This window comes from Gopherus flavomarginatus (assembly GCF_025201925.1).
Source record: "Gopherus flavomarginatus isolate rGopFla2 chromosome 11 unlocalized genomic scaffold, rGopFla2.mat.asm SUPER_11_unloc_1, whole genome shotgun sequence".
NCBI classification, from domain to species: Eukaryota; Metazoa; Chordata; order Testudines; family Testudinidae; genus Gopherus; species Gopherus flavomarginatus.
The window spans coordinates 1,580,860-1,652,948 of NW_026114602.1; the positions used below are offsets into that span (position 1 = coordinate 1,580,860).

The 72,089-nt window shown below is 43.8% G+C and overlaps 4 protein-coding genes and 1 pseudogene across 4 annotated transcripts; 2 read left to right on the top strand and 3 right to left on the bottom strand.

Moving 5' to 3' along the window:
• Nucleotides 1–668: 668 nt before the first annotated feature.
• On the bottom strand, nucleotides 669–1,619 carry LOC127040914 (olfactory receptor 6M1-like). Its single transcript, XM_050935456.1, has one exon. It carries the CDS (start codon nucleotides 1,617–1,619, stop codon nucleotides 669–671), a length of 951 nt encoding a protein of 316 aa, XP_050791413.1.
• Nucleotides 1,620–26,545: 24,926 nt separating this feature from the next.
• LOC127040921 (olfactory receptor 4D2-like) lies at nucleotides 26,546–27,484 on the top strand. Its single transcript, XM_050935459.1, has one exon. It carries the CDS (start codon nucleotides 26,546–26,548, stop codon nucleotides 27,482–27,484), a length of 939 nt encoding a protein of 312 aa, XP_050791416.1.
• Nucleotides 27,485–32,114: 4,630 nt separating this feature from the next.
• Nucleotides 32,115–33,062, top strand: LOC127040915 (olfactory receptor 4D2-like). The gene has a single exon (XM_050935457.1). It carries the CDS (start codon nucleotides 32,115–32,117, stop codon nucleotides 33,060–33,062), a length of 948 nt encoding a protein of 315 aa, XP_050791414.1.
• Nucleotides 33,063–45,656: 12,594 nt separating this feature from the next.
• Nucleotides 45,657–46,583, bottom strand: LOC127040925 (olfactory receptor 4D9-like). The gene has a single exon (XM_050935463.1). It carries the CDS (start codon nucleotides 46,581–46,583, stop codon nucleotides 45,657–45,659), a length of 927 nt encoding a protein of 308 aa, XP_050791420.1.
• Nucleotides 46,584–56,288: 9,705 nt separating this feature from the next.
• On the bottom strand, nucleotides 56,289–57,245 carry LOC127040913 (olfactory receptor 4D1-like; annotated as a pseudogene).
• Nucleotides 57,246–72,089: the final 14,844 nt, after the last annotated feature.

Below are 72,089 nucleotides of genomic sequence, written 5' to 3' on the forward strand. Positions count from 1 at the left end.
TGTGAGCAAATAAATGATGCATACATTGTATTTTCCTTTTTAAATGCAGAACATTTTATTTTATATATTCTGATTGGAATTTTTTTATATATATTTCTCTTCTAAGGGCAGCTTCTTCTGCATTACTGACATGAAAGAAAGAAAGAAAGAAAGAAAGAAAGAAAGAAAGAAAGAAAGAAAGAAAGAAAGAAAACTTTTATTTTAGTCATACTGGTATATTTTTTCATATCTCCCTCCTAAAACACCCATTTCTTCTGCACTGGTCAAGAGAAATGATCAACATCTTCATCCTGGTTTTCGTTCCTAGCTGAGATGCTACAAGTCCCACATCGGTGGACCACTGCAATGCTGCTGCTGTGGGACCCTTATAAATCACTTGTCAGTTTATAACCCAGCCATCAGCACCACAAACACAAGGAGCAGCTAAACGACACAATGGACAGCTTTGAAAAGAAAACATCTGCCTTCCTTTGTGACCCTTCCGGGTGCTTGTAGGGAAATGCTGAGCATCCTCAATGACAACAGTGGGAGTTGTGGGTGCTCAGTCAATTCCAGGAGGTTGTCTGCACCCCGAACAATCATGCCCATGGGCACCTTCCATTTTGAAGCAGAGGTACTAGGGAATACCAAGCCTCAATACTTCTGCACTCTCTCCTTCTTGGCCCAGCTCAGACTGCATGTTCGATGAGCCCCAGGCACTTGGCGATTGAGTCTCTCAATGCCTCCTTGATCTTCTGGTTCCTGAGGCTGAATATGAGCGGGTTGAGCATAGGGGTCACTGCAGTGGTCATCAGAGCGGCGACCTTGTTGAGGTTCATGGAGCTGGCTTGCGAGGTCCTGACGTAGATGAAAATGGAGGTGCCGTAACCGATGGTGACCACGGTGAAATGAGAGGCACAGGTGGAGAAAGCTTTCTGCTTGCCCTTGGCAGATGGGATCCGGATGATGGTGCAGATAATATACATATAGGAGATGACAGTCAGCAGCAGGGACCCTAGCAACACAGGCAGCGAGATGATGAAATCAATGAATTCCACCAGCTGGACGTCAGCACAGGCGAGGTGCAACAAGGGGGCACTGTCACAGAAGAAATGGTTGATGATGTTGGGGCCACAGTAGGGCAGTCCAAGTTTGATCATGGTAGGAACCAAGATAGAGAAGAATCCTCCCATCCATGACCCCACCACCAGCCAGATGCAGACCTTTCCATTCATGATGGTGCCGTAGCTCAGTGGGTAACATATGGCCACGTAACGATCAAGGGATATCATGGCGAACAGGACATACTCCGAGATTCCCAGCAAGAAATAGAAGTAGGATTGAGCCAGGCACCCATAAAAGGAGATGGTCTTCCTCTCTGAGAGGAAGTTCTCCAGCATTTTCGGGACCACGGTCATAGTCATGAGGATTTCAATGAGGGACAGGTTGCAGAGGAAGAAATACATGGGTGACTGCAGGCGGTTGTCAGTGCATATTAAGGTGATGATGATGGAGTTCCCAATCATCACCACCACAAAGATGATGAAGAAAAGCATGAAAAGGACAATCTCCACCTCGCGGGGACTAGGGAAACCTATCAGGATGAATTCAGTCACACGTGTTCCATTCCTTCCTTCCATACCTGCTACGGCCCTTACCTAGACAGAAAACAATAAAATAATGAAACCAACACATTTTCATGTGTTGTCAAAAACTTTACTCAGAATTGCAGAGGGAAACATGAGGTTTAATTAATATATAACAGTAAATAATAATGGAGAAGATGCAGGAGAGGATGGAGAAAAAAATGATGAGGAAGAAAATGAAGATGAAGATGAAGAGCAAGAACATAAAGAAGGAGAAGAGTCTCTAAAACAAGATTGGATCATTGGGATTGATACATGAATCACTGGGAGAGGTTCCTTGGCCTGTGTTATGCAGGAGGCCAGATTAGGTGATCCATAACACTGCTCTACAGCCAAAGTGCTTCTGAAATAAATGTAGTCCAACTTTACTAATTCTGGGTCACTGAGAACAAAAATGATGCTTAAAATTGTTGATTGGCTCTAGTTTTCAAGATATGCTACTGGGTCAGTATATACAACCCTTGGCTTGGCAATGGCGGAGGATAAGTGAGTTATAAAGGGAAGGGATCTCAATTTAAACCAGAAATGACTAAAATACATCTTTGACTGGATCTATGAATAAATCTATGACTGGGTTTGGACAGTACTTGCTTTTTAGGCAAAACAATGAACGATGCAATCTGAAGCTGGTATTGCATCATACATGATATGAATTGCATCATGTTATTCCTAGAAGTCATAGATGATGAAATCATAACGAAGCTTATATCACTCTGCTGAACAAATTGCCCTATATCAGCTCTAGAAATCATACAGTGTCATGCTCTCTTATTTGTCAGTGTTTGATTTTGCAAAAGGACACATTTCTGTTTAGCCAAAGTGAGCAGAGATGCCTTGTACTTGTGTGAACAGTGCAGATAACTTCTGCTATGTTTGTGGTGAAGTGACTTTTGCATCACAAAAGGGCAGTATAACCACTCTGGTTAAGAAAGCCTATCACCTTAATTTTGGCTGCAGAATTGGAGATCAGGACAAGAGGTGGGCCCCACACATACGCTGCAACACTTGTGCAACAAATCTTGGCCAGTGGTTGAACAGGAAAAGGAAATCTATGCCTTTTGCAGTGCCAATGATTTGGAGAGAGCCAACAGATCATTGCAGCAATTGTTACTTCTGCATGGTGCCTCCAGTTGGGAAAGGTGTGTCAAAGAAGAAAAAGTGGACTGTGCATTATCCAAACATTCCATCAGCTATACACCCAGTACCCCACGGAGAAGGACTGCCGGTTCCTGATGCACCAGAATCATTCTCACTTGAGTCAGACAAGGGAGAGGAAGAGGATGAAACTTCTGGTCCTGAACCAACAATGTCACAGGACCCACATTTTCTCCCGTCCTCCTCCTCTTAACCACACCTCCTAACACAAGGTGAACTGAATGACCTTGTCAGGGATTTGGAACTACCCAAGAGTAAGGCAGAGCTGTTGGGCTCCAGACTACAGCAGTGGAATCTCCTGGCAGGCTATCAGGGCAAATGGAGCCCATCAATGCTTGCAGACTATTGCTGGACAGTGACAAGAGATTCTCCATTTAAGGAATACAAGAGACAAGCCAGGAAGCACCGAGTAGACACTGAATAGGACTAAACTATGTACATAATAGTTTTTTGCCTTTTGTTTCATAATACATTTTATTTATATAACCCTTTTGCTGATTTTTAAAGTGTTACATAAACAGGACAGGTGAAATATTATCATGTAAAGCAACCATAAACACATGAAAAGACCTAGGTTTACAATTTATGATTAAAACTCTACTATCTACACAATATACATAGACATAAAATGTAAAAACTTAAATATCTTAGAAACAGTAGCCAATCAGTTGTTTTAATTGTCATATTTGAATTCAGCACATCAAAATACATAATAAATAGCACATTTTATCTCTGAAGCAGACGACTTCTCAAAAATTGTAGACCAGTGTAATGGTCCCATCTGGCTTTGAAATCTATGAATCTATCAAAAAGACAACAACAACAATGAAAATAGAGAAGCAGAAGTCAGTAATGATGCAAAACAACTAAATCACAAAAATGGAACGAGGCATAGTTTTATATTATTTTTTTCCCAAGCATATGATGATCTGATCTGAATACATAGGCTGATATTTTCAAAGCAGGCTAAAATTAATTGGAATTGGCTATCTAAATCTGCTATGTACTTTGACAATCTGTTTATTTGTCCATCATCTTTAATAATATTTCAGGATTTACTCTTCCCTGTATCACGCTTTGTGGCAACAGCATGCCCTACACCAGTGGTTTTCAAACTGCAGGTCATGACCCAGTACTGCGTCACAGCATGTCAGGCACTGGGTCGCGGTGGATCTGGCCAGCACCACCAACCAGGCCATTAAAAGTCTCATTGATGGTGCTGCGCGGCTAAGGCAGGCTAGTCCCTACCTGTTCTGACACCATGCTGTGTCCCAGAAATGCCAGCAGCAGGTCCAGCTCCCAGGCAGGGGGGCCACAGGCCTTCGCGCGCTTCTCCTGCCCCGAGCACTGGCTCAGCACTCCCAATGGCCAGTTCCCAGCCAATGGGAGATGGGCAAGTTGATGCCTGTGGGTGAGAGCCGCATGGAGCCACTTGTACACCTCCACCTAGGAGCCAGACCTGCTACAGTCCTCTTCCAAGGTGCAGTGCGGTCCATAGTGCCAGGACAGTCAGAAAGCTGCCTCTGCACCCCAGCTGTGCCGCTGACCAGGTGCCACCAAAGGTAAGCCTGCACCCCAAACCTCTGCCCCAGCCCTGAGCCCCTTCCACACCCCAAACTCCTTATCTCCAGCTCTGTTGGGTCATGAGCATCAACAATTTTCTTCAACTGGGTCACCAGAAATAAAATTTGAAAACCACTGCCCTATACCATACCTACCCCATACCTATCTACCCCAAAAAATCAATCAGTAAAAAACAATCACTGAAAAATTCATCCAAAGCAAAAGAACTATAAAGAGACCTGAAACAAACAAAACAAAGAGGAAAATAACCCCACCTAAGCAGGTTTTTATACCCTCAAAATGGAGAAGTGTCAGAACCTTAGACACATTTCTATGGGCAATCTATTTTATGTCAAAGATGCTGAGATAGGTGTTGGGAAGCAGGATAAAGTGAGAAGAGAAGCAAAGAGAAGATCTATTTTTACATCTGTACAAAGAGATTATAAAGTAGTTGCCAGAGATTAATATAAGTAACAAAGGAATTTGGATCTGGTACCATTTTACAACCAGTTTGCATTCATCATGCAATTCTTAATGCATGGTGCAAAGTATGAGAAAAACAGATCTATTGATGGCATTTATTGAATAGCATGTTTGTGTATTAGGCATTATTTTACACTACTTAATAAAACAGCAGTCTAAATTGTGATGCTAGTACAGAATCTGACAGGAGTGGCTTTTCTAGTCTCTCAAATGAGAAATGTGAAATATCCACATTTCTTAGAATTTTAAGATATACAAGGCTTAGAAAGGGTTTTGCTCTATGTTTTGTGAAGCATCATGTAGGTTTGTAGTGTGAAATAAAAGAAAATAAATAACACTGGGGCTTATATTTCTCTCTGGTGTAATTCCGCATTCAACAGGGCTGAATCCCCTCTCACTCAGCCAGGTGTGAATGAAGCCTATGGAAGTCAAGGGATAAAGTCAACTTAGTGAAAATCCAACCCACCCCAGTGACACCAACATCTGAAGAGCTCTCTCATTCTCTGAGTCTTCAACTGCATCTCCAAATGGAGCTGATGATAGTGTTCAAAGTTGCCTTGCTCACAAATAAAGTAAAGATGATGTTTTTTTCTCCAGGTACAAGATGAAAAAAACTAAAGCCAGCAATCCACAAACCTAGGGAGATTCTCTCAATTAATGCATTATTGCCACTAATGAACATTTTGCCAGTGAAATTCTATCCTCAGTGACTCCTCTGCAGCCCTGGTCCCTTCACATCCAACCCTCTGTGACCCCTCTGCAGTCCTGCTGCCTGCTATAGTTCTATAAGTTAGAAGCTGGCCATGTAAATAAAACTTGCTTGGCAATGCAAGAGCCAGAAGATGATCTGTCTCTCATCAGGGCATTGATTCAGGAGGATGACCAGAATGAAAAGTCCCACAAGCTTGGCACTGTCCCTTCAGTTAGCAAATCTGAGTCTGATAAGTATGGGGGGTGGGGAGTGGTGCAAAGGAGGAAGTTGTTGGTTTAGCCAGGGAATGCAGTACAATTCCTAGTTAAATATTACAATGCAACAGCCAGGTAAAACTCCTGGGTTTACAGCTCTCTTTACAAGGTGGAATTTCCTGGACAACATGCCAGACTCAGGGTCCCATTCTCCATCTATTGCACCTTGTGTTCTCATTTACAGCAAAGCAAAATGTGTGCAAAATGCTACAAAAGCAGAATGTTAGCGACAGTCTGGGCTTTCTATCCCCGGCTCTGCCATGGGCCTGCTGTGTGGCCTTGGGACAGTTCCTTCCCGTCTCTGTGCTTCTCTGTCTTCTCTCAACCTTTCTCTGTCATTTTTATTTAGTCTGGAAGATGTTTAGGTGGGGACTGGCTTTCCCTATATATCTGTGCAGTGCCTAGCACAGTGGGGCTTCACTTTCGTTTGGCATTACCAGGCAATAGAAATAATGATTGTTGTTGTTCTACACCAACTTTGCACAAGAATAAATGGCAACCCAAGTTGCAAGGCAAAGGAGAAGCAAGCCCTATACAAAAACGCCTTGATGTCACCCCATATGAATAACACGAAAAAACCGTGAAATACACAAAATATGACAGTCAGAAATACTCACTTCATGTCCCACACATCATCCTCAAGGGGCTGCATTTAAATCTGTTGTCCTTTCTCAAAGGAGAGATGTCCCATCCAGCCTATATTGACTCCAGAATGCAGAGTTCTCTTCTTTCAGGACATCTTCGGCTAATGACAGCTGCGCTCTTCCTGCCTATACCCAGACCACTGGCTTACGTACAGATTTTCCAAGCTTGGAAATTTGTGTGAGAGATAACTTTATTGTAGGAGTTATGGAACCACTGAGCACAGACTCACTAATTTAACTGTTCACTACTGTACTGACAATAACCCCAGTCTTAACCTCAGCACTATGTATTGGCAGGATGTGCCAATTTTGGCTATCAGTCGAGAACCTGCTAATAGCATAGTCTGCGTCAGTATCCAGCAACCATTTGGCCAACACGACAAGATCATGTGTTCCAGCAGTTAGATATTTGAAGCATCGGTGCTGAGCAAGAATAATTTATGTGCTACTTGAAATTATCTCCCCTGGCAGCAAAGAAGCATGTGGGAAATAGCCAGTTCTTTTCTGGCTCACCATATGTATTTTTAGCCAACTGATTAGTATGTTCCATAACATTGTCCTCCGGGGCCAGTTATAAACATTTCTCCTGGAGGAAGGAGAAAAAAAAGTTTCTAAAATACTACTACAAAAACTATCAAAGAACTGAGATTTAACGGTATTGATCATCCACAGCAGATAGATAGATAGATAGATACATATTGCTTCTAGGCTCCAGTACCAGCATGGGCAGGCTCCTTTCCCTAAATTCAGCAGTTTTGTCTCCCATCTTTATCATTTACCTTGACTTGAGGAGTCATTTTGACCTGGATCAAACTGGGGTTCAGCCATTTATAACTAAGTCCTGGTCCACATTACAAAGTTAGGTCAACATAATCCACATTGCATCAACCTATTTGTGCATGGGTCTACCCTCTAATTTGTTTCTGGCTGACATAAGCACCCCGTTACGGTGACACAGTGAAATCACCACTCCAAATGGTGGTGAGTCTTGGGGTATGTCTATACTACCCGCCAGATCGGCGGGTAGTGTTCGATGTGTCGGGGATCGATTTATCGCGTCTCCTCTGGACTTGATAAATCGATCTGCTAATCGATGCCCATACTCCACCTTAGCAGGAGGAGTAAGCAGCATCGACGGGGGAGCTGCAGCAGTCGACTCACCGCCGTGAGGACAGCCAGGTAAGTCGAACTAAGATACTTCGACTTCAGCTACGCAAAAAGCATAGCTGAAGTTGCGTCTCTTAGTTTGAAACCCCTTCCCCACCAGTGTAGACCAGCCCTTGGTTAACCTACTGAGGTTGATGGAGTGCAAGTGTAGACACTGTGTGACCCTAGCAGTTCTCCAGCAGCTGTCCCACAGTGCCCCGTTCCCTGGTCATAATTTTGAACTCCATTGTCCAGGGATCATGGAGACTGGAAGCCACACACCAGTGGAAAACACCCAGCATATTTTAAAATGCCTTTTCTAGGGCAAGTTAACCTAGGAGCTTTTCTGTGTTGTATATATACCTCTGTGAAATCAGCAATGAACAATAGGCACCAGTTCTAGTGGACTGAGCATTGGACTGCGATCCACACATCTGACTTCTCCTGGGCTCTCAAGGACATGTTGTTAGCTAAATCACAAATTCAGCCTTCTGTCTATCTACTCATATGGTCCTCAATATCATATGAGCCCATCTTAATTGTGAATGGATGGTACCCTCACAACACCCCTGTGAAATAGGGAACTATTACTCTAGCCTTACAATGGAGATCTGAATGACAGAGAGATTAAGTGACTTCCCCCAGCCTACACAGGCTGTTTAAGGAGGAACAAGGAATTGAACCCTCTTGAACACAGGGCCAGTGCCCTATCCAGTCGATGATGGCAAGCCCTGGAGTTTGTCAGCCTAACACTCTTTTCTGTTGCAACTGTACAACTCCAGTGGAGTTACTTCTGATTTACATTGGGGCTGGAGCTCAGATGCTGAAACTGACGGTTTCCAGATCCAAAGCTGTGGCCTGAACGAGAGTATCTACACTGCTATTTTTAGCCCTGTAACATGAGCCCCGCACCCCAAAGGCAGTATACCCAGGCTCTGAGACTCCCTGATGTGAGGGTTCTCTGCAGTGTAGACATACCCTGAGTGTCTAGACTCCAGAAGCTTATTCCCAGGGTTGGCACCGATAACTGGGTTCTGTAACCTGCAACGTCACCAGTTTTACAGCCTGCCATCTGTTTGTGGATTAGGGCAAAAATGGTTTAGTCTGTCACAACTGGAGGGAGGGTGAGCAATAGTTTAACTCTGCCTTCCTACTGGGATTTTGCTTTCACTGGTTGTTCAGTATGTGTATGTGATCCTGAAAGGACAGGCACTCCCTCAGCTCCCCATGGCTTCAATTGTGAGGCATGGACCCTGTGTGTCATATAGCCCATACTGTAGATATTTAATGGCGAGTTTCCTTTAGTTCAAGTGAGCACTTGCAACACTGGGAGTTGAGGGCCAGACATTCAACTGAAGTAAATGGGCTGAGAAACTGTCCCTTTGTATATTGTGCTATTTTAAGCTGCAAAGTTTCCTCAGTAACTGATACACGGGGGTTGAGCTCCGCAACAAAATCGTAGTAGGATGGGAACACCCTGAAGATGGACTACCAGAAAATAGTGTGGACTTCAGGACTGTCCACAACGAAGGATGATTAGTATAATAGATCCAAAGGCCTGAAGGAAACATCTAATCTAAACTCCTGTCTACTGCCAGCTATCGAATGTCACCAATTTATACCTATATTGAGTCCAATACACACATATTCCAGACAGGCATCCCATCTGGATCTAACATCAGAAGTTGGAGAATGCACGACTTCCCTTGAGAGTTGGTTCCACCCAGGGGTTAATCACCCTCCCTGTTAGACGTGTGGTATTTAATTCTAATTTGAAGTGGTCTGGTTTTAACTTCCAGCCACTGGTTCTTGTTATGACTTAAAGGGCTGCTCGTCCCCTTGGCTTGGCCTAGAGACATAGGAAACGGGTAACCAGAGTTGCAAAGGGGGCACTGGGATAAAGAAGCAATATGTGTGGTCTTGGATTAGCTCTGTAATCACCACAGATTTAGACTTCTCTCTGGAATAGGGGACGAAGGGTTAGGGAGGGTCTCTCACAGTTCCCAGACCATTCACTGGCTGGTGTTCTCCTAAGCCTGCTTCTCCTACTGGTTCCCAAAGCAGGCCGGGTGTACAGGGGTCTCAAAGAGCATTTGTTCAGCCTTACCAGGAGAAGGTGGAGGGGAACTAGGATTGCTCTCTATGAATACATCAGAGGGATAAATACGAGGAAGGGAGAGGAGATATTTAATTACCAATGTGGACACAAGAACAAATGGAGATAAACTGGCCATCAGCAAGTGTAGGCTCGAAATTAAGCAAAGGTTTCTAATTAAGTCTACCTTTTAGTCATGGGTATTTTTAGTAAAGTCATGGACAAGTCACAGGCAGTAACAAAAATTCACAGCCCATGACCTGTCCATGATGTTTACTACATACCCCTGACTAAAACTTGGGCTGGGAGGCTGGGGGTGCACAGGAGGGGTGTTCCGGGGGTGCTACGGGTGCAGGAGGATGGCCTGGGACCCCTGCTGGTGCTGGGACAGAGGCAGGCAGCAGCACACAGCTCAGGACTCCTGCTGGTGCTGGGTGGGGGAATTGGTGGGGTTGGCAGGCTCCCTACCCGGCTCCAACCAGCACGTCACTGCAGCTCCTACGGGGAGGATGGTCAGGGAGTCTCCGCACGCTGCTCCTGCCACAAGCACTGGCTCTGCAAGCGCAGCTCCCACTGGCCCATTGGGAACCACAGCCAATAGGATCTGGGGGGCAGTGCCTGTGGGCATGGGCAGCTCACAGAGCCCCCCTGGCAGCTCCTCCCCCTGGGAGCCATGGGGACAGGTTGGTGGGATCTGTGGTAAGCGCCCCCCCACACCCAAACTGCTACTGCTGGCCCAGGGGCTGCCCAAGCCAGGCAGACCCTGAGCCAGCACCGGCCACTTCAGAAGTCACGGAAAGTCACAGAATCCGTGACTTCCATGACCTCTGTGACAGAGATGCAGCCTAATTTCTAACCATTATAGAAGTGACGTTCTGGAGCAGCCTCCGAAGGGCAACAGTGAGGGCAAGAATCCTAACTGGATTCAAGACTGAGCTTGCTACATTTGTGGAGGGGATGTGTGGATGGGGCTGCCAACAATGTCATGGGGCACATCTGCGACTGCAATTAGCAAATATCCCCAATGGCTGGTGATGGGACACTAGATGGGTAGGCCTTTGAATTACTACAGAGAATATGTCCCAGGTGTCTGGCTGGTGGGTCTCACCCACATGGTCAGGGTCTAATTGATCCCCATAGTTGGGATCAAGAAAGAATTTTCCCCCGGGTCTGTTTAAATTCTACACAAATCAATGGAATTATGCACATGTAAAGCCAATAGAAAGTGAGAAGGAGACTTAGAGCCGAATGTGCTGCCTCTTTCCGTTGGCCGCCCCAAGCACCCGTTTGCTGCGCTGGTGCCTGGAGCCGGCTCTGGCTACTAGCCATTGATGGACCTATCCTCCATGACTTTATCTAGTTCTTTTTTGAACTATGTTATAGTCCTGGCCTTCACAACATTCTCTGGCAAAGAGTTCCATGGGTTGACTCTGCGTTGTGTGAAAAAGTACTTCCTTTTGTTTGTTTTAAACCTGCTGCCTATTAATTTCATTTGGTGACCCCTAGTTCTTGTGTTTTTAGAAAGAGTAAATAACACTTCCTTATTTATTTTCTCCACACTTGTCACGATTTTATAGACCTCTATCATATCCCCCTTTAGTTGTCTCTTTTCCAAGCTGAAAAGTCCCAGTCATATTAATCTCTCCTCATACGACAGCCATTCCATATCCCTAATCATTTTTGTTGCCTTTTTCTGAACCTTCTCCAATTCCAATATATCTTTTTTGAGATGGGGTGACCACATCTGCACACAGTATTCAAGATGTGGGCGTACCAAGGATTTATGTAGAGGTAATATAATATTTTCTGTCTTATTATCTATCTCTTTCCTAATGCTTCCCAACACTCTGTTAGCTTTTTTGACTGTTACTGCACATTGAGTGGATGTTGTCAGAGAACTATCGACAATGACTCCAAAATCGCATTCTTGAGGGGTAACAGCTCATTTAGATCCCATCATTTTATTTGTAGAGTTGGGATTATGTTTTCCAATGTGCATTACTTTGCATTTATCTACACTGAACATTGTTTAACTCTTTTCTCATCCCTATTGTTCTCCCTCCACATCAGGGTATGAGAATTTCTGTGTGTGGTCGGAGCGCCGGGCCATATGAATTACTCATGCTGACACTGTGGTAAATGGAGGATTTAGGCTCAGAGTTCAAAGGCCTTTAAGAGATTTAAGATCCGGTTTTGAATTGAATTCCAATGGGAGTTCGACATATAGCTCTTTTAAAAGACCTATCACTCCGAAATCATATGCAAGTCATTCTAAATCACTTCAAGTGATAATTGAATATAGACTAATAAACCACCCAGATATTCATGGTTTGATAGGGTCTAGGCAGCTGGACTTCTGCAGAAGGGCTCTCTGGACTCGTTTGATCCAGTACAGCAATTCCTATATTCCTGTGATCTTTCAAATAAAAAAATCCCCTGTGTGGCTTTGAACCAAAGACGGTGAGGACATGTCAGTTTTCTGCAGAGGCAAACATTTCAACCAGCTTTTTTTGATCCAATTAACTACAAAACAATTAGTTTTTTCTCTTTTCCCATCTCACGTGCAAAACCCCACACAAATCAGTTTAACTTTGGAGACACAATACCCTCAACCAATTCCTGCTAATGAGTGGTGCAGAAATCTGTTTAATAAACTCCTGAACTGAGTTAGGGGGAAAAAAGTTCTGAACACGAGTGGATGGAGAGAGAAGCAGGAGAAGTTAACAATGCACTTAATTATGTCTCTGGAAGATACTTGCTATCGCCTCTCATAAATAGTGTGAATCCTCTTAATTAGTTGTCTGGTAATAAAGTTATGTGCAGAAACGCCTGTGTTAATAATTCCTGACCCAGAGTTCACTGCTTGGGCTGGTGGTGATTTCTTCTACAAATGCAGAATAGAGTCCTGTAGCACCTTATGGACTAACAGACGTTTTGGAGCATGAGCTTTCGTGGGTGAATACCCACTTCGTCTGATGCTTTTTGTTGCACTTACAGATCCAGACTAACACGGCTACCCCTCTGATACTCTTCTACAAATGGGAGTTCAAAAAGCCTGTAACTTACAGGGACCAGATCCTGATGTCCTTACTCAATCCTTACTTAGTGTTTGCTCACATGAAATTTCCATTGAAGTCAATTGGTCAAATCTTTCCATTTTACTTAGATTTTACTCTGTACTCACTCAGTAAATGTTCACACTTAAGACAATGAGCCAAAACCTTAGGGCCTTGCTTCTTCTGTACTCATGTAAACCTACTTCAAAGTCAATGTGCCACACCCTGAAGTCCTATCTAGTTCTTATTCAGGTAAAACTATCCCTGGACTCAATGGGAGAAGGCTGGTGTTTTCAAGGGGGCCTAAGGGAGTTAGGCACCTAAATGATGTTGACTCTTAAAGAGAGTTCTGCATCTATCTTCTGCAGTCTCCGGTTAAACTCCCAGCCTGAATCCTGAGTCTTTACCGAGTTTTTACTCAGGAAAACTTACAGTGAGTACAAATAAGAGTTTTGTCTGAGCAAACCCCCCTGCCATGGTAATAGGTAACCGTTATGCTCTTCTTGATACAGGAGAGAAGGAATCATCCCCTACAGTAAGGGCGGAGAAGCTTCGTACCCCTAAGGCTGGGAGGTCTGCTGCCACCACTGCGAATAGGAAATGTAGGGTAGTGGAGGTCGGAGACACTTTGCTGAGGGGGACGGAGATGCCCATCTGCCGTCCTGACATTTCAACTCGGGAGGTATGCTGTCTGCCTTGGGCCCGTATCTGAAATGTTTACAGAGGCATTGTCGAGGTTTATCCAGCCCTCTGACTACTACCCCATGCTACTCATCCATGTGGGCACAAATGATACTGCGAGGTGTGACACTGAGCGGAACAAGAGTGACTACAGGGCTCTGGGACAACGAGTGAAGGAGTTTGGAGTGCAGGTGGTATTCTCTTCGATTCTTCCTGTCAAAGGTAGGGGCCCGGGCAGAGACAGATGCATCATAGAGGTTAATGCCTGGCTGCGAAGATAGTGTTGCCAGGAGGGCTTTGGCTTCCTTGACCACGGGATGCTATTTGAGGAAGGATTGCTAGGAAGAGATGGCATTCACCTTTCAAGGAGGGGAAAGGCCTTATTTGCACGCAGACTGGCTAACCTAGTGAAGAGGGCTTTAAACTAGGTTTGATGGGGACGGGTAAGCAAAGCCCACAGATACGTGGGGAACATGGAGACCTGGGAGAGGGGTCAGAAACAAGAGGGAGCATGAGCTATAATGGCAGAGAGAAAGGAGGGTCAGGGCAAAACTGGGAGGCAAGATCAAACCAGTATCTAATGTAAGAGGACTGTTATCCCCTTACTAACATTCAGTGGTGGTGTTTGGTTGCTAGCTCCCAGCACTAAAAGGGGAGGGATCGATGGCAAATCAGGACCCTGAGACTGACAGTCCCCAGGAACAATGGCAAGAAGCCAATGCTCCAGGTCAGCCTAATTGACAGGGCGGGCAGGCTAATCAAGGAGACAGAATGCCACGGTGGGTCCCGTCCTCCGTGTGAGCTGGAATTGCCTGGGTCAGACGGAGTGGGGCCGGGCTAAGGAGAGAGCAGGGGCCCAAGCTAAGCTGCTAAGAGCAGAGCTGCAGTCTAAAAAGCCAGAGCACAGCCCAGAGAGAGCAGACCTGCCCTGGGAGGGGAGCTGCAGCAACCAGAGCCAGAGGGCAGACAAGCAGCCCAGGAAGCAGGTGAGAGCTGAAAGCAAAGTCACAGAAGCAGCCTGCAGAGCAGACCTGCCCTGGGAGCAGAGCTGTAGCAACTGGAGCCAGAGAGGCCAGAGAAGCAGCCCAGGGAGCTGAAGGCAGAGCAGCAGCAGCAGCCGTGCTGAGGCAGTGTGGAGCTGGGGCTGGAGCAGTCTGGAGCCGGGTATGGTGAGCAGCTGGGGAAGACGAAGGGGACCCTGGGCAGTGGGCCCAGCACAGGGAGAAGCCTCAGCCAAGATGCTCTGCAGGCCATACTTGGAGGGGGATCGTAACCCTGACAGAGTGGGGGTGACACTGGGGAGAAGGGTCTGTGCCACCCAGAGCCTGAGAGTGTGTGGCCGCCACCAGAGCAAGCATCCAACCCGCAGCGTCTCTGCAGCACAGCCAGGGCCTGAGAAGGAGGCCTGGAACCTACAAGGAACAGACTGTGAAGTGCCCTGATGTCCAGAGACACTGTTTGGGATGATCCCTGCCACAGAGTGGGGTGATGTGTTTTCTGTTAACCTTTCCCATTTTTATTCTTTTTTTAAAATTAATTGTTAATTAAATAACTTGTATTTGCTTTAAATTGTGTGATGTGATCAGTGGGTCAGGGAGGTGCACAGTGCAAAGAGAATACCCCAGAGTGGGGACACCTTACCCCTGTCCTGGGTGACCACAGCAGGGTTGGAGGTCGAGCCCCCCAGGAATCCTGGGCCCAGCCTTGCTGGGGTTACGAGGATTCTGCCAGACAGGAGAGTGGAAGGGGAGTCCTCAAGGGCAGGGAGGCCTCTGGGTAAAGGAAGTGGGAGCGAGGACTCAGATCCTTTCACTAGCCCACTTCACTGGGGTAGTGCAGAAGCCAGGAAAGTTCCCCACAATAGCGGGACCATGAGAGAAGTATGGGTAATATGCAGGAAGAACTGGAAGTGCTGATAAATAAATACAACTATGACATTGTTGGCATCACTGAAACTTGATGGGATAATACACATGATTGGAATGTTGGTGTGGATGGGTACAGCTTGCTCAGGAAGGATAGACAGGGGAAAAAGGGAGAAGGTGTTGCCTTATATATTAAAAATGTACACACTTGGACTGAGGTGGAGATGGACATAGGAGACGAGAGTGTTGAGAGTCTCTGGGTTAGGCTAAAAGGGGTAAAACACAAGGGAGATGTCGTACTAGGAGTCTGCTACAGGCCACCTAACCAGGTGGAAGAGGTGGATGAGGCTTTTTTTAAACAACTAACAAAATCATCCAAAGCCCAAGATTTGGTGGTGATGGGGGACTTCAACTATCCAGATATTTGTAGGGAAAATAACACCATGGGGCACAGACTATCCAATAAGTTCTTGGACTGCATTGCAGACAACTTTTTATTTCAGAAGGTTGAAAAAGCTACTAGAGAGGAAGCTATTCTAGACTTCATTTTAACAAATAGGGAGGAACTCATTGAGAATTTGAAACTAGAAGGCAGCTTTGGTGAAAGTGATCATGAAATCATAGAGTTTGCAATTCTAAGGAAGGATAGAAGGGAGTACAGCAAAATAGAGACAATGGATTTCAGGAAGGAGGATTTTGGTAAGCTCAGAGAGCTGATAGGTAAGGTCCCACGGGAATCAAGACTGAGGGGAAAAACAACTGAGGAGAGTTGGCAGTTTTTCAAAGGGACACTATTAAGGGTCCAAAAGCAAGCTATTCTGCTGAGTAGGAAAGATAGAAAATGTGGCAAAAGAACACGTTGGCTTAACAACTTGGCTTAGAACTTGCATGATCTAAAAAATAAAAAGGAGTCATATTAAAAATGGAAACTAGGACAGATTACAAAGGATGAATATAGGTAAACAACACAGGAGTGCAGGGGCAAGATTAGAAATGCAAAGGCACAAAATGAGCTCAAACTAGCTATGGGAATAAAGGGAAACAAGAAGACTTTTTATCAATACATTAGAAGCAAGAGGAAGACCAAGGACAGGATAGGCCCACTGCTCAGTGAGGAGGGAGAAACAGTAACAGGAAACTTCGAAATGGCAGAGATGCTTAATGACTTCTTTGTTTCGGTCTTCACCGAGAAGTCTGAAGAAATGCCTAACATAGTGAATGCTTATGGGAAGGGGGTAGATTTAGAAACTAAAATAAAAAAAGAACAAGTTAAAAATCATTTACAAAAGTTAGATGCCTGCAAGTCACCAGGGCCTGATGAAAAGCATCCTAGAATACTCAAGGAGCTATTAGACGAGGTATCTGAGCTTCTAGCTATTATCTTTGGAAAATCACGGGAGACGGGAGAGATTCCAGAAGACTGGAAAAGGGCAAATATAGTGCCCATCTATAAAAAGGGAAATAAAAACAACCCAGGAAACTACAGACCAGTTAGTTTAACTTCTGTGCCAGGGAAGATAATGAAGCAAGTAATTAAGGAAATCATCTGCAAACACTTGAAAAGTGGTAAGGTGATAGGGAATAGCCAGCATGGATTTGTAAAGAACAAATCATGTCAAACCAATCTGATAGCTTTCTTTGATAGGATAACGAGCCTTGTGGATAAGGGAGAATCAATGGATGTGGTATACCTAAACTTTGGTAAGGCATTTGATATGGTCTTGCATGATATTCTTATTAATAAACTAGGCAAATGCAATTTAGATGGGGCTACTATAAGGTGGGTGCATAACTGGCTGGATAACCATACTCAGAGAGTCGTTATTACTGGTTCTCAATCTTGCTGGAAAGGTATAATAAGTGGGGTTCCCCAGGGGTCTGTTTTGGGAACGGCTCTGTTCAATATTTTCATCAACGACTTAGATGTTGGTGTAGAAAGTATGCTTATTAAGTTTGCAGATGATATCAAACTGGGAGGGATTGCAACTGCTTTGGAGGATAGGGTCATAATTAAAAATGATCTAGACAAATTGGAGAAATGGTCTGAGGTAAACAGGGTGAAGTTTAACAAAGACAAATGCAAAGTGCTCCACTTAGGAAGGAAAAATCAGTTTCACACATACAAAATGGGAAGAGACTGTCTAGGAAGGAATACAATAGAAAGAGATCTAAGGGTTATTGTGGACCACAAGCTAAATATGAGTCAACAGTGTGATACTGTTGCAAAAAAAGCAAACGTGATTTTGGGATGCATTAACAGGTGCGTTGTGAGCAAGACGCAAGAAGTCATTCTTCCTCTCTCCTATGTGCTGGTTAGGCCTGAACAGAAGTATTGTGTCCAGTTCTGGGCACTGCATTTCAAGACAGATGTGGCGAAATTGGAGAGAGTCCAGAGAAGAGCAACAAGAATGATTAAAGATCTTGAGAATATGACCTACGAAGGAAGGCTGAAAGAATTGGGTTTGTTTAGTTTGGAAAAGAGAAGACTGAGAGGGGACGTGATAGCTGTTTTCGGGTATCTAAAAGGGTGTCATCAGGAGGAGGGAGAAGATTTGTTCACCTTAGCTTCTAAGGATAGAACAAGAAGCAATGGGCTTAAACTGCAGCAAGGAAGGTTTAGGTTGGACATGAGGAAAAAGTTCCTAACTGTCAGGGTGGTTAAACACTGGAATAAATTGCCTAGGGAGGTTGTGGAATCTCCATCTCTTGGAGATATTTAAGAGTAGGTTAGATAAATATCTATCAGGGATGGTCTAGACAGTATTTAGTCCTGCCATAAGGGCAGGGGACTGGACTCGATGACCTCTCAAGGTCCCTTCTAGTCCTAGAATCAATGAATCTATGATGACATAATGCCAGGCTGATTAGGCCTTAGCTGGAGTGTTGTTTCTGGTTCTGGATGGGCTTCTGGTTTGAGCCACTATTACTGTGATTACTGTAGCATCCAGAAATGTCAACCCACTTCAGGGTCCCCTTTTATTGGGTGCTGCCCAGAGACCAAAACATGGAAAGATCTTGCCCAAGGAGTTTCTAATCTAAGTATGCAAGACTGGGAGGTAAGACAGAAAAGAAATGAGTTGCCTGAGTTAACCCCATAGGAAAGCTGGGAAGAGGACTCAGGTGTCCTGAGGCCCAATGAAGTGCCCTATGTACTAGGCCATGCTGCAGCCTTTCTGTACCAGTTTGCAGAATGGGAGATGGGGAGTCACAACACCTCTAGGGGGTGCCATTCTAGGCCTGAAGGACCTTCGTGGAGCTGAGGATGGTTGGCAGTTCATTAATTTGCACCCAAAGTCCCACTGGACCCAGTCCTGCAGTATGTAGGAAGTTTGATGAAATAAAGGCTGCAAGTCAGGGCCTACAGGGGTCTTTACGTGCACAGGAAATAAGCTGAGTCCTGTCACTTCCGCGCTTCCCTGTGTCTGGTAGACTGAGCCCGTGTACCCTAGGGTTAAGGAATAGCTATACACCATTCTCAGTTCTTTGTTCACTGGACAAAATGTCATGCCTAAAACAATTTGGGCAGCTTTCTTGGCTGTATTCCTTTATGGAGAAATCAAGAAAAAAGGAGAGAAAGAGAGAGAGAGAGAGACAGAGAAACTTCCAGAACACCACAGAGGGTGAAATCCTGGCCTTGATGAGATCAATGGAAGTCCAATAATTGACTCTAATATGACCAGCATTTCACCAACAGAGCGCAACACATCAGCACACACACACTTTCTCCTACCTACTGGAGCCTAGATTTTCTGCCATCTAGAGCAACAGTAGCAATAAGACACAAACTTTGAGTCCAGGTATGAAACTATTGGACAATAACCGTTGAGAGTGTGTTTAAGGAATTACCTAAGATAGATAGATAGATGTACTTGTAGACTGAAAAAAGTCAGAAAAGGAGGAAGAGAGTAGAACTGGTCTAAAATCTTTTGACTCATGGGAAATTTTCACATTTTGAAATGTGTTTTCAGTCTGAACTGGAACAAAAACAAACATTTTCAAAATTTCCCATGAAATGAAAATTCTGAAAAATTTCAGTTTGGGGAAATTGCCATTTAGGAAAGTTTCGGAATTTTGTTTCAGAGGGGCTCTGCTGGCACAGGTAGCATCATTTGGGGAGGACGTGGTCCTACTCCAGTAGAAAAATTCCTTCTGGGTACATGCTGTGTCTACCCTAGTGGACTGACTCCAGCTCCCACCAGGGCTCTGGTTGGTAATGAGTCCTTCGAACCCCTGCAGTGAGGGTTCTGTGGTTACAAGTTGGGAATAGCTGTTAGCAAAGAACAAGCAACCACATGAGTCGCTTATTTGTTCCTTTATGTATTTGGAACCTTTGATTTTGTCCTCCTGTCACAGGTGATCAGCAGACAAAGATTTCTCCTCAGGGTGCAGGTTAAGAGGCAGAGTTTTTGCATTACATGAGCTGGTACATTTGCATCACCTCCCCTTAGAGATTTCCTGGGAAATAAATGTTGTTTGTCCCAGTCATTCATTCTTGTCTGGCACATTATTTCAACTAGTTCTTGGAAGCTCATAACACTTCCTAGGGTTAACATTGGTTACATTTGTAATGTGCGTGGGGTGGGTGGATTTTTTTGTTTTGTTTTCGGTTTTGTTTGCACCGTTCTATTTCTATCTTTGATACTTTACTTTTATATTATTTCCTATCATGTCACTGTCAGAAATGCATAATATGAGCAGACTGAGCTCTTGAAGATTCTCGCTGTTAAGCATTTTCTCTGGCGTATGAATCATTTTTGTGGGTCTGTTCTGCACCCTCCCCAAAACCAGATGCAGTATTTCGGTATTGGTCTCACCTGCACTGCACACAGAGGTAAAATCACCTTTCTACCCCTAATCAGGGCCGGCCTTAGGATTTATGGTGCCCTAGACGAGATTATTAAACTGGTGCCCCTGTGCCTGATCTGCTCTTAGCAACACAAACATAAGCTTATAGTATTGGAAAACTTGCCACATTCACATTATTAAAACCAGTTTAACTTAATTAAGCACACTGTAATGCTGATGGACTAGCACTAAAGAAGCAGCACTATAGAAAAAATTCTGATATGACAGAATGATGCAAATAATATATTTTTTTTAATTTATCAAAATTTTATTGGAAATTTATATGAAGAGGTATTGAAACAAAGATTTGTTTTTAATTAAAAGCAATTTTTCTGGCTTTTTTGGCTGCAAAATCAGTAATAATGTCATCGTATGACAAAGACAAAGTCGTGTCTTGTTCGATCGCAAGAATAGCAAGACCAGTAAAGCGTTCCTGACTCATTGTAGAGCGGAGATAGTTTTTAAAGAGCTTTAGTTTTGAGAAACTCCGTTCTCCTGATGCTTCTGTTACAGGAATTGTCAGTAGAATATGAGTGGCAATGTACATGTTAGGATATATGTCAATAAGGTTGCGGGTATGAATAAACTGTACAATGTCCATCACCGATTTTGCATGTGGCAACATTGATGACAGTGTACTCAATTCTTCGTACAGTTCAAGTCCATTTAAATCAAAACTATCACCGTGCTTCAGGAGGCTCTCTAGATTCTTGCACTTTGTCATTAGTTGCTCTTGTTTTCCTATTTTGTTGAATTTAGTTATGTCATACAAAAATCCAAACTGTTCATGGTGTACTTGCAAGGTATTAAACCTTTCATCAACAGCAGATACTGCTTTATCCATCACAACATTAAAAAATTCAACCTCAAATTTCTTTTCTGGATCATCTATGGGCATGATCTGCTGTATAGATTCTTCACAAAGAAGTGTCCCTGGCCTTTTTAACTCATATTAACTATGTATTTACTTTATGAAAGTTGGAGAAAACATTGTGAAAACTTAAAACATTGGCTGCCCAACTTCTGGGCTGGCAAAAGTTATACTGACTCACAGGGAAAAAAAAAAGCAGGAGAATCTTAGTACAACATATGGTCACTCTATACCAGGGGTCGGCAACCTTTCAGAAGTGGTGTGCCAAGTTCACTGTAATTTAAAGTTTCTCGTGCCAGTGATACATTTTAATGTTTATGGACGGTTTCTCTCTATGTCTGTATTATATAAATAAACTATTGTTATTATCTGAGGTCTTGGCCACCGGTCCTGCTCAGGCCACTGCCAGCTGAGTAAATGAAACCCCAAACCGGCAGCGGGCTGGTGGCTGGAACCCTAAACAAGGATCCCAGGCCCTGCTCAGCCTGCTGCTGGTCTGGAGTTCTGACCACCAACTCCTGCCAGCCAGGATCCCGGCCGCCAACCCCCCCTCAGCCCACTACCAGGCTGGGATTCTGCTCACCCAGGCTGGCAGGAGGCAGAGTGGGGCTGGCGGCTGAGCTCCTGACTGGCAAGGGGCCGGCACCTGGAACCCCGGAGTAGCAGTAGGCCAAGTGCTGCTGGCACCCCAGACTGGCAGCAGACTGAGCCACTCAACCCCCCACTGGTCCTGCTCAGCCCGCCACCAGCCCGCTCAGCCCGCCACCAGCCCACTCAGCCCACTGCTGGCTGAGTGAATGGAACCCCAGGCTGACAGCAGGTTGAGTGGTTCAACTGGCCTGCTCAGCCCACTGCCAGCCTGGGATTCCTTGGGGGTCCCCAGGCCAGCAGCAGGTGCTGAGTGGGGCCGATGGCTGGTATCCCAGCTGGCAATAGGGCAGCAGCCGGAACCCCCGAGCAGTGATGGGCTGAGCCGCTCAGCCTGCTGCTGCATACCATCAAAAATCAGCTCACCTGCCACCTTTGACAGGTGTGCCGTAGGTTGCCGAACCCTGCTTTATACACTAGTAAGGAGATGAGCATATTACAGTTGTTGGAGGGCTCTTATCAGAAGTAACAGGCTATAGGAAAGTCAGTTTTTGTTTTTCTGATGAAAACTGACCCACTCCCTGCCTCAAACCAAACCTGTCACTAATAATTGTCAACAACTTAATTTTCTGGTTTTGGCTAAGATATTGATTTAAAAAAAAACATTGAAATTGGATTCAGGATTGTTAGCAAGAATGTTTGGCAAACAAAGTTGTTAAATGACAATCTAAATGGCAACACAGTACTGCTTTCATGCTTGGATCACCCCCCAGCCTGCTGGTCCAACAGCTGCAGTAGAGGAGGAGATAGGTGGAAAACTGCAGGACCCCAAAATCCACCTCTTGAGGTGCAGCGTGGCAACAGCAGCAGTAAACCCTCAGGTACAATCACACGCCAATGGGCACCGCCGCCAGCCCAACAGACCATGGTGAAGTTAGCACAGCATCTGATCTCAGGGATGGGGCACCCATGGAGCCACAGCAGCTCATCCTGCCCTGTGAAGCTCCCCCCGGATGAGATGGATCACTGGCAGCTGCCAGCCCAGGGGAGAGACGTTCCCCAGCTAGGGTGATAGATCCAGATGTCCAGATTTTATAGGGCCAGTCCCAATATTTGGGGCTTTGTCTTATATAGGCACCAATTACCCCCATCTAGAGTGACCAGACAGAAAGTGTGTAAAATCAGGACAGGGATGGGTGGGGGTGGGGGGGGTAAAAGGAGCCTATATAAGAAAAAGACCCCAAAATTGGGACTGTCCCTATAAAATAGGGATATCTGATCACTGTACCCCAATCCCCTATCCTGATTTTTCACACATCTGGCTAACCCCAGCCCAGCCCAATGTGACATTCCAATCCTGGCTGCCTGCTGAGGAAGTGAGTTACTTTCACTTTCATTCCTCAGCAGGCAGGCAGCCAGCCTCCCCCCACCTACCCCCAGCACCTCACCCAACCCAGACCTGACGGAGGGGAGGGAGGAGAGAGAGAGGGGTGCTCCTGGGGAGGAAGGAGAAAGGAGGGGGTGCTCCGTGGGGGAGAAGAATGGATGTTATGGGAGACAACAAAGGATACTGGTTCCAGAGCCACAGAGCCTGCCTCACCTCACCTCAGCCGGGGGGAAAGAGTCACACTCACAGGTGAGCTCCTTTCCCAACCCCCACCCCCTCCCCTTCCCAGACACCCCAGCAGCCAATCCCATTCCTCAGACTGTGCTGCATTCAGCTCTCTCTAGGACCCAGCAGCCCTGCTTCTACACTGTCTGGGCTGCCTGCAGAGCGGTGCCCGCAGGCAGAGTGAGGCCCTACGCGGCTGCCTATTCTGCCTATGCCTAAGGACGGCCCTGCCCCTAATCACTATTTCCCTGTTTATAAATCCCTTGGGATCCTTTCAAAATCCCACTATTAAGCCTCCCCTATCTTTAGTTAACAATTTTTCCTCAGGCAGAAGCAGCCTTTTTTTACTGTTAAAGTGCTCTACTCTGAAGAGTCAGTGTGTAAGAATGGCTGCTTCTTATTCCATACACATTCTTCTTGCGTGTGTCCAGAGTCCAAGTTCCTAAACTTAGGGAGAAAAATAATGTTTCTCTATTTTTTAATACTCAGAAATGGGAATGGGGGATGGTTTCTATTTAGGCCTGTGTATTGTGGAAATAATATCTCACAGAGTACACCTAGTACAAATAACCAGAATACAAAACGTAGCCACATTATAATATTTAACCTATAATTACAGTATGAACAATTGGAAAAAATATGACAACTTTAGTTCTAAAAATCACACTGCACTTTATTTTTGCATTTCGTGTGTTGTGCTTCACTTGCATTTATCATTTTCGTGGGTATACGCCACTATTAATACTGCACCATTTTTATTATTGAACTGTAACTTACAGTTCTGTACATTACAATCAAATTATCTTTGTTTACATATGATGCATATTTTAGCAATTGTAACTCTAAATTGAAAATCTCCTTGGAAAAAGGTGTTGGTAAAATAAATTATAAAAAAACAAACAACTTTGAAGGGAGGTAAATGTGTCCCTATGTAAGACCCACCATATTAAATAATTTTTTTTCCGTTTTAAAAAAATAAAATAAAATAAAATAATTATTTTTATATTTGTAAAAAACCTAACAAACACTGTCCACAGGCTGTAGCAGATCAGAGCAATATGATATCTATTAAGCAAAAATTGTAAACTTAATGCATGTTTGATCCTGTTTTTCCCAGCCATACCAGGATCATCTCATCGTCATCTTATGCCGCAGATCATCAGCTGGCAAGTGCAAACAGGACAAATGCACAGTTTTGCCAAAAGTGGGGTGCGACCCCTAGTGGGGTGCAGAGGACTGTGCAGGGGGCAGGAGTAAATGAGCGGCTCGGGCTGGGCCAGCTCCACGCAGGCAGGTGACAGGGAGTATTGGGCTGCCACTCATGCAGGGTTTGAGGGGAGGCCCTTGGGCTGGTCCTGGGTTGGTGGCAGGGGGGCTCAGGGTGGCCCCACAGGCAGGAAGCAGGGAGGGCTACGGGCGTGGCTTACATGGGGGGGGAGTGGCAGGGGGCTCAGGCTGGCCCCGTGTGGTGTCCCATTATCCCTTTGGTAAATATGGTCTCCCTAGATAGCAGTGGATTCCAATGAATGCATCTGACCCAATCTCACAGTGCATCTTGGCTTTTAGCAGTATCATCATTTTTTCCCCACAGTGCACGTTTCTTTTGTTAAAACCATGGCCCCTGGGACCCACTGGTTCTGGGACCAGTGATCACATTTCTCTTCCAGTGCCGAGAATTAAACTCGGAGCTCCTGGGATTTCTTCTTCTTCACAGGCCACCCAAAAGTTCATTTTGTTCCATGCATCCCCAGTATCCCTCTTATGTCTGCCAGCCTAGCAGGGGAATCCAGAGCTGGTTGATAACATCTGTTTGTCAGTGGGTGGCGATGGATTGCAGGAGAGAGACCGCTTATGAGTTCTGGTGGCTGACATCAATACGTAACCAAACTGAACCACCCCAGGAATTTATTAATGATTCCCCTTGTGACAGACTCTCTCAGTCTCCCAAGAGGCAGCTCTCTTGATCCTGCGCAGGAAAGCTGAGAGGGTTTTCATTAGACGCTAGAGTCAGACACTATAGTAAGAGGAAGATTTCTGGGGCTGTGTCAGCTTTGGAATGAGATCCACTTCCTCTGCCTGGCAGAACAGCAATGTGACTCTCCCAGGGCTTCCTCGCTTTGTCTGGAGGCAGCTGACTCTGACAGCATGCTGGAGGAGGTATTGACTCTTGAAATGTGCAGCATGATACTTGCGATAACCAATTTTTTATTGCAGGTGGGATGCTCGGAGCCCATGGTGAGAAGCAAGGAGAGTTTTGGTAGGGGAGATCACACTGAGCCCTTGTATTATTTTCTGTTCTAACGGGTTCTAAGATATTGGCTGGTACTTTCACACTCCTGCAGAGTAGGGAACAATTGGTCACTCCATTTCTGAGAGAGGGACTAGATGCAAGGAGGCTCAGCTTTCGAAAAAATTCAGGTATCCAACTCCCAATCAAGTTCTATGGGAACTGGACACCCAACTATCTTCCTGTCTCTTGGAAATCCCAATCCAAGACAGGGTGTGAGTTATCCAGGATTACAGAGGATGTTCACAGCAAGGCAGAAATAGAAGCCATCACTCCACAAGATTTGGCAATAAACTTCCCTCCTAGAACTGGCATATACCCCACAAGAGAGTGTGGATGGGAAAATTCTGCTTTATGTTATATTTCTTTTCAATTTTTCATCAGAAAACTTCAGTCAAAATGTTTTTTTCTTTAATTTGGAATCAAAATTTTCTTCTGTCAAAAGATGTCACTGTCCAAAAAAAGAGGTGGGGGAGGTTCTCAGACTCAAAATATTTGATGGGAAAATGGCTTTTTGGATGAAAATCTGTTTTTTTCCATGAGAAAATTTCCAAACAAAGTGAAACTTGTCATTTCATTTGGATTCATTTCTTAATCTTCAAACAGCAAATTGTGAGAGATGCCATTTTTTTCACACTTTCTCACCTTCTTTTAAATTTCCCCATACAGTGGGAAAAGGTGGAATAAAGTAAAGCAGTGAGAGACTAGGAGGAAAGGGATTGCAAATCTAAATCCTGACAGTGAATACCAACACTTGGCAGGTCTGTTGAATCAAGGAGGGCCCTGTGGTGAGCAAAGTGCTCTTCTGGTGAGTAGACTACTCCACTTCCCTCCCAGTACCCCATCCTGTGGTGAGCAGGGGTAGGATGACTTGGGTTTGATGAATCAGGGTTCTCCTGAAGTGAAGCTGAGGACACTGTGTTAGTAAGAAAACCCCAAACAAAGTGTTCTTCTTAATGTGGATCGAAAATTAGATTTAATATCAATAAGTTAAAGGGAAGCTGAACAAAATATAATTATTATTAGAACTCTTCAATTTGCAGGTATAGTCTAAGGACACGAAATGGAGCAGCAGAACCTCACCAGTACAGTGACTGAATTTGTTCTCTTGGGCCTCACTCAGAATCAGCAACTGAAGTATTTTCTCTTCATGGTCTTCTTCATAGTCTACGTGACCACCTGGCTGGGAAACTTCACCATCATCATCACCGTGATCGCCGACCACCAACTCCACACCCCCATGTACTTCCTGCTGGCCAACCTGGCTTTTATAGATGTCAGCGACTCCTCAGTCAATGCTCCCCACCTGCTTTCAGGTCTCCTCTCCCAGCATAAAACAGTCTCCTTTGAGGAGTGCATCCTCCAGATGTTCTTCTTCCACTTCATCGGGGGTGCAATGGTGTTTTTTCTTGTGGGGATGGCCATTGATCGGTACGTGGCCATCTATAAACCACTGAGATATTTGATTATCATGAACTGGGGCATGTGCACGGGGCTAGTGGTACTGGCATGGCTGGGTGGATTGGCTCACTCTGCTGTTCAAATTGGACTTCTCCTCCAGTTACCTTTCTGTGGGCCTAACATCCTGGAAAATTTTTACTGTGATGTCCCACAAGTCATCAAACTGGCCTGCACCAACACCTACTTGGTTGAACTGCAGATGGTCTTCAATGGTGGAGTGCTCCTCATCACACTATTTATCAGTCTGCTGATTTCCTACACCATCATATTAGTCAAGATCAGGACACATGTCATGGAAGGAAAACACAAGGCTCTGTCCACCTGTGGAACCCAGATCTTGGTTGTGAGCTTAATATTCATTCCTGGCATCTTCATCTATGCTCGGCCCTTTAAGAAGTTCACCCTGGACAAGGTGGCCTCAGTCTTTTTCACGGTCATTTCCCAAATGTTGAACCCAATGATCTACACATTGAGAAATGCAGAGATGAAACTGGCCATCAAGAGGCTGATGAGCAGAATGCTGTTGTCATGGAAGAAATGAAGGACATCGGTTATCTTTGAATGATCATTTCTGTTAGAAACCGGACCTCAACACATCAAAGGGCAGGTGTACACGCCATGTGAAATGTGCATTTCATTGAAGAGAACACATACCACATACTCATGAGAAATTGTGTTAATGAATAAATTACACACCCAGGGTCACAAATCTCCATTGAAGTTCATGGGGCCAACTTGTTTAGATCAGCGTACCTCCATTGGAGTCAATGGGCCAGGTCCCAGGCTTGTTTAAATCCTTATAGATCTATTGGCTTCAATGGCTAAGATCCCCAACTGCTGTACACAGATCCACTAGAGTCAGCGGGCCAGATCCCCAACTGATGCAAAACGATGTTGCTCACAAACAGCTGATTTTCTGACTCTGAAATTTATTGGTTAAAAAAAATATTCTACAAATGCTTTCAATTCCTGAAACAAATCATTTCTTCTCAAAAGGAACAATATGCAATTTCATATATGGTGAAAAAATTGTGTCCTTAATTAGCATAAATATTATTTTATAACATATTACAGGAGAGGAATATGGTATTCTAATATTGTATGGCTTAGACCTTTTTACTAATATACATTTGCAGCTTACTTGTATTTTCCATATGACTAGTTATCAGTATGAGTTAACAAAATTCAGTCTTTATTTTCATAGGGGATAAGAGTTAATTCTTTTATATGTTTCCATTTCTATTTCCAGCTTTACAGGTTAAACTACAAGTCTTTGGTTGTTTTGTTTTGTTTTTTCCCTAATCCTGACTTTTACTGAGGTAATCAATCATTTTTTGATGGAATGTTGTTATTGTTAAAAGTGGCTTTTTAGACACTTTGAAAATGAAGTGAAAAATGTTATCATACATTATCCAGAGAGGGTTTGTTTTGTTTTGTTTTTGGCGGGGGGTGGTGAGTAGGTTTTACTTTTCTTCCTTCTTTTCTCCTCCTCTATTAACATTTTCCTTAGAAAATCAGAAGAAAGTTAAAAAGAGAGAACAGGGATAGAAGTAGGAAAAAAATGAAAAACCAAAAAAAAATCATCATTTTTAGATAAAAATGCTATTAATATTTATTTTAAAATACAAGTTCTTTACAACACCTGAAATGAAAAATGGCTTTGAAATTGTTCAATAATTTTGTGAAATATTTTATTTCTTTCCCAATCAACTTTATTTTTATAACTTTGCAGTAGTAAATTGCTGATCGGCTGTGAAATCTGGCAAAGTAATACCCAACCAATCTCCCAACCAACTGCCTCAGAGCAGTAGAACAGTGGGCGGATGTTACTTCCAGCTGGAACATCAAAAGAATAGAGAACTCATATGTAACCCATGTCACCTGTGCAAAACCATTGATGACAGTAGAAGGGAACAGGAGACGCTGAGGGCAGAATGATAAGGAATGGCATTGAACTGAAGTCACTGAGGGCAGGGTGTGAAGGAGACGGGGATGCAGAGGGGTCATTGAGGGTAGTATTACAGTGGTGGAAATCATCCAGGTAACCTGAGAGAGAAGGAAAGAAGCAGAAATACAAATATGGCTACTTCCATGGCCATGAGATCAACAGATTTGGGTTGTACTGGGGAAAATGGTAAGCAAATTCCAAAATCCAGGGATATTTGCTGGAAATGAGTTGCCCCCAAACCCAACAAAGTGGAATTCTATTCTGTAATAAATTAGAGCAGATAGGTCCATTTATTCTAATCTATGGTCCAGAATTTTAAGGTATTTAGCGACCTAGAATCATTTTCAATACCATCTTTGTAATCAGTGGGGATTAGACACCCATGTGCTTTTGAAAATCCTGCTAGACGCCTACATATCTTTCAAAATCTGGCCCCAATTGTCTAATGCCTTCTACTGCTGCCAACATGCACCCAGACATTGATTCAAGGTGCTGCTCTTAGTCACTGGATGAATAGCTTAGCCTACACATGCAACAATGGCCAGGAGAAATCCCCTCATTGCTTCCCTGACAGGGTTGGCAAAACCAGGGAAAAGAACATTCTAGCAGAAATGTTGATCCCTGGTCCCTCACTTACACCATATGTTCCCATAGAATCATAGATTTTTAGGGACCTCAAGAGATTATCTGTTCCAACCCCCTGCTCAAAGCAGGACCAATCCCCACATGGTCCCCTCAAGGATTGAGCTCACAGCCCTGAGTTTAGCAAACCAATGCTCAAACCACTGAGCTATCCCTCCCTCGTCTGCTTCTTCAGCTAGAATGTTGAAATTCTTGGACACTGAGTGTCCGTTGACTGTTAAGTCCAAAAGGAGACCAAATTTGAACTTTGACCTTTCAGTCAGAGCTGACCAACAGATGATCAGGATCTTCAGCCGTTCTCTTGGCTCAAATGTGTTAAAGTTGACTAGAAGGACTTGGCATGAGCATACCTGATTGTTCTAATCACTGCACCTCACTCCTCTCCTAGAACTGCCATACAACCCACAAGTCCCCATTCCTATCTCTGGCTCTGACCCCTGGAGCAGACTGATGTCTCAGTGTCAAAAGCAGCACCCATGAGTGCTGAGTTTTCCACTGCTTTGGAGGCGAGACAAAGGCCCAGTTTATCCGCAGTGTCCTGAAAATAGTCCTTGCATCAGCTCCAGACAACTCTGAAAATTTCGAAGCCTGTTGAGTTTGGATAGCTAAAAATAAACATGAAATAAACAAATAAAATAAACAAATGAAACACTTCAGGAACTTATTACTCATTCCTCTTGGGACTGGCTCCCCAAATCTCTGGGGAAGCAAGTTCTCGATCAAGCCCTGTAAAGCTTAGGGGGATTTCAGAAAGTCTTTGATCCCAGTGCCTGGGCAGATATAGTACATGTAAAAGATTTCTGGGGATGTGTCATCTTTGGAATCAAATTCCACTTCCCCTGTTAGTGGGCAATGAACATGTCTGAGATGTGACTTCCTCTGGCTATCCTCAGTCATTTGGAGGCAGCCCGCTCTGAGATCACTGACACAGCAGTCTGTCTGAGGTAATTACTTTCATTGCACAAAAACTGCCATTTACTACTAACAGGGATAGGCGTCGTGATTGCAGGGTGGGGGGCGTGGGAGGTGGGTGAGCAACTTTTCTGATATTGGCTTGGATTTTTAGAGGCTTTTATGTGAATTATGAGGAGTGAACAGACCCTTTTAGTACAACTGTCTGAGACCTTCATGAGACTAGCTCTGTCTGAACAAGCTTTTCCTACGCCAGCGGCTCTATGCTGCTCTGATGTGAAAGACATTTCCTCTGAGGCAGGTTGGAACTGGGAAGTTACAACTGAAAAAAGCCCAGGGAAATGCCCTGATCTGTGGATATAATTTCAGTGAGATTCCCTGCACCTATTCTCCTTTGAAACTCCTAGATGGGGAGGAGACATGAATTAGGCAGGGTCCCTGAAAGCATCCGTAGTAGGGCAGAAATTGAATCTAGCTCCTCAGAATCCAAGAGCCATGAGTTACCCACAAATACATTCTCCCTCATCATGCGCAGCAACAGAACACTGTGCTTTAATGGTGAGATATTTAGGGCTGGCTGACATTTTTGGCAAAAACAAGCAAATAAAACAGCCCCAGAAATTTGAGCTTTTCCACAAAACCAAACTTTCATCTGGAAAAATCTCTTCTCTCTCTTTTTTAATGGAATACTTAATTACTTCCTTTTTCATATGTATAAAATAATAGAAATTGTCATCCTACTACATACACATCATTTTCTCACATATTTCTCACATATTTTAATTCAACATTTTTTGTTGGGAAAAAGTGGTTTTTTTAAATGACCTCAAAAAGATTTCAAAACTGTTAATGAGAGTTCAGCATCCCTTATTCCATAGTAACTCTGAATATTTCACTCTAGATGCATACTTGGAAACATTTATGAGTTCACACTTTTTTAATATGAGTGTCGAAAGTTCAGCACCAGAATCCATAGGCACCTTAATAAAGCAATGGCATTTTTCAGAGATGTTGAGCACATGGTAGTCCTGCTCACGTAAACTAGACAAAATTCCTTCTCTTCTTGGAGCCACCTGAAGAGGCCAAAGACCATCATCATGTTAAGGTGGGTTACAGGTGTTCAGTACCTCTGATATCAAGGCCAGGAATTGGGCAACAGAATCCCATGAATCAGTGGTTCACAAATTTTCCATTGCAATTCTCCTCCCATCTTGTGAGGATTTAGCTAGGTTCCCCCTCCGATTTAACATCTATGATCCCCAAGACGAGAGCCCCTGGATTCTGAGAACTGCTGCCTAAATGCACTCCCTGCAAATCCACTTGCTTCGCAAACCAGAACCTCTAGGCCCAGCCAGGAATCTGTGTACAATGGGTGGTGTGCCCCATCAGGACTTCAGGAAGATGAATGGATATGGTGGTTAGTATGAGGCTTGTCTGGGTGTGCACATCGCTCCTATTCACTGGTGGAGATCGTAGTGTCTACTGAAGCAGTTACTGAACACTGCGGCTGAGGATAGATATATAGAATTTAGCAAACAAAGAAATTCATAATCAAATGTGTTTCGTAAAGTGCAGTTAATGCTCATTTCATGTCAGTAACATGTAGTGGGATTACATAATGATTATTATCATCACTCTTCCCTCTTCAGGAGCATTTTGAAGTTCATAAATGGAGCAGGAGAACCTCACCACCACAGTGACAGAATTTGTCCTCTTGGGCCTCACCCAAAGTCTTGAGCTGCAGCAATTCCTCTTCATCATCTTCTCCATAGTCTACCTGACAACCTGGCTGGGAAACTTCACCATCATCATCACTGTGATCACCGAGCACCATCTCCACACCCCCATGTACTTCCTGCTGGCCAACCTAGCTTTCTTGGATGTCGGCGACTCATCAGTAAATGCTCCAAAATTTCTGATGGGTCTCCTCAGCCAACGTAAAACCATCTCATTCAATGAGTGTTTCCTGCAGATGTTCTTCTTCCACTTCATCGCCGGAGCAATGTCATTATGCCTTGTGGGGATAGCAGTCGATCGGTACGTGGCCATCTATAAACCACTGCGGTACTTGACAATCATGAACCCTGGTGTGCTCGTGGGGATAGTGGTACTGGCATGGCTGGGTGGATTGGCTCACTCCGCTGTTCAGATTGGACTGCTCCTCCAGTTACCATTCTGTGGGCCAAATGTCCTGGACAATTTCTACTGTGATGTTCCACAGGTCATCAAACTGGCTTGTACTGAGACTCACCTGGTCGAACTGCAGATGGTCTTCAATGGTGGAGTGCTACTTGTAATGATATTCATCATTCTGCTTATTTCCTATGCTCTCATCTTATTCAAGATAAGGACATACCTCACAGAAGGGAAACACAAGGCTCTGTCAACCTGTGGAATCCAGATTACTGTGGTGTGTTTAATATTCACACCCTGCATCTTCATCTATGCTCGACCTTTCCAGAAGTTCACCGTGGACAAGGTGGTCTCAGTCATTTATACTGTAATCACCCCAATGCTGAACCCGATGATCTACACACTGAGGAATGCTGAGATGAAGAAGGCCATCAGGAGACTGATGAGGAGAGTGCTGTGCTCAAGGAGGGAAATAAATACATAATTTATCTTTCAATGTCAATTTGTATTGAAAAACTGAATTCAGCATAGCAGAGAGCAGATGTATGGGGTATGTGAAATGTTTTGTGCAGTCATACAGTGCACTCATAAGAAACTGTGCTCACAAATGAGTGATAGACTGAGGGCCAGAATCTTCATAAAGGGATGAAAAGCAATCTGTTTAAATAAGATATGACTCCATCCAGGTAAATAGACCAGATCCCCAGCTAGAGGAAATGGGGGCATCTCCCTAAATTGTGTCCACCAGCTTAGACTTTGACATTGAAACTTGATGGTCGAAATTATTCTAAGAATGATTTTGACCAATGAGGAATCCATGAGGAATCAATATCTTCTTTGAGAAAAGAGCTGTTCAGTATACTAAGTGTCGTAACTAATGTACTGGTTGTGGTGAGGAAATTACTGTAGAGTAGTGCAAGAAGTGATTAGGAACCATCTTTTACTTTATGGCTTATATTTTTATCCCTTATACACATACAAGTCTTACCTGTAATTATCATGTGACTTTCCATCAAAGTGATTTAAGAATGATCAAATCTTACTTTCACAAGGAATTGATTTTAATTTTCATACATGTTATTTCTGTTTCTATCTCTAACTTCACAGGTAAAAAGACAAAAACAAACAAAACACAACTTGGATTTGCTTGTCTTTTCTGTTAATCCTTATATAGAGTGCAGTAACGGATAGAGTTGGGAAACATTTTGAAGGATTTTTTTTAAATTGTCCGTTTCATTGATAATGTATAAATAATATTAAAAAAAGTTTCCGTATATATTCCAGATTTTTGTTGTCAAGGGGAAAATAAGATGTTGATGTTTCCATGTTCACTTAGAAAGAAAGAAAGAAAGAAAGAAAGAAAGAAAGAAAGAAAGAAAGAAAGAAAGAGAGGAAAATTGGCGGATATTTTGTTATAAAGGAAACAATTATGAAATTTTCCAATAAGAGAAAAACAGAGGTTTTTTTTCAAAATATAAATAATTTTGTAAACTTTCAGATAATATTGTGGTTCTTTTTTCTTTCTCAAAAAGTTCTATGTTCTCAAAATTAAAGAGCTAAAGAAGCTGTTCTACAGTTACAATTATTTAGATCAAACTAGGCACCTGTTCCACAACAGATCTACTCTTCCTGTGTATCAGAACTTGAGTTTGAGACCCAGAAATGAATTATAACTATCTATACTCCTGTTAAGAACTCCAATACAAACTCTGCTCTGCAACAACAGCTTCACACTATTTCTAGAGAGAAAAGGTAGATGATGTAATATCTTTTGTTATGCCACCTTCTGTTGGTGAAAGAGACACGCTTTCATGCTTACACAAAGCTCTTCTTCTGATCTGGGAAACTTACTCAGAGTGTCACAGCTAAATAGAAGATGGAACAGATAGTATAGCATCTAGAGTTAGCACATATTTCAAGGGATCATTCAAGATGAAGTGGTTCATTAACAATGCTCCAGTCATAGAGATGAAAGAAAGTGTGGGGAACAATAAATGCCCAAATAGCAACTATGTGGGTGAAACCAAACAATCACAACTCTCTCCAATGAACTCACACAGGAAAACGATAATGGCCCAAAGCACCTCATCACACCTGGGCGAACACTTTTCATTAAGTGATCACTCTAAATCTGACCTATCAGTCCTCATGTGCAAAGGAAACCTGCACAACACCGGGTAAGCTCAAAAGGTTGTCTCTCTTGCCAACAGATGTGTCAGGTAAAAGATATTACCTCCCCCACCTTGATTCTCCAGGATCCTCAGACTGACACAGTTACTGCATACATGCTATTTCTGACAGTAATATCTTTAGAACAGAACTGTCAATCAATGTCAAATCAATCACACCTATATATAATGAATGAAGTCAACAAGAACATAAAAAATTAAGGATTTGGTATTCAACTGAGGTCAGTGAGGTCAGCATGTGACCAGGATGGGGACTACTGAGAGGCACAGAGGGCAAGGAGTCAAGGAGATTTGTTTCCACAGCGGTCCCCAGTGAGGGCAGCTTTTCAGTGATGGAGACCATCTAGGTAACCTGAGAAAGTCAGAGTGAGAGAGGCAGGGGGAAAAATATAATCGCTTCTATGCTCATGCAATCAGCAGACTTGGGTTGTGTTGGGGAAAATGGTAAGTGATTGATCTGCTCCCAACCCAATAGATCAGAATTCTCGTCTCTTGCAAGCCGGCCCAGGTGGGTCTATTCAGTTCTGTTCAAGGCATAAGGGCGATATTTTTAAAGATATTTAGGGGGCCCAGTGGAATGTCCAAAAGCACTTAGGTGCCTTTGTGCTCAATGGGTTTAGGCACTTAGGTGCATTTGGAAATCCCATTAAGTGCCTAAATATCTTTAAAAATCTGGCGCTAATTCTCTAGATGCCCCTGCTGCTGCCTACACACATCTGGGCATCAGTCTAATTTGCTGCTCAGTCCCCCCACACATAACAAGCGATCCCCTCCCTGTTTTCCTGACATGACTGGCAAATTCGGGAGAAGATCATTCTAGTGGAGATGTTGGTCTCAGGTCCCTCACTGACGCCATACATTCCCATGTTCCTGTTGAGCTGGAATGTTGAAATTCTTGGACACTGACTGTCCATTGGCTGCTCAGTGCAAAAGGGGACCAAATTTGAACTTTCACCTTTCAGGCAGTGCTCACCAAAGGTAATCCGTATCATAAGCCTTGCTTGTAGCTCAAGTATGTTAAAGAGGGTGTGAGGGACTTGGCATGACCATGCCTGCTAGTTCTAACCACTACACCTCACACCCCTCCTAGACCTGGCATGCAACCCACAAGTCTCCATCTCTGACCCCTGGAGCAGATTGATCTCTCAGTGCCAGGGGAAGCACCCAGGAGTCCTGGGATTTCTGCTGCTTTGGAGGCCAGACAAACACACAGTTCATCCACTGTGTCCCGACTATTCTCCTTGTGTCAGCCCCAGACAACTCTTCAAAGTTTACAAGCCTATTGAGTTTAGATGGCCAGAAATAAACATGAACTAAATGAAACACTTCAGGAACATATTAATGGTTCTTCTTGTGGTGCAATCCTCACACATCTGGGGAAGCAACTTCTCAGTCAGGCTTCATGAAGCTCAGGGGGATTTCAGGGAATCTTTGAGGCCCGCGCCTGGGCAGATATCATACATGGAAAAGATTTCTGAGGATGTGCCGTTTTTGGAACCATACTCACTTCTCCTGTCAGTCAAAAGAGCAATGAACATCTCTGAGATGTGACTTCCCCTGGCCATCCTCAGTCATTCGGAGGCAGCCAGCTCTGAAAGCAGAAAGCAGACTTTTACTGAAGAACTTCTTTCATGTGCTGCTAGAACATAAGAACGGCTGTACTGGGTCATACCAAAGGTCCATCTAGCCCAGTATCTGTCTACCGACAGTGGCCAATACCAGGTGCCCCAGAGGGAGTGAACCTAACAGGCAATGATAAAGTGATCTCTCTCCTGCCATCCATCTCCATCCTCTGACAAACAGAGGCTAGGGACACCCAGCTCTAGACATTGTAATAGCAGATGAAGGAGGTGGGAAGACAGCTTTTCTGATATTCAGGGCTGACCAGAGGGGGGAAGCAAGTGGGGCAATTTGCCCCAGGCCCCATGCCCCGCAGGGGCCCCATGAGCCCTGGCCTGACAGCAGTCCGGGTCTTTGGCCGGCATTTGGCCAGTGGGGGGCCCTTCAGTGCTGCCGAAGACGCAGAGTGACTAAAGGACCCCCTGCCGCCGAAGACCCGGACTGCTGCCAGGTGAGTACAAGCACCATGGCTTCCCCGCTTTGCCCCAGGCCCCCTGAATCCTCTAGGCATCCCTTCTGATATTGACTTGGATATTTAGAGGAACCTAAGTGAGTCAGAAAGAGAACTGAGAACAGAGCCTATCTGAGACCTTCCGTGAGACTATCTCTGTCTGACCAAGCTTCTCCTATGTCTTCTCCTATGGCTTTATGCTGCTCTGATGTGAAAGACATTTTCTCTGAGGCAGGTTGGCGCATGGAAGTGAAAACAAGGAAAAGCCCAGGAAAGTGCCCTGATCTGTGGATAAAGCCTGAGTGCGATTCTTTGCATCTAACTTCTTTATTCTCCTTTAAAACTCCCAGATGGGAGGGGATATGAATTTTCCAGGGTGCCATAAAAATGTCTGCAGTAGGGCAGAATTTCTGTGACAGAACTGTAGCCATTCTCCTGCTTTCCTCATGGAAACAGAGCACGGTCCTTTAAGGATGAGATTTTTAGGGCTGGATGACATTCTTGTGGGGGGGGGAGGTAGGGGGGGACATCCTGCTGAAGAATGAGCTTCCCTCAAAATCCAAATTGCAGATAGGAAAATCTCTTCTTTCATTTTGTTACCAAAAAATTGAATTGGAAGTTTTATTTCTTACTCTTTCAAATGCAAAAAGAATGAGAGAAAGGGTCCCCCTGCCCAACCCATGCCATGCACACAACATTTTCTCACATCATTTTATACCCTCCCCTTTTATTTTTTCCTTTGGAAAAGGTGAGGGAACGTAAAAAAGTTAAGGGAAAAAATTGGTTGAGAAGACATTAAAAGTAGAATAGCCAAGCAGAGAGAGCACTAGACTGGAACGCAGAAAATCTCTGTTATATTCCTAGCTCTACCGATAGCCTGCAGGTGTCATTGTCTAACTCATATCCCCTCTGTGCCTCAGTTTCCCATCTGTTGGATAGGATTAACAATAGTGACCTCCTCTGTGAGCTGCTTTGAGATCCATGGATGAACCCCACTATACAGGGCTAAGTGTCATTACAAGTGACAAATATTTTTCGTTTCCCCAAATAAGAAGCCAAAAATTGAAAGAAAAAAATATTTACAATTGAAACAAAAACATTGGGGGAAATGAAATTTTCATAGAACCATAGAAATGTGGGGCTGGAAGGGACCTTGTGAGGTCATCAAGTCCAGCTCCCTGCACTGAGGCAGGACCATGTGAACCTAGCCCATTCCTGACAGGTGTTTGCCCAACTTGTTGTTAAAAACCTCCAGTGATTCCATCACCTCCCCTGGAAGCCTGTTCCAGCACTTAACAACCCTGAGAGTTTATCATTTTTGATGTTCTCCTCTGGCTCTCTCCAGTTGGTCCGTGTCTTTCCTAAATTGTGGCGCCCAGAACTGGACAAGATACTCCAACTGAAGCCTCATCACTGTAGAGCTGAGACGGACAGTTACATCCTGTGTCTTATGTACACCCCAGTATGATATTAGCCTTTTTCACAACTTCATCATGTTGAATAATATTCATTTTGTGAGCCATTCTGACCTCTTCCGCTCCAATACTTTTCAGCAAATATGGCTTCCTTGCTAATCATGCAGTGCCTGGCTAGCTCAGTCGGTAGCATGTGGGACTCTTAATCCTTGGGTACAGCAAATTTTTTATTTAGTTGAGATTGGTTCTGTTTTGAGCAAGGGGTTGGACTAAATGACCTCCTGAGGTCCCTTCCAACCCAGAGATTCTATGGTTTTATAATTCTATGCTCCATTTTGTAGCTGTGGATTTTATTTTTCCTTCCCAAGTGAAATATTTTGCACCTATTTTATTTTAATTTCATCTCATTGATTTTGGACCAAGTCTCATGTTTCTCAAAGTTATTATGAATTCTACTCTGGTCCTCCAAAGGTTTTCAGGCAGTTCTAGAGATGCGCAAAAATGTTAATGGGAGTTCAGTAAACACAATTCCATGGCAGCTTGGAATATATCACTCTAGATTCACACTTGGAAACTTTTAGGTGTTTACACTTTTGAAATCAGGTGTTTAAAGTTCAACACCAGAATCATGGGCACCATAATACAGCTACATCATTGTTCAGAGATGTTGAGTACACCTTATTCCTAGTAAAGTTAATCAGATGTAATTCCTTCTCTTTTTGTAAAAGCAACAAAGACTCCTGCGGCACTTTATAGACTAACAGACATATTGAACCATGAGCTCTCGTGAGTGAACAGCCATTTCTCTTTCTGTAGTAACTAGAAGGGGGCAAAGACCATCATTATCATAATGTGAGATACACATGTTAGGACCTCTGATATCAAGGCCACAAATTGGGCATCAGAACCCCTGAAGTGTCTAAAGTTTTCCATTGCAACCCCCTCCCATCTTGTGAGGCTCTAGCTGGGATCCCTCTCCTATTTAACATCTGTGAACCCCCCCAATAAGAACCTGGACACAGAGAATCTCTGCTATGCACACTCCCTGCAAATCCATATTCTTCCCCACCCTGAACCTAGGCCCCGTCAGGAATCTGTGGACCATCAGAGGTGTGTCTCATCAGGGCTACTGGAAGAAGAATGGAGACTGTGGGTTAGCAGAGGGCTTGTCTGGGTGTGTAAACCACTCCTCTTCACTCCCTATGACCCCAGGAGTGGAGAAGACCACTGTTGGAGCTCACAAGTTCTGCTGAAGTAGATTTACTTGTTCCGATAATATAATAACTAGGGACCACCAAATGAAATTAATGGGCAGCAGGTTTAAAATAAATAAAAGGAAGTTCTTCTTCACACAGCACACACAATCAACCTGTGGAACTCCTTGCCTGAGGAGGTTGTGAAGGCTAGGACTATAACAGGGTTTAAAAGAGAACTAGATAAATTCATGAAGGTTAAGTCTAATAATGGCTATTAGTCAGGATGGGTAAGGAATGGCGTCCCTAGCCTCTGTTTGTCAGTGTGTGGAGATGGATGGCAGAAGAGAGATCACTTTATCATTACCTGTTAGGTTCACTCCCTCTGGGGCACCTGGCATTGGCCACTGTCAGAAGACAGGATACTGGGCTGGATGGACCTTTGGTCTGATCCAGTATGGCTGTTCTCAAGAACATGGAGTTATAAACATATAAAAACATTTTTGCTGGATTTTTTAGTGTCCTTTCCATTGTTAACAAATAAATAATGGGTAATAAATGACTTCAAATATTTTCTGTATATATATATTTTTTTTTAAAAAAAAAGAACATATTTTCCTAGTGGTTCTTAGTTTTTAAATTTTCCATATTGATTACTTTTATTCTAAGAAAGAAAGAAAGAATAAATATGAAATTTTACAGCAAGAGGACAAGATGGAGAGGGGGCTACAAAGGGGTCACCAAGGGCAGGGTGTGGAGGGGGGCTGTAAAGGGGTCACTGAGGGCAGGGTGTTTCGGGGTGGGGGCTGCAAAGAGGTCACTGAGGAAAAATCATAGAGATTTACCTAGAACTAGAAGAGACCTTGTCTCCAGTCCCCTGCCTTCACTAGCAGGATCAAGTTTGATTTTTTGCCCCAAATGGCCTCCTAAAGGGTTGAATATACAACCCTAGGTTTAGAAGGCCACTGCTCAAACCACTGAGCTATCCCTCCACTCATGTGTTCTGAGGGAAGGGTGTGAAGGGGAGGGGGCTGCAAAGAGGTCACAAGGCAGGATTTGGAGGGGGGCTACACAATTATCACTGAGGGTACTGCTGATCAGGAGGGGGCTGCACAAGTGTCATTGAGCACAGAGTGTGCAGGGGAGGGGACTTCACAGGGGACACTGAGTGCTGGGTGTGGGGGGTAGGTGTTTCACAGGGGTCACTGAGTGGACAGTGTGAAGGGGAGGGTGCTGCATTGTTGTTACTGAGGACAGAGTGTGGAGAGGAGGGGGCTGCACTGGGATCACTGAGGGGATGGTGTGAAGGGAAGTGGGCTGCACATGGGTCACTGAGGGCAGAAGTTGTAGGTAAGAGAATACCCAGTGTTTAAGATGGGCTGAATGCTATAAGGAAGACTGACTTTTTTTCCCTTGCCACATGACTATCCATTGTTATCATGAATAACTATGAGTTGTCCTTGTGAGTTCCAATATACAGGAACTCCTCACTTAAGTGAGGAGTTCCCCATAAGAATGAAGCTTGGTTGAGGTGGAGGAGTCAGAGGGTGGGATATTTCCCAGGGAATGCCTTACTGCTAAATGAACTAGCAATTGACTGAGTCCTCAGGGGTTAACTCTCACACTCTACCAGGCAGCAGGAAAGGAGAGAGGGCAGAGAGAGACAGAGACACACACCCTCTAAGTAGCTGATCCCAGGTTTAAGTACACTGAGATTGCAACTACTGCCTAGATGTTCCCTCCGTGGTGTGTCTCCCTGCTCTATGGAAGATGGGGTAAGCGGGGTGCAGAAGCAGGGTGGGGGTGGTACACCCTCCCTCCCCTTGTACAGCAAACAGGGGTCTCTGGGAGCAGCTCCAAGGCAGAGGGCAGGAGCAGCACATGGCAGTGGGGGGAGGGACAGCTGCTGCATAGGAACTTAGGGGAGTGGGGAGCTGGTAGGGGGAGCTGATAGGGGGGCTGCTGGTCCACCTTGGCTCCAACCACCCTCCAGCTAGCTGCAAGGGGCTTCTCTTCCTGCAACCAGTGGACACAACAAGTGGCTGCCAAGACATTAGAACAGAGCATTTCAAAACTTTAAACGAGCATGATCCCTAACTGATCAGCAACTTAACATCAAAACAATGTTAACCGGGACGACTTTAAGTGAGGAGTTCTTGTATAAGGTTTGGCTTGAGTGAGAATGAGAATTACTCTACTGCATGAACATCCTGTAGAGTTTTCATTGCGACATCCCACAAATCATCCAACTGGCCTAAACCGACACCTTCCTGGGTGAGCTACTGTTGGCCTCCAATGGTGCAATGCTTCTCCTCATAATCTTTATACTCCTCCTCTTCTCATACATCATCACTTTAGCCAAGATAAGGACAGACATCACAGAAGAGAAGCAAAGTACACTGTCTTCTTGCAGAACCTAGATCACAGTCATCTATGCTCAACCCTTCTGGAAATTCCCCCCAAATAAGTTGTACTTCAGTCTTCATAGCACATGCACAACATGCCTCATGTGGTGCATAACTAGGATTTATCCCCAAATTTGTCCGCTGGTTGGATCATTAGCTTCCCTGGTCCAGGTACTGATGGGGAGTGCGACATGAATGCTAATCCATATCCCCTGGCTTCAGTCATGAACTCTGTAATCTCCTGGATGCTACTCATTGTTCTCCATGCTGAGAAACACCAAAATGAAAAAGGCCATCATGAGACTGAGGAGCAGAATCCTGTTCTAGGGATGAAACTATAACAGCAGAATTTATCTTTGCATTAGCTTTTTTTTTTTTTTATTATTATTCTACATGCATTTTTCATTGCAATATTAATAAGCCTCATTTATAATCTCTATTACATTTAAAAATATGTATTGGGGATCACCCTCTTACCATGACATTTATAATCATTACAGTCCAATTCTAAATGTAGATATAATTCATTACATAGTCTAATTGACCCCGGACTTGGGATCTCTATCTTCTTCTCCACTGGAGGAATCCCCCCCCCCGCTACTTTATTCCTTCAGGCCACTAGTGTTGAATTTAGACAATAAGGGAAATTTCCCAGTCCAATATCTCTGTTAAGGTGGAGGTAATATTGATTTAATATAAGCAATTTAAAGGGACAAAAATATCACTACTGTTATTTCTGCTTGTTTTTTGTTTGTTCGTTGTTTGTTGTTTTGCAGTATATTTTAAGGATACAAAATGGAACATTTTCAAAAATGGAAATACAAGTTCTTATCCAAAATTACAAATAATGTGTAGGAAAATAACTGTGTTACAATGGGTTACTTCAGTCTGACTGACTTATGCTGCAGGTTGCATGCTGCTAATCACAAAATGTCCTCTGAGTTTCTAAAAGGATAGCTGACAATTTCCTAACAAAAAATGTTGCATCCAACAGCAGGGAATTCTATAGCAGACCAAATCTCAACAGCAAAAGAGAATTAAAAGAAAATTATTGCTTGGGTACAAATGATCAGCACACAATTACATTTCTTATGTGCAAACAGCATAAAATCTAAAGCAATAGCACTCAGTGCTTTAAAAGGCCAGTTTCATAGAGATGAGCCGAACCAGTTAGTAGAAAAAGTTTAAACAGAAAAATGGAAGGATAATTAGGAACTGCTTCAGAACACTTCATTAGATGACACAAAAGCTACATTTGAGAGACCAGGTTACGCTGGTTAGAAAAAAAGATAGTTTGGCTTGCAGGACAAATGAAAGCAATTACAAAGGATGGGATAGACATTAAGGTCAGGCTGTGACAGACACGGGGCTGCACAAGGGTTCTTGGTAGTACTGAGCAAGGAGGATTCTAAGATTGCAAGTTGAGCACGGAGAAGGAGAAATGTCTTTTCCCTTCCCCGCAGTGTAATAAAGGTCAAATTTCACAATATGGTCCTGGTGGCTGAGTCACTTCCCCGCTTCCCTGTGATATAGAGAATATATACAGAATACTGGGAGCCCTATTTATCCCCTACCTCTGTGAGGTGCTTATCAAAGCTCCCAGGCCTGGTAGGCCAGGTTTGGTGCCCGGACTTTGTACAGAACCTGTCTATGAGGAGAGACACAAGAAAGGGGAGGGGGAACCACAGCAGGGGGGTCGAGGACTCTCTAGGCCTGGGGTGCTGCCACTTTAGACACCTACATCCCAGAATCAGACCCACCGTAACAGGCCCGGCTCCAGGGTTTTTGCAGCCTCAAGCAGCAAAAAGAAAAAAAAAAGCCACGATCTCCTCTACCGCCACTGCTTCAGTCTTTGGCAGCAATTCAGTGGCAGGTCCTTCGCTCCGAGAGCCAGACGTGCCGCCCCTTTCCATTGGCCATCCCCGGGCACTTGCTTGCTGGGCTGGTACTTGGAGCTGGCCCTGCCCACTGGGATTCACAAAATCCTCTAGCAACTGCTGGCTAACCCTGTAGGTACCTAAAATTTTACTGTGTGGGTGCTGAGAGCCATTGAACCAAACTGTAAACCCTGTATACAATGGACTCCACTTCAAGCCAGGGGATGAGGCAGCTCCCCACCCGAGCATCCCTAGTTCCAGCACCTCTGCTACCAGTCTATGTTTCGGTCTCTGGGAGTGTGCATTGCTGCCTCCCTCTAGGTACTTGGATGCCTAAACCCCAGAGAGATGCACAAAATAGGGGAAGATAAGTATCCCTCTGCCTAGCTCACAAGCAGAGCCTGATCCAGCAAGTGTGCTCAGAGCTCACCTACTGGATCTGGTCCCTGTGCAGGAGTTCAGACAAGACATCTGTGCAGATAAGGCCCCACCCTTCTGACTTTTAGCCCAGTGCTTAGGGTTCTCCCTTGCAATGTGGGAGGCTTCCAGTTCAAGTTCCCCTTCTGCCCGAGGGCAAGAAGGGTTGTGAAGAAGGATCTGCTATTTCTCAGATGAGAACGGCCATACTGGCTCAGACCAAAGGTCCATCTAGCCCAGTATCCTGTCTTCTGACAGTGGCCAATGCCAGGTCCCCAGAATGAATAGAACAGGTAATCATCAAGTGATCCATCCCCTGTCACTCATTCCCAGCTTCTGGCAAACAGAGCCTAGGGACAACATCCCTGTCCATCCTGGCTAATAGCCATTATCCCCCATGAACTTATTGAGTTATTTTTTAAACCCTGTTATAGTCTTGGCATTCACAACATCCTCTGGCAAAGAGTTCCACAGGCTGACTGTGCGTTGTCTGAAGAAATACTTCCTTTTGTTTGTTTTACATGTGCTGCCTATTAGTTTCATTTGGTCACCCCTAGGTTCTTTATTTACTTTCTCTGCACCAGTCAAGATTTTATAGGCTTCTATCTTCTCCTCAGGGAGTGGGAATGACTTGAACAAGAGGTGTTCCTCACCCCAGGTGAGGATAGATTAAAAGCTACAAGGGAGGTGGTCTGCCTCAGAAGAGGCTCCTAACTCCAGGAATTTAGCCCCGTTTCCAGCCTAATGGGGAGATGTGATTTATGCCATAATCCCTGCCCTCCTTGGGAGATGCTCTGAGGCTTAGAGGACAAGTTTGGATATATAGGGGATAACAATATGAACATTGATTTTTTTTTCCCCTGCATAGTGCCTAGAAACTCCAATCAGGATCATGACCACATTGTATTAAGCTCTCTTACAAACATATAGTAAGAGAAAATACCTGCAACTACACTAACACCACCATTCTGTGGTGAATAATAATAATATGTGGCAATATTAATAATAGCAATTAAATTATTACAAATCTTTATTTTTTCCCAGGGAAAACATACAAAACAAACCCACCTAGTTTTTAACTGCAACTGAAACCTTGACTTCTGAAAAAAATCTATTTTTAGTTGACAAAAACAATTTTTTCAGAGTTTTCGTTTTTAGACAAAATCCTAAATGTTGTAGATGAAAATGTCTAAAACCTATTTTCAATAGAAAAAAAATTAAATGGAATTTGTTACCATGTAACTGTTAAGTCATTGTTTGCTGTATCACGTATATTCATTATTCTGTTATTGACGGTAGCTATTTTGTTGCCAAAGTTGCTGCAGGCTGTTGGAAACAGATAGAAATGCACTTTGCTTTTTGTTTCTCATGAAGATTTTTTTTTATTTTATTCATTCTTGCTCCCTCATCTAAACCAAAACTCTTTTTAAACTGAGGGCACCTACTTTAATTTTACATGTTGCAAACTTAAGACTGACCCACTAACAAAGATGTTACATATTTGGTTTCATTCATGAGAAGACCCTGTTCATTAATCGCTTGATGGCATTCTTCATCTCAGTGTTTCTTAGCGTGTAGATTATGGGGTTGAGCATTGGAGTGATAACTGTGTAGAGAGCAGATACTGCTTTGTCCAAGGAAAATTTCCGGAAGGGTCGAGCATAGATGAAGATACTGGGCATGAAATGGATGCTCACCACCACAACCTGGGCTCTGCAGGTGGACAGGGCTTTGTGATTCCCTTCTGGGACATGGGTCCTTATCTTGACCAAGATGACTGTGTATGACACAATCAGGATAATGAAGATGATGATGGTGAGCAGCCCACTGTTGAAGACCATCAACAAGTCCACCATGTAGGTGTCTGTGCAAGCCAATTTGATCACTTGAGGGACATCACAGTAGAAATTGTCCAGTGTATTGGGTCCACAGAAAGGCAGTTGGATTGTCAGTGCAATCTGTACAATGGAATGGACAAAGCCACCTAGCCATGCCCCGGCCACCAGCCCTACACACACACCCCAGTTCATGATTCTGAGGTAGTACAAAGGTTTATGGATAGCCATATACTGATCAAGTGCCATCATCATGAGGAATAAAACCTCTGCACCCCCGGTGAAGTGGAAAAAAAACATCTGTGACATGCAACCACCAAACGTGATTGTCTTTTGCTTGGACAGAAGGTCCCACAGCATCTTGGGCACCGTGACCGAGGACTCGCTCAGGTCAATGAAGGCCAAGTTTCCCAGTAGGAAGTACATAGGGATGTGTAGCTGGTGGTCAGTGATCAGGGTGGTGATGATGGTGAGGTTTCCCAGACAGGTCATCATGTAGACTATGAAGAAGACCACAAAGAGGAATCTCTGCAGTGCCAGACTCTGGGTTAGACCCACGAGAAGAAATTCTCTCACTCTACTGGTGAGGTTCTGCTGTTCCATTGATCAACCTTAAAATGTGCCTGCAAAGGGAACACTAGTATTAATTATTATTCACAGGTATATATATTTTAAGGCCAGAAGATCATTTAGTCTGACCTCCTGTATAACACATGCAAGAGAATTCATCCAGATACCATTGCATTGAACCCAATAACTTGTGTTTTGACTAAAGCGTTTTCCAGAAGGGCATCCAGTCTTGATCTGAAGACATCAAAAGTTGGACAATCTACCACTTCCCTTGGTACTTCACACCAAATGGTTAATCACTCTCACTTGTTAAAAATGTGTGCCTTAGTTTGAATTTGAATTTGTCTGGCCTCAGCTTCTGGCCATTGGTTCTTTTTCTGCCTTTCTCCACTAAAGAAGGTAACAGTATTGTTTTACTGTAATCATCACTTCTCAATCTTCTTTTTCATAAGCTAAACAGATTGAACTCTTTAAGCCTTACACTGCCATGTATTATCTCCATCTCTCTCTTTTTTCTCTCTCTCTCTCTTTTCTGCAACATCTCCAAATTTTAAGTATTTTTTGTTTAAAATATGGATACCAGACCTGGATCCAGTAGTCCGGTATTGGTCCCACTAACCCTGTGCACAGAGGTAAAATCACCTCCTGGCTCCTCCTCTAAAGTGTTCCCACATTTACAAATTGGAAAATTTCAGAATGTACCTTCCGTGCAAATTTTTGAAACTTCAATTATTTTGTCACTGTTTAACATGAAAAGAAATATTGGAATATCAGAATTTCCCTCAGCTCTAATTAGCACTGTTCCCATCTTCTGGAGTTTCCCCAGAATTCCAAGATTTATTAAAGATTAACATGAGCAGGACTAGATAGTAATTCAACAACCACAAGTCATACAAATATATCATCCTGTTTCTTTCCATATAGGGAACAGAAATATTTATTGAACACTACTGCATTCCAGCATCTTATTAATGAATTTATTATGTCCATGTAGTAATGGGCCTATATCATTACTAAGATTTCTTCTGTTCCTAACATACTTTAAAAACATTCTTCTTCTTATCCTTATCCTTGCCAACCATGGATTTTCCCCATATGTCTTTAGCTTCTCTTACCAATTGTATGCACTTGATTGCTATTTATTTTCCCCCTTTTTTCCATTTTGTTACATACTGCTTTTCTTTAAATTCTTTCTAATTTCTGCCTTCACTTTGCTATTGAACCAATATTGTCTTTTAGCAAAATATGTTCTTTTTATTGACTGCAGATTCATGGCTTTTGGACCCTCTAATAAACTCTTCTTTAAGAATTCTCAATTTCCTGTCAAAATTTTTCCTCCAAATCAGTTTTGTCCATAATTTTCCTCAGCTTTGGGAAATTTGTTCTTTTGAAGCACCAAGTATATCTATTACTGGTTGGGACTGTCCTTTTTTTGCCCATAATGGATGTTATCAGGTCACGATTGCTGGTCTGTAGGAAATCACCAACTTCCAGTCCAGTGATTAATGCATCTTTATTTGTCATAATGAGGTCCAATATGGAGTTACCTTGTGTTGGATGCAAAACTCTTGGGTTAGGAAATCATCATCTATAATTTTTTTAAAACTCTAATGGTGTTTACTACTGGCTGCATGAGACCTTCAGTATATGTGTCCCAAACTTAGCTCCTCCATTACAACATATTTATTTCCACACATGGGAGACAGGTATTCAAGGAGAAACTCATCCTAGTCTCTGATTTGATTCAGTGGTCTCTAACAATATCCCCTCCTGAGTGTTGTTAGTTAGAACACTGGCCCATATGCATTCCAGCTGTAGTGGTTCTGAATTATCAATAACTCTAAAACAGGTACTGGTGTCTTTAATGTGGAGTGATAGGCCCATCTCTCCCCCCCACCACACCTCTTTTTATTCACTCTTTCCTTCCTGAGCAAGTGATAACCAATGATTTTAACATCCCAATCAGTTATTAGAAAGGGCAATTGTATCAACTCTCATCTCATCGGTGAGAATTCCCCTTCCCTCTTGCTTGTTACCTAGCATTGGTATATGGCAACTGAAAAAAAAATCTCTTCACATCCTTTAGCACCTGGGTTCAATTTGTTCACAACACTCTGAGTTTGAGTTTTTCCCACATTTGCCTCCTTAGCTCCCTTCCCAGCCATTCTTAATTTAATGCCCTCTCAACTTCTCCAACTAGTCTCCAACCGAGATGCTTAGAAAGACTGGCGAGGGCTTGCATGGCTGAAGGAGGCAGTGTCACTGGTTGTACTCCAGGGGTATTCAGATAATTTGGGTGGAGATTTTGAAAGGAGCCTAAGGGAATGTCGGTGCTCAGCCACTACTGCGAGTCATCTAGGATAGCAAAACTTGGATATCTAATTCCATTATGCCCTATTGAAACCCCCAGCCAAAGCCTGCACCAGATCTGCTTAGGTCTGGTTGTAATTGCAGTGTAATTACATTGTAATGTGGAGATAGGCTTATTTGCTGAAAATTGGTCCTCAAGTAATTTTCTAGTAGAGACTCCAGTGTTTAATTCTAGGCATCCCTATTTGGAAATGTCATGTTCATGAAGACTGCCATGTTAGAAAGTAGGGAAGAAAGAAAAACAGACTATTTATCACCATAAAAGTTCAATGCCAGACAGAGAGATTCCTAAATAAATTTTATAGTGAAAAAGAATTTCTCTGTTCCCATTGAAAGTTATATAGGTTTAATTAAACCCATAGAGCAAAGAGCAGCTTAGATAACAACTAGTCAGGAACGTTTGTTTCAGTTCAGAGTCATATTCTAAGCCTGACTTGTAAGATCTATAAAGATTTTGTTTTAATGAATTCAGTTCTTCTATCATATGAGGTAGGTCATCCATTAACAAGGAGTTAAATGCATGGAAACATAGAGATTCAGAGAGAAATTCATGGACAGGAATAAATGAGAAAGCAAGCAAGCAAGAAGCCCTTTCTGATATACTCACAATGGTGATATCAGCAGAACGTGGCTCGGTCCACTTTGACCTACAGCAGAGGGATGAGTGGCACATGTTGGCTGGAAAACTGGGTTCAGTAGTGAGTAGTTACATTATGGCACCAGACAATCATGGCAATATTCACTCCCTTGACTTGTCCCCTCCTTCCAATTCCAGCCCTGTGAGTCCTTGTTCTCCTTACCTACCCTTTCACTAGCCCCAGTCCATACACATGCAGTTACGGGCTAGCCTAGATGCTGAATGTAAGGCTCTGCGTCATTCATACCCACATCTCCCCAGCTCAGAGTAATCTAAACCTTCCCTTTGGCATCTCCACTCGGACCTTCTCCTTAGTCTTAAACTTAGCCTGCATCTACCCTTGCGGCTATTCGTAGAGCACAGGCATTGCACATATCGCTACTGGCTGCAGTGAACGGCACATGTCACTGGTGTATGAAGCCACATGCCACCGGGAAAGGCTCTGGCAGCAAGGAGGCAGTGGCATGCTAGACTGATAAAAACAGTAGTGCAGACATGGGATGCACTGGCTGGACGTATAGAGAGCTGTGCAGGGTACGTACCCTAGGGTTTAGGCAGGTGGGGCACTCTATTCACCTAAGCCATGCAGTACCATCTACCCTGCTGACTCTACCCATGCTAGCTGAGCTTGGAGTGTCTTTCCTCTACACGCCACTGTAAATGTAGACATACAGTCCGAGAACCATCCCACTCCATAGGTCTGCAGCTCTTGCCAAGACCTAGGAAGCCACCACCCATTCAACCCGTCCTACTAGAAGCTATTGTTAAATTCAAACATGTGAAGGGGTACAAAGAGAGTGGCTGGGATTTTCACAGGGGTCTAATTGACGTAGGTGTCCAACGCCCATTGACTTTCAAATAGGTTAGGCATCTAATTCCCTTAGGCTTCTTTCAAAATTCCAGCTAATATTTGTTTCCTTTAGAAAAGGAAACTGTCTACCAGTGCTAAGGACTTTCCCCCTTAATCAGAGCTCTTTTTCCTTACCACCGGATTCTCTGTGCATAACCCCCCAACCATATCCAACCAACAGAGGATTCTTTGAACGTCTCAGAGCTGTGTGTGGTTCCCCATAACAGGCAAAGGAAGTAGGTCAGATACAAAGAGGAGGCTTCCCTAGAAATCATCCCCTTTTATCATTCTTACCCTCCCATTGACACCAGAACTGGAATCAAAACTGTTCGGAAATCCACCTGAGGAATATTCAGTGTGATCAAGAAAGCTGCTGCTTTGGAGGGCTGAGGATTAATTATCTGGAGATTTTGTCTCAAGGAAAATCATTAAAATGTCAGTGGAATATTCACTAGTATTGTTTATTTACAGACAGACAAACACAGTGGACTTCGAGTGTCCTCACATTTGACCCCTTGACCCAAAGGATGTTGAAGACACCACAGAGGAACACTGGACCTCACTGTTGCGGGACCCCATGTATTATGCATGCGCTGTGTATGCTGGCAAGTAGGAAGCTTCATAGTCAATTCCAAAGGGGGAATTAGAGAGACAATGCTCCCCAGTCAAAGTGTCAATGCAGAGGACTAAGAGTCAAGACTCCAGCAATATATTGCAATTTTTTTCTTGTGGTTAGAGCAGTGGCGGCTGATGCCGAGCACTGTTTTTCTGGCTCTCTCATACCCTCCTGGTATCACCTTGAGCAAACTCTTTCAGCACATTGTCCCTCAATTTTTCCATCTGTAAAAAGAGGCAATGCTATTTCCCTGCTTTCTAGTATTAATGATGAGTTCATGGACTGCAGGATCTATCTATCTATCTATCTATCTATCTATCTATCTATCTATCTATCTATCTATCTATCTATCTACCTAAACAGTTTCTCCCCTCATTCATCATCACCAAGAAAAAAATAATCTTTAGGCCCAAGTAGACCTGTCCCCTTCTCATCCTTCTCTCAGTGACCCCTGTGCAGCCCCCTCCCCTTCAAACCCTTCTCTCAGTGATCCCTATGCAGCCTCTTTCCCTTCACACCCTGCCACCAGTGATCCCGTCCAGTCTTTTAAGCTTCCAGTCTTTGGAATGGACCAGGCATGGCTGCTGTCTTTGGGCCACTGGGGACATTTTGGGGGTGTAGATATCATATCCCCTCCTGAAAGGTTTAACCACATGATCCACTGCCCTGTCCCGAGGTCCTGTGATGTTCCCTGGTCCCCCACATTGCTTCAGCCCAAACTGTTGCCGAATCTCCCCCAAAAGGGTGGCCTTGCCTTTTTACTTCATCGGTCACCTGATAAGGTCCTGTAGAGCACTGTGAACAGCCCACTAGTAGCTATTGCTCTTTCTTTAACAGCAGGAGACATACACCCATCTATGCTGTGATGGGTTGGATCACAGAAACCCCCTTGGGAACTGCCAACTCATGTACCAATACTACTTCTGCCCCTGCTTTTCCTGCCAGATCGAGACCCCAGCACCTTGTCTTGCTGAGCTAGACATGCCCATCTGCTCCGATAAAGACCCAGGGTCCAAATTACTTGTCCCAAAGCTGCAGGTTTACCTGAAAGCAGCTTACAGAAGTGTTCTTGCCTTTAACATTCAGATGCCCAACTCCCAACGGGGTCTAACTCAAATAAATCTGTTTTATCCTGTATACAGCTTATGCAGGATAAACTCATAAATTGTTTGCCCTCTATAACACTGATGGAGAGATATGCATAGCTGTTTGCCCCCTCTCCTCCAGTATTAATAAATACTCTGAGTTAATTAATAAGTTAAAAGTTATTTTATTAAACACAGAAAGGAGGGTTTAAGTGGTTCCAAGTAATAATAGACTAAACAAAGTGAATTACCAAGTAAAATAAAATAAAACATGCAAATATATGCCTAATACTGCAATACAACTGAGTACAGATAAAATCTCACCCTCAAAGCTGTTTCAATAAGTCTCTTTCACAGACTGGATGCCTTCCTAATCTGGGCACAATCCTTTCCATTGGTACAGCCCTTTTTCCATCTCAGGTGGTAGCTAGGGGATTCCTCATGATGGCTCCCTCTTTGTTCTGTTCCACCCTTTATGTATCTTTTGCATAAGGCGTGAATCCTTTGTCCCTCTCGGTTGTCCCCCCATGCCCTTCTCAATGGAAAACACCAGGTTAAAGATGGATTCCAGTTCAGGTGACATGATCACATGTCACTGTAAGACTTCATTGCCCACTTGCCAGCACACACGTATACAGGGAGACTTACTGGTAAAAAACAGCCATCTGGTTAATGGGAGTCATCAAGATTCTAAACTACCATTAATGGCCCACACTTTGCACAATTACAATAGGCCCTGAGAGTTATATTTCATATTTCTAGTTTCAAATATAAGAGTGATACATTTATACAAATAGGATGACCACAATCAGTAGATTATAAGCTTTCCAATGATACCTTACAAGAGACCTTTTGCATGAAGCATATTCCAGTTACATTAGCATATTTCCATAAAATCATATAGAGTGCAACATCACATATTCCAATACAATAAACTCCACACACATTTACCTGCCTCAGTTTCCTCACCTGTCACAATCATTCTTTTGGCCTGGGTTAAGGGTCTCTGGGGCTATCCTGGATTTTGATGCAACTGTGCATGGCTACACTTCTGAAACAAGGAGACTTCACCCTTGCAGCTCTTGGTCTCTGACCTTGGTTAGACAGTCCATTGTCCTTCTGTAGCCTGCCACAAGAGTAAAGCAAGGGCCCACAGGCCTCAAGCCTATTGGACAATTAGCTTAGCAGAAGTAAGGCCTAGGTATAAAAGGATGATGCATGTAGTTGCTAGGTACGTTGTATTTAACCGATAGTTTGACCTTAAGTTATAATATCATAGTAAAGAAGAGGGGAACCTGATGGGAAAAAGCAAAGCAAAGAACTTGGAGCCTCATGGACTTTAAGGTCAGAAGGGACTATCATGTATCCTTCTGGCATTTTAGGGGACGTTTAAAAGGATGTTGAACTTAACCAAAATTTACATGTACTAGTTGCAGATGTACCATGGCCACTAATTGACATAAATGCTAATGATTATAACGTAAGTAACTGACTGACCTACTGAAGATAAGAACTCCAATATTGTTGAGAGGTGGAAGAGAGTTGAAGCTGGAAAAGAAGAACCCGTCATTAAGATGTATAAAGGATGGTGGGCATCAGTCTAACACCTTATCAAAGGTCAGACCCAGCCCGAATGCAGGGTGGTAAGTGGAATGCGTTGGCCTGATGACCCCGCAGATGGCTTCACCTATTCTGGGACTTAAAGAATGCTGTGAGTATAGAAGTGCTAGCCATTTTGTACTGGCTCTACTGCCTTTGCTGTGTTACACTGTCTGTGATCTTGGTGGTTTTGCTAATAAATGTTATACTTGTGGGATAACAGGATGTGACTTGTTTCTCGGGCTCTCCTCAAAAGCCTCATTCTATTGATTATTCTATTGCGGTGCCTTATTTGGAGGAAGAACCTATCAAACCACTGTGTAGTGTATCAAAATAAATATCTCCCTCTATCAGTCGGGGAACACCTTTCATGCCTAAAACTTCCCATGTGTCTCCTTCAGTGTGAGTCTTTTTAGACTTTCCTGTTTTGCTCCCTTTATCTCTGTGTCCTGTTATTAGTAACTTCCCATCTCCAAACCCTCAGCCCCAGAGAGGCCATGGAACCAATATGCTTTGCCTTGAGTAGGCTGTCACTGGCTTCTAACAACACATCATTGTCCATGGTCTTGCAGACACTTGACACACCACTTTCAGCCCATGCTGGACTTTCCTTTTCCATGGAGGAATTCAGAAACATGGCAGTTTTAATAGCAACAATTTCAAAACATCAACCATCATTCTTAAGTTGTAAACACAGATCCCCCCCAAACCATCCCACCATGCTGCTTTCACAGTCCAACCTCAGTGACCCCTCAGCAGTTTTGCACAGGTGTCACTGGCGATAGTGAGAATTTAGCTCATAATGTTGCTGATGATAGCCCAGCCAGCAATAACACCCATGCTCCCTGGTGGAAGACATTCACTGAACCGCAATATGTTAGCCAAGCTTAGGACACATTCACTGCAACAATGTTGATTTACACCTGCTGTGGATCTTTCCCATTCACTTCCACAGAGCTCCTCAAATTAACACCAGCCGAGTATTTTCCATATTAACTTCAATGGGGCAAAGTTCTTTTACTCCAGCTGGGGATCGGGCCACAATGACTACAATGGAAATACATCACTTCCTGGGGAATTGGCTCATTGATTCCAATGGAGCAAGGCCACTTTATACCAACTGAGGCTTTTTCCCATTAGTGTTAGTGGAGCTGCACTGATTTGCACCAGCGTGTCCCACTGACTCATGCCCTGGGTCTATAATTCATTCATTACCATGCTGTTTTCATGAGGGTTCAGTATCTGATCTCTTTGGATGCAGGGCTGACAATCCTCCAGGATTGGCCTGGAGTCTCCAGGAATTAAAGATTAATCTTTAATTAAGGATTATACCATGTGATTAAATTTCCCAGAATACGTCCAACCAAAATTGGCAAACTTGGATAGCACACCCAGCTATGCCATTTGACAGAGATGAGGCATAGCCACTTCCCCTCTTGTTTCACATCTATATAAAACAGGACACAGTTTCAGCCTGGATTATCTAATCCAGTAGAGGAAGTTACAGAGGGGAAAAGAATGTAAAACCATTAGTCTATACAGTTATGGAAAAGGATACCATAAAAAAACTCTTGGTGAAGATGAATATATCCAATTTGGTGTACCTGCAACTGAAACTTTCTGTCAAACCCCATGTCCAAAACCCAGATTTCTGGAGACCATTAACAAGGAAAGAAAGACTATGCACAAGGAGCCACGGAAGCTCCCCAAAAGTTGGGGGGGCATGGCCCTTTGCCCAGTCCCCCCTTCCAGTGCCTCTGCTATGCATAAAGCCCATCGCTAAAGTCCAGTGCTGGTTATTGACTCAGCAAGGACCCCTTGATAACACGGTTGCAGTGAGTAGCTGGATGTGTGGTAGCTTGTTTTCGGAAAAGGACAGATCTCGTCACATTAGTGGCTTGGAGGAATAAACTATGTGGAATCCTGCCAGTGACTGGGACGCGGGCGATTGTGCCCAGTGGTTAGAGCAGGCCTCAGGCCTAGTGGTTACAGCTGGAGTCAGTAGTCAGGAATCAGAGCCAAGGCTCAGAGCCAAAGTCAGAAGTCAAGAATCGCAGGCACAGCTCAGGACCACATAAACTGGAGTGTGGGAAGGCAGGACCCAAGGCAGGACTAGGGCTGAAACAGCTGGGAACAAGAAAGCACAGGTACTCTCCCAGCCACTGGTGAACACTTTGAACAGCTGTGGAACTGCTGCGGCTGCTGGGCTTAAAAGCCAGTCTGATCACTCTTGACACCAAATAGGTGGTGCCTCTAATTAGGCACCTCTCTTGTGCTCATTGGGTTGCCTGGAGACTAGCTTTGTAGCAGACCCTGCTTCCCAACAATTCTTCCAATAAAAAAAAGGGAAGCCAGACCTATCACAGGGTCATCCACATTTTCTAATGTATAATATTTTTTAGAATTTGAACAAAATAAACCCATAGAAAATTATCACAGCTTGACCCAACACAATGGGTCCTATAAAGGGAACAAACACAGATATCTACTGAGAGTTGTTAACACTGTATGACAAGTTCATGTACCATGTTAATAACAAAATTGAAAAAATAATAATTTGGGAAATCATAATTTTTAAAAATTATGTCTTTATTTTCCTCCCTGAGAAGACCATTCTGCTCATCAGTCTCCTGATAGCCTTCTTCATCTCGGCATTCCGCAGCGTGTAGATCATTGGGTTCAGCATCGGGTGCGATTATAGTGTAAAGGACTGAGACCACCTTGTCCATAGGGAATTTCCAGAAGGGCCAGGCATAGATGAAGATGCAGGGCACAAATATTAAACACACTACCATGATCTGGGTTCCGCAGGTGGACAGAGCCTTGCGCTTCCCTTCCGTAAGGTGTGTCCTGATCTTGACTAAGATGATGGTGTATGAAATGAGCAGGAGAATGAAGATAATTATGACAATCACCCCATTGTGGGAGACCATCAGCAGCTCAAACAGGCGGGTGTCAGTGCAGGCCAGTTTCACAATTTGTGGGACATCGCAGTAGTAATTGTCCAGGATGTTCGGCCCACAGAATGATAGCTGGAGGACCATTCCAATTTGAATAGCAGAGTGAGCCAATTCACCCAGCCATGTGCCGGCCACTAGCCCCATGCACACACCCCAGTTCATCATAGTCAAATATTGCAATGGTTTATGGATAGCCACGTACCTATCAGCGGCCACCACTGCAAGTAAAAATACCATAGCACCGGCAATGAAGTGGAAGAACATCTGGAGGATGCATTCATTGAAGGAGATGGTTTTGCGCTGGGAGAGGAGACCCAAGAGCATCTTTGGCATACTGACTGTAGAGTCACTAATATCTATGAAAGCCAGGTTGGCCAGCAGGAAGTACATAGGAGTGTGGAGCTGGTGGTCGGTTATCACGGTGATGATGATGGTGAAGTTTCCGAGTCAGGTTGTCAGGTAGACTATGGAGAAGACAATGAAGAGGAATCGCTGCAGCTCAGGACTTTGGGTGTGGCCCACGAGGACAAAATCTGTCAGTAATCTGTCACTTTGGTGGTGATATTCTCCTGCTCCATTTGGTGTCCTTAAAATATACCTGGAAACTGAATGACAATAATAATTAATAAAAGTTTCTTGTAATTTTTCCACCTTTAAATTACTGATATTGACTCCTTCTTAACTGTACCCTAAGAAAGACATTGGGTTTCAATGGGCTTCAGCAGACCCTAAGAGCCAGAGATTTCTCTACTCACACACCCCGAACTCCCCCATCCTACCAGCAGTAGTCAACTAGTTACATACTGTGTAGTCAATTTAGTCCAGCCAACCCTGTAAATTTGATCTAATTTGATCTAATTTCAACTCCTGGGGAAAGTACTGACTGGAGATTTGCATTGGTAGCTTGGGGGTGAAGAGGCATGGTTTGCTCACCCACCATTAAAATTTTGGAAAATCTCTAGAGCTGCTTGAAAAAGATGTTATTTCCAGCAACATCTTTCAAGGGAAAAAAACTGATATTTTTTATTCAAATTTTTTTCACAGGGATTTTTTTTTTAGATGAAACAAAATGATAATGTTCATTTCATTGCTTTTCCTGCCCAAGTTTTATTTTGATTCGATTCATACTGAACTTTTCATTTTGATTTAGCTTTTGAAAAAAAAACATTCTAGATTTCTTTTTTTGGTTTTCTGTTTTCCATATCCTCCCAGGCATTTTCTCTCCCATTTTTAATTTGCTATTTGGAAAAATGGGAACAGGAGAAGGAAGGGGAGAAAAAAAAGTGTGAGTAGGTGAGAAAAATGGCTTTTTTGCCCACTTGAAAATATAAAAATTAGAAATGTATTTACGTGTCTGTTTCTGTAAAAGAATATCTGCTGGCTTTAAAGGAGAGTGGGATGCTGCTGTGAGCAATGGGGAAGAATGGCTTTGTGAGTAAGCCTTTGGGAGTGAGGTCCAATATCTGTCCTGCCACAGACAATCTTTGTGCCCATGGATAACTCATATCCCTGACTTGTCTGGGATTTTCCAAGGAGAATAAAGGAGTTATGTGACCAATTCCCCTTGATCTTCCCAAAAATCAGTGGATTTCTAACCACTGTAGTGTCTTTTGAAAATCACAGCTGCTGTGCCTCAGTTTCCCTTTCTAAAATAAGTGTAATTCTTCATCTCCCCAGCTTGGCAAGAGGGCTGTGAGGGTCAATACTCTGTGATGCACTCAGGAACAATGAGGAAGTAGTGGATAACTCTGGGGAAAGGCAGTGAAATTGGCAGAGGGGCATTGCCCACCACCATCCTGCAGACCTTAGAGACTCCCTGTTTGTGCAGCTTTTAAGATGTGGAGGTTTAAGGGGTATATGTCCAAGGACTGAACTGAAGACATTTTGATGGAAAAGCCTGAGTGTCTACTGGCTGAATTAACTGACCACCACTGCTGTAGGAGACCCATAAATCTCTGTCCTTGCTGAAGCCAATCGAAGGGACAAAGACGCACAGTGTCCCTGTCAGACATTTGAACATTTCGGGCACTTTAGGCTGGGAGTTTCCATGGAGATGAAGGGAGTCAGATGTCTAGCTCCCACTGAAATTCTAATAGCTTTGAAATCCCAGACTAAAACTACAAAAATGTCAGCTTTTCTAAAAGCAAGAAACCCACTGTGAGAATCTCACTCTGGCTTTATCTGCACATCTGGACACTTTCCTGGGCTCTTTCTCAGTTTCATTCATACTTCCACCCTGCCCCTGTGACATCTCTCTCCAATCTGAAACTCTTAAAGCCCTGCCATTGGAGAAACCTGCTCTGAGGGAGCCAGGCACAGGAAGACCTCAGCAAAGCATCTGTGATCTGTTCTTCCTCCTAACACACTTAGACTCCTCTGGAAACCCCATGTAACATCTGTAGAGCCCTTTAGAGAAGTATTCACTTGTGAGTGCTTAATACTATTCCCCCAGCCAGGTCGTTCTTTCTTTATCAGTGGGATCTCTGAGCAACTGCCCTCCTCATAATAACAATACTTTCCCCTACTATCACATTGCACGTTGTTTGATTCAAGAGTCCATACCTTGCATGACCTGCCATATCTGTGACCTCAGAGCTGGCTGCCTTCAAAGGATGGCCTGGGGCAGTCAAACCTCATAGCTGATCATTGCGGTCTTGGCCAGCAGAGGAAGATGATCCAGTTCCAAGGAGGAGACAGCCCCAGAAATCTTCCCCTTATGTGCTTATTGACCCCCACTAAGGCTGGTGCTAGAAGCAGAGTTGCTGAAATTCCCTTGGGTTTTAATAGGCATAATCAAGGAATTTGCTGATTTGGAGATTCTTCCACAAGAGGAGTCTTTAATAACTCCATGGCACATTTCAGTCTCTATGTGTGTTGAGATGAGCCATGTCAATGTTAGAGCCTTTGCAAATTCCCTCTGGTGCTGAGATGGTACAAGAAGGCTGTTTAGGACACAGTGGAAGAATTAGACCTTTGACTGATCTCCAAAGCAGAGGAAATCCTATAGCTGGTGGGTTTTGTTCCCAGCACTGAGATGGAGAGAGACAAGCAAGGAGTTAGAGCAGGGAACAAAAAATACAGGGCTTCTTGGTCCCCATGCAAATTCTAGATAGGAAGCCGTCTCCAGGATTAGAGCAGGGGGTAACTGTATTTCAGAGCCCCTCAGGGCTCATTTGACAGACATCGTCCAAGAGCTGTACCAAAGGACTGATAATATTTTGGAGACTTAAGATTAAAAGATCAAAGTCCAAAGTTGGTCAGCTTTTGGACTCAGCAACCAATATACAATTAGAGACCTGAAACATCAGTACTGAGGCTCAGCAGACACTTGGGGAATTAAAATGTCAACAGGATCTAAACACCTCAATTAGAACATCCTTCTTCCTAGTGTTATCAGGCACTTTAGCAACAACAGGGGTAGGATCTTTTTTAGTGCTTAGAATAGAATAGAATAGAATAGAATAGAATGAGATCTAACCTGTAGGGGTAGGGAGCTCCCTCATAAGCTTCACTCAGTGTTCAGAGCGCTCACCAAATAAACCTGTATTCATCCCCTTCCCCAGTCCCCCCTGACAATGATAAAGGAACTGAATGTGGGACTAAGAACATAAGAGTGGCCACACTGGGTCATACCAAAGGTCCATCTAGCCCAGTATCCTGTTTTCCAGCAGCAGCCAATGCCAGGTGCCCCAGAGGGAATGAACAGAATAGGTAATTATCAAGTGATCCATTCTCTGTCGCCCACTCCTAGCTTCTGGCAAACAGAGCCTAGGGACACCACCCCTGTCCATTCTGGCTAATAGCCATTGATGAACCTATCATCCATGAACTTATCTAGTCCTTTTCTGAACCCTGTTACAGTCTTGGCCTTCATAACATCCTCTGGCAAGGAGTTCCACTTGTTGACTGTGCATTGTGTGAAGAAATACTTCCTTTTGTTTGTTTTAAACCTGCTGCCTATTAATTTCATTGGGTGACCTAGTTCTTGTATTATGAGAAGGAGTAAATAACACTTCCTTATTTACTCATGTTCTTATTCTGTATGTTATCCCATTACAGGAAAACACTCTTGACACTGGGCTTTGGGATTAACTGGGTTGAATTCTTCTCAGTGTCTCCTCTAGAAGCTGTTCAACTCTTTTTATATAAATAATTTAACAGCCAATAGAGCGGTACCTTGAGTTTGGGTCTCCCACATCTCAGGTGACCACATGACTGACCATACAGTAGATCAATATTCACTGTCACCCAGGCCAGAGGGTATATATTGCAATGCATAGTGGCAATTCACAGTCATTCACGATGACTCTGAAGAGTCATTAGGTCAGGGAAAGAAAGTGAGGCATCCTTACAATACCCTGCCCATCTTAAACACTGGGCATCCTGTTACCCTTCATTCTCTCCCCTCAGACACCCCTCTACAACCATTTCCCTTTCACACTCGGCCTTCAGTGCTCCTCTGCAACCCTGTACCCTTCACATCCTGCCCTTGCTGACCACTGTGCATCCCTCATCCTGCCCCCTTCACTCTCTGTCACTGCTGTTGAATACCATTCCTTTAATTTTTTATATTTCTGTTGACTTCATTCATTATAGACAGGTGTAACTCATATAAAATACACTGACAGTGGTTTTTTTTTTTCAAGTTATTGCTGTCAGACCTAGCTTACAGCTATTCTCTCAGAGCTGTGTTAGTTCAGGAGGTCTTACAGGTCTATAGATAGTTATCACTCATTTTTGAATCTGAAAATCTAATTCTGATATACAGAGAGTGTAGAACTGTTCAGGAAGAAGTGTCCAGTTTCCCCTAATATTTTTCGGTGTAGAACAGCCTCATTAGTACTTAAAGTTTGAAAATACAGAACTCATTGGGAAAGAAAAAAGAATCACAATTTCTTTTAAAATTTACAAAAAATATTTTTATTTTGAAAGTTTTTAAAGAACTATATTTTTCTCTTCTAGTAAAATGTCCATAAATGTTTCCATTTTATCTAAATGTTTTTCTTTCTTTCTTTTTTTCATGGAGAAAAAAAAATAAAAGTGAAAAAAATCAAAATATATTTAGGAAAGTGATTTGCTCTTTTATTTTTCTTTAAATTAGAGATCTGGAAAATGTGCAAAAGGATTTTTTTTTAAATGTTATTTATCTATTATGAAAAAAGAAGCCCATTTAAAAAAAACAACAAAACAACAGAAACAAAACCATCTTTGCATTCTCTCTTTATAATTGTATTTTTTATCAGGATTAGTGGAAAAGGTAACTAAAGACAAATCTAGTTTAACTTGTAACATTAGAGATAGAAATGTCCCGTAAGAAAATTAAAACCAATTCATTGTGAAGGAAGCCGTGTAGTAGGACACGTCTATTTCTACCAGTTCTGGCCCATTTACTCTCCTGGAGCCACGTCTGATTTACACTATCTGGAGGTGTCACGCTTTCTGGAGTGGCTCATGACTGTAAGTGCCTACATTGAGGGCAGACTATCCAAAACAGGGCAGATTCCCCAAACTGTTGGGATGCTCTATAATTAGATTTTACCAAGGCTGTAACAACCATGAACTCTAGGTATGAAGTTTAAGAAATGTATCCAAATGAACTGAGTGAGACAAGACAGATGAGGCAATATCTGTTATTGGACCAGCTTCCATTGGTAAAAGAGACTAGTTTTTTAACTCAGCAACGTGTCTCTCTTTCACCAACAAAAGTTGGTCCAATAAAAATATGACCTGAGTGACCTTGTCTTGTCCGTAACCTGGGACTGACAGGGCTACAACACCACTGCATGCATCCAGATGAAAGCAAAAGTTTCATTTTAGTTTGAAATTTTTCTCTTGAAACATCACAAATTTTCATCAAAAATGACATTTTCCCATCAAATCTTTTGATGTCAGCAAAGCGCCTTTTTTTGTACCATGACATTTCTTTCGACAGAAGAAAAATTTGATTCAAAATTAAAGAAAAAAAATCATTTGGCTTGAAATTTTCTGATGACAAATGAAATAAATAAATGAGTAAAAAATAGGTTTTTCCATTCATGTTTATTGCCAAAGGGTAAGGGGAGATGGATTTCATTTCTGCCCTGCCGTGGCCATCCTCTGTGACCATGGGAAACTCACCCTACCCCGTAGTCTGGGATTTTCAAGAGAGAGGAAGCCAGATGCTCAATTCCCATAGAACTTCACTGGGAGTTTGATGTTTGAGCACCCTCCCCACACACACACATGGATCATTTGAATATTCCCGCCTCTGTGCCTGTGTGTGAAGTAAGCTGATTTTAAACAGTTATGCATCTTAAGGCTCAATTTCCAATGGGACTCTGGCTTTTAGACCCTTAAAAATCTCTCTGATTCACCAACACTGAATTTGGTGCATAGGTTCCCTATCTGATGGGGAGAGGTAGGTACCTATAAATGGAATTCATAGAAGCCAGCAGGATGAACTCTCCCAGCCTACACTTGTGATAGGATGTGCCTCAGAGAGGGATGTGTGCTACATATGTTACTGCCAGAAATAGCTTGTAGCTCTTCTCTTAGGGCTGGGTTGGTTAGGAGGTCATACAAGAGTATAAATAGATATAACTCATTTTTGGATCTGAAAATCCAATTTTGGTACACATAGAGGATAGGTCTTTTCAGAAAGCAGTGCCCATTTTTAACTAAATATTTTTCACTGAGGAGCAGTCTCTTTAGTACATTGAAAATATATAACTTGTTGTGAAAGGAAAATATCACAATATTTTTTTGAAAAGTTACAAAAATATTTTTATTTTGAAGTTTTTGAAAAAGAACAGTGTTTTCCTCTTATTGTAAAATTTCGTGATTTTCTTTTATCTACGTTTCCATTTCTTTCTTTCTTTCTTTCTTTCTTTCTTTCTTTCTTTCTTTCTTTCTTTCTTAGCAAAAAAGGAGAAAATGTAGAAAAATAAAAAATGAAATATAGCTAGGAAAGAAACTTTTCTTTTTTCTTGAAAATAAAAAATCTGGAAAATGTAAGAAACTATTTTTAAATGTTATTTACATATTGTCAGTGAAAAAGACATACTAAAAATATTCCAAGAAAAAAATATTTCCCTTCCCTATTTATAACTACACTTTTAGATTGGATTTAGCAGAAAAAGCTAACGAAGATGAGTTAAGTTTAATCTGTGAATTTAAGAGGCAGAAATGAAAATATTATGTAACAAAAATTTAAACCAATTCCTTGAGATGATAAGATCTCAGCAGTATTCAACCACTCTGCTATGAAGTCATATGGGAAATGCAGATAAGTGGTCTATATGTATAAGAGGGAAAAGAATGAGCCATAAAGTACAAGAAAATCTGTATTCCGCTATTGGAACTATCTATAGCGATTTCTTCATCACAATCAATACATTAGTTATAATATATAGTTTATTGAACAGATATTTTCTTGGAGACAATATTGATTTTCATGGGTTCCTCATTACTTGAAATCATTCTTAGAAGAATTTCAGCCAGCAATTCTCAGTATCAAAGCCCCATCTGATGGAAGCTGGTTAGAGAAATGCCCCCATTTCCTCTAGCTGGGGATCTGTCCCATTTACCGGCATGGAGCTATGTCTTATTCACACCAACTGCTTTTTTTAACTAATATGGAGCTTCTGGGTCTCAGTCCATTCTACATTTGTGACAACAAATTCTCATGAGTGTGCACTCTTTGATCTCTTTTGACCTAAGACTCATTTTAAAGCCTTATACATCTGCTCTTTCATACATCACAGAGATCAGAATTTTTAACACAAATGTACATTGTAAGACAAATTATGTTTCTGTTCCCCTCCATGAGAACAAGATTCTGCTCATCAGTTTCCTGATGGCCTTCTTCGCCTGGGTGTTTCTCAGTGTGTAGATCATTGGGTTCAGCATTGAGGTGATTACAGTGTAAATAACTGATATCACCTTGTCCAGGGTCAACTGTCTGAAGGGCTGAGTGTAGATGAAGAAACTGGGTATGACTTTTAATCACAACATGATAATCTGGGTCCCACAGGTGAACAGAGCCTTGCACTTCCACTCTGTGACATTTGTCCTGATCTTAACTAAGATGATAGAGTAGGAAATAGGCAGAATGATGACTAGTATAAGGATCACTACCCCATTACTGAAAATCATCTGCAGTTAGACCAGATCACTGTCAAGGAGGGTCAGTTTGATGACCTCTGGGACATCACAACAGAAACTGTCAATGAAAGAGTGGTCCACAGAGTGAGCAAATCCACCCAGCCATGCCAGTGCCACTAACCCCACACGCACACCTCAGTTCATGATAGTTGAGTACCACAGTGATTTATAAATGGCCATATATCAATCAAGTGCAATGCTCAAAAGTATAATGACATTGCACTTCCAATGAAGTGGAAGAAGAAAATCTGGAGGATGCACTTATTGAAGGAGATGGTTTTATGCTGGGTGAGGAGACCTGAAAGCAATGTTGGAGTATTTACTGATGACTCACTGAAGTCTAAGAAAGCCAGGCTGGCCAGCAGGAAGTACATGGTGGTGGTCAGTGATCATGGTGGTGATGATGGTAAAGTTTCTGAGCCAGGCTGTCCGGTAGACTATGAAGAAGATGATGAAGAGGAATCGCTGCATCTTAGGACTTTGGGTGAGGCCCAAGAGGACAAATTCTGTCATAAGGGTAGTGGGGTTCTTCATCTCCATTTATGAACCTCAAAATGCACCTGCAGAGGGAAGAGTATTGATAATTGTTATGATGTAATCCCAGTGAATTACTGATATTAAATGAACATTAACTCCATCTTTACAAAAATATGTTTGTCAATTCCCTTGTTTGCTAAATTTCACGCTTTGTTCTCAGCCCTAACGGTGCGTAACTGCTCCAGCAAAATTTACGAGCTCCACTAGTGGTCATCTCTAACCCTGGGGTCCTTGGGAGTGAAAAGGAGCAACCTACTCACCCAGACAAGCCCTCTGCTAACGACTGTCTCCATTCACCTCCAAATGATGGCGGATGGGTAGGGGAAGTCCAAGCTCACAGCTGATCAATCTTCTCCCAACAGTATGGGGAAGGGGGCCTGGTTCCAAAGAGGAGACACCCCTAGAAATCTTACCCTTATACCATATCAGCCCCACTCACTAAGACTGATGCTAACATCAAAGGATCTCTGAAATTCCCTTGAGTTTAACAAAGAAGTTGCTATTTCAGAGCTTGGGGATCCCATCAAAGGAAGCATGTTGTGTTCCTCCCCTTACCCCTGTCTGCCTCACCTCCCAGGAGGTGCGGTTGGGATCGGGACCACTGATTCACTGTGTGACCATGGCAAGTCATCTCACTTCTCTGTGATTCAGTTCAATGATTTGCTTTGAAGATTAGGGAAAAGATGAGGGTGATGATCATTGATTGCAGGCTAGTTTGTGTGGTGCTGGAGGCGAATTGCTCTGTCTTCTGAGCCCTTTTGCCCACCACTAAGAACCCGATATTCATAAGTACTAAACACTCACAGCTCCAATTTAATTCAATGGCAGATGCACAAACTTAGCACTAGATCTGGTCAAAGAAAAAAAAAGGTGTACAGAAAAGTTTTCCTGTTGAAAAATACACATTCATCAAAACTAATTTTCCAGGGGAAAATGTTCTATTTTGGTTTTGCTACAGGAGTTCATTTTCATTTTGAATCAATTTTTTTTTTGGGGGGAAAGGACTAAAAGGTCTTTTTTTAAAAGTGAAAATAAAAAAAGTATGCTGCATTTTCAATTAAAATGAAATTAAAATTTTCATTTGGCTTTTAAATGTCAATTTGAAACAAGAATGTGCAGTTTAAATCAGTTTGAAAATTCCTGTGGGACAAATGAATTTGTTTCATTCAGAATTCCCGACCATCTGTATTGATCAATACTCAATATCTGGCTCTTATAGTTTGGGACTTGAGGGTACCACCAACAACAAAATTATGAGGCACCTCCCTGTGTCCCTTTCTCTGTCTTTCTCTCTCTCCTTTCATTTTGTTGTCTTTCTCCCTCTCTCTCTCTCTCTCTCTTCCCCCAGGTGAGCACTTCCTGCAGAGGTAACAATGAAGAACCAGAACACATCTGTGACCAAATTCATCCTCCTGGGACTCCCTGGCACCCACAGCTTACAAAAGCCCCCTCTTCATAGACTTCCTTAGCTCCTATGTGATCACCTTGATGGGCAACCTCCTCATCATGGCATTGGTCTGGGCTGACTATCGCCTCTACACCTCTGTGTACCTCTTCATTCCAACTTCTCCCTCCTGCACATCCTACTCACCAGTACAATCATACCAAGATGTTGGCCAACATGGTAAGTGAGAGGAACACCATTTCCTTCACCAGCTGCATTGCCCAGGCCTACTTCTACTTCCTAGTGGGCTCTACAGAGTTTTCCTTCCTCGCTGTCATGTCCTTTGAGTGATACTTGGCCATCTGCTACTCACTGCAATATGACACCCTCATCAGCACTCATGCCTGCTTATGGCTAGTGGCTGTCTCATGGATATGCGGATTCCTGGCCTTGCTTCTTCCTACCATCTTGGTGGCCCGACTGTCATATTGTTGCCCCAGCTTCATTAAACGCTTCTTCTGGGACATGATGCCGCTCCTCAAGCTCTCCTGCTCTGACACATGGACCGTCAAGGTGGTGAAATTCGCTATGTCAACCTTGCTTCTGCTGGGATCACTCCTAGTGATGGTGGTGTCCTACACCTTCATCATCACTACAGTGCTCAGGATCCCTTCTCCCAAAGGTTGCCAGAAGGCCTTCTCCACCTGCACCTCACACATTATTGTGGGGATGTTTCCCCCATAACTAGGTCTCAGAGCTGCAGGATTGTCCAAAGAGCTGAGCTGAATCAGACAAGCTGGGTTGTGTGTGGCTCCCTAAAAAAAGTGGCTTTGATGTTTCTGTGAGTGTCCCCTGGACAAGGGGCTGGATGCTGCAGGGAAACACTCCAGCGGGGCTCGGGTAGCGGAGTGCACCTATTGCTAACCTGCCAGTCGGAGTGAGGGCTGGCAGAGCCCAGAGGAGGTTGTTTAGGTGGCCTTGGGGAGCTGGCAGGTCTCCCTCTCACGGGACGCAGGGGGAATTACCAGGGGACTCACAGCCTTGGGCACCCTGAGAACTGTCCCAGCCAATGTAGCTATCTCCCTTTGCGAAGAGGAATGAGCTCCACCAGCATAAGGAACCTCCATACTGGGACAGGTGCCCCCAGTCTGAGTTTGTGCGATGCACACAGAGCAGATGTGGGGCTGGGTGCATCATGAGGCCCTGCTTGCCAGGTGTTTACCCTATAACTCTGCTGTGATGGATGGACAAACAAGCAGGAAGAGTGAGGGACAGTCCTGAGCAAACTCTAGAAGGTGGTAGAACCGAAGGACTGGAGGGCTTTCCAAAGGGACCCCCTACCAAAAAACTGGTTTGGAGGACCCAGACTGACACATGGGCACCTGCTGGGGGTATCTGAATAAGCCAGACCTGCCTAGGTGCCCATCAAGGCATAGGAGGGATTTGGCTGAGACAGACTGTGGTTTTAAACACCTTTCTCAAAATGCTTTATTCCTATTGTTAAAATCAACCAGACTGAGGTAAGGAGGTTGCATGTGAGTCACTGAATTCACTGATCCCCAACTCCATCAGGGAAGAGCAGCAGGCCCCAAACCCAAGCATGCTGGCTAAGCACAGTGAAACCACACCCCTAACAGACTTTGTCACACCAGTGCAGAATCTGCATGGTGCTGAGAGATAGCAAGAGAAGTTGTTCAGTCTAGCTAGAGCAGGGCTGCTCAGAAACAATTTCTCCATGCAACATTTCACAAGGAAATGAACAAATTTGGAAAATTTTCACTCCCTGTCCCCCATAGCCCCCCCCAAAATTCAAAATGCCATTTTCTTCGTTTTAAAAAAAAACCAGATATTGTCTTGTTTCCTTCAGAAAGACATTATTAGATTTGAAAAAAATCTTTTCAACTTTTTTCCATCGAGTTAAAAAAAAAAGAAAAAATGTGTAAAAAGTTCTGACAGTAGCATTCACTCTCATTTTATTTGACATTTTTGCACTTTCAAAAAGTGAGAAAAAGTGAAGGAAACATAAAACAATTGTATTTCACTTTCTAATGTTTTCCCAATGTTTTTCAATGGGAAACAAATAGGTGAAAAAGATTTTGTTTTCTTACTTTCTCCAAATTTTTACCTTTGACGCTCTTATTTTCAAATAGTTTTTAATTGTCTGAATTTTCTTAATACTTTTGTGTTTTGAAAAATTTTCAGAAAACTTTAAAAAAATGCCAAATAATCTTTTTAATGATTTTTTTCATTTTTGATGAACGCCCATATTTCAACAAAAATACATTTCCTTAAAAATAAATCAGTTTCTAGGAAAGAACATTTCTTTTCACTGGACAGGCCTTAAACAGCCTGGATGAGGTTTTTCAGAGCTGCTGAGTGGCTTTAGCCACCCAATTCCCCCTGGTTTGGGTGAAATGACCCTGATTCCCACCAGTGGACAGTTTGACCTTAGGAGTTGTGAACGGCCCTAGAGTCTGGCTAAGGCAGAGCTCAGCCCAGTGCTGCCTTGTGACCCTCTGCAGCATGGAACATGGCTAAATATCAACTTCTGAAATCTCAATTCCCCCCAGCTGAGGATCTGCCTCTGTGAATTAGTTAGGGGCTGACATGAGCTCACTGCTTAACAGCTGATTTTTCTCAGTGCTCTAAAATCCACACGCTGAATCACATTGCCTTGAAAATTGCCATGTTTCCTTTGCATCTGAGCTACGGCAAGTGGGGCAAATTTGGAGTCACTTGGCCCAGAGGTTCCTGAGGCAGAATGCCTGTAAACAGGGGACCTGAGAGTGAAACACTGCGGTTCTCTCTGGCTTGGCTCTGGTTTGGTTTCAGACGGGCGTGGATCCTGTGTCTCTCCTCCATGGCCAAGGATGCCGGTTGTATGAGACAAATTGGTCTGCCCTGGGGATGGCCTGCAGTGACGTCTGTAAGGCACAAAGGATGATTGCCCAGGAGACGGCTCTGCATTATCTGCCAATCCCAGTGCACCCCAGCTGGGCTGTGCCTTTCACTGGGCACAGAGCGAGGGCAGAGCTGTTGGTGGGTGAGAGGCAGGGAGGTGCTTGCTGCCCAAAGCTCTCATCAGGAAAGGATGGCAGATGAGCTCTGGAGGGAGACAGTGAGGTAGGTGCCAGGTGACAAGAAGGCCATTCCTGCAGCAGATGGGCTGAGGATTGCAAGCTCATAGCTCAAAGCGATTTCCTGCTGTAGGAAGGCACGTATCAGGCTGGCTCATTGGCCACTCTAACTGGGTATTCCCTGCCCTCCCCCATCACATCCCAAGGTCAATCAGGCCTCCTCTCCCCTCACATCAGACCCCTGGGTCATCCAGTCCACTCACCCCGGCTAGTCCGGTAACCCTCAGCTCTCTGCTGCACCAGAACAGACCCAGGGTCCAGATACTGCAGCTACCCAGCAGGCTCCTGTCCCAGCTGGTTACACAATGTGTCCATGGAGCCAGTTTCACACCAGCTGCCAGGCCGAAGCAGCTGGGGCTGCCACTCAGGATTGAGGGTGGGGGCAGCCCAGGGCTCATGGCCGGTGTTATTTCAGCCTCAGGCTCCATCCCGGTACAGCTCTTCCAGTGCCACTGAATCCTTGAGGATGAGCGAGGGAGCGACTGGTCCTTGTCACACCTCCTCTCTCAGAGCAGAGAGAGAATCCAGGAGTCCTGGCTCCAATCCTCTTCCCCCCGTATTAACCCACTAGACCCCATCCCACTCCCCTCCCAGTATTGGGAATAGAACCTAAGAATTCTGACTCCCAGACTCCCTGTTCTAACCATTAGAGCCCACCTCACTCCCCTCCCAGTATTGGGGATAGAACCCAGGAGTTCTGGCTTCCACAACCACCCCCTAATCAACAGACCCCACTTCCCCTCCCAGAGCTTCTCTGCATACCTCAAACTAAGACCGAGACTGCAAACCAAAAAGCTTTTGTTGATTTTTTTCCAATCTGGGGTTGCCGGCTGAGCAGCAGCTCAATATTGGAGCCATAGCCAGGGCAACGAGAGGCGAAAGACCCAGGTACTGACAAGATATTTATGGGGAACGAGCAAATGGCAAAACAAAGGGAAACAACACTGGGACCATGAAGAACTGGCTTCTCTGCTGTGCCCGGTTATAACATAGCTAGCATTCAGAGAGGAGTGGGGTCTAGTGGGGTGTGGATCTAGCTCTGGGTCTGGGACAGGAGTGGGGTTTAGTGGTAGAGCAGGAGGGATGGGGAGCCACGACGCTTGGGTTCTATTCCTGGGTCCAGGAGGGCAATGGGATCTCATAGATTAGAGTTGGGGGACTGGGAATCAAGACCCCCAGGTTCCATCCCTAGACAGAGCAGAGACTTGTAGCTGGTTCTCCTCTACCTCAGGAAAGTGCTCCAACTCCCTGCCTGTTCTGGCATCTCCTTGTCACCGAAAACTCCCACCCTGGAGCTGAAAATCCTTCCCAGTGACAGTTTTCGCTGGAACCGTTACAAAGCCAGGAAACAGTTTGGTTTGGAGAAAATGACATTTATGTTCACAGAAAAAAGCTTTGCCAATTTTTTTTAACCAGTTCCAACTGAGCACAAGAGGCTGCCTTTATTAGTGTTTCGGTGCCTGGTGAGAGTTTTTGCACATCTAGGTGCATAACACCCTCTGTTTTCAAGGGTGCAGAATCTCGGAGGTTTGAAAATCCCCTTAGAAGCCCTAATGCCTTTGCAATCTGGCCTTTAAACTTCCCTGCAGGTTTGGCCCTGAGTCACTGTGTGGCAGTTTCCTAAGGGCCCTGCCAGCTCCCTGGCTGGTGATTCCTGTTGTGTGAATGTAGGTGGAGTAACTGGGTCAAGGTGCTGACAGAGCCCAGTCACCGTCCAGCACTAGCCAGCATTAAACGAGGGGCAGGGAAAGGGAGCCAGAGACCTCCCCCAGCTCACTGCCACGACAAACGCCGTGAAACAGCCCTTAACCTTCTATTAATGCCACAGGAAAGGAGCGCGAAAAACCCAGACCTTTGAATGCTGAAGCATTAAATCCGGCAGTCGTTTGAACAACACTTCTAACTCCCTTTCCCTGGAGCTGGGACAATCTGGGAAGGAACCGCCCCCCCTCCTTCTGCCAGTCTCTGAGATGGTATCTGAGCTGGTGATAACAAACCTCGGGGGAGAGAGGTGAGCTGGGATGGGATGGAGCTGCTGTTGTCAGAGCTGCTGCTCTTAAAGTCCATCCTGTTTCATCCTGGGTGGTGTCTGGGGTTCTCTGGAGCAGGCAGGGGGTGATGATGTCATCTGGGTCCCTCTCTCTAGCCCGGGCTAGCCAGGACATATCTCAGGATCAGGATGATGAAGACCCGGGGTCCCAGGGATGGTGGGGAGCAGCTCT

Coding starts and splice junctions, on each gene's coding strand:
- LOC127040914 (XM_050935456.1), bottom strand. CDS start 1,619: ATGGAAGGAAGGAATGGAACACGTGTGACTGAATTCATCCTGATAGGT.
- LOC127040921 (XM_050935459.1), top strand. CDS start 26,546: ATGGAGCAGCAGAACCTCACCAGTACAGTGACTGAATTTGTTCTCTTG.
- LOC127040915 (XM_050935457.1), top strand. CDS start 32,115: ATGGAGCAGGAGAACCTCACCACCACAGTGACAGAATTTGTCCTCTTG.
- LOC127040925 (XM_050935463.1), bottom strand. CDS start 46,583: ATGGAACAGCAGAACCTCACCAGTAGAGTGAGAGAATTTCTTCTCGTG.